General features: G+C 35.6%; 1 protein-coding gene across 2 annotated transcripts; it reads left to right on the top strand.

Moving 5' to 3' along the window:
* Positions 1–30,600: 30,600 nt before the first annotated feature.
* On the top strand, positions 30,601–62,740 carry Prrc1 (proline rich coiled-coil 1). Of its 2 annotated transcripts, XR_013438263.1 has the most exons (10): positions 30,601–30,756; positions 35,398–35,520; positions 36,287–36,676; positions 37,657–37,817; positions 41,450–41,552; positions 46,926–47,089; positions 52,882–52,985; positions 57,779–57,881; positions 59,775–59,917; positions 61,552–61,690. XR_013438263.1 is itself a non-coding variant. In XM_005324141.5 (9 exons), the coding sequence occupies exons 2-9, from the start codon at positions 35,418–35,420 to the stop codon at positions 61,759–61,761; spliced, it is 1,338 nt and encodes a 445-aa protein (XP_005324198.1). In that variant the 5' UTR covers positions 30,601–30,756; positions 35,398–35,417; the 3' UTR covers positions 61,762–62,740. The 2 variants fall into 2 exon arrangements, 1 of the variants encoding a protein (XP_005324198.1); XM_005324141.5 differs by lacking the exon at positions 59,775–59,917 and having other exon boundaries at positions 61,552–62,740.
* The last annotated feature ends 9,349 nt before the right edge of the window (positions 62,741–72,089 follow it).

Genomic DNA, 72,089 nt, shown 5'->3' with positions numbered 1-72,089 from the left:
TGTTTTTCAGAGAAGGGTTTGATTATTTATGGCTGAGGGAAATTATGGAAAGCAAGACCCGGAACAACAGCTCCAAAGGTGGGTATCAAAAGATTAGTAGAACATTGTTTAAATAGATATAATATATCTCATAGATGCAAGCAAACATTCCATGAAGAAGGATAATCACAGAAGGACTTCTTTGGTTTCTAAAATATTGTAGACTCAGTTAACAAAGCCTCTCTCCTGCTACATATATCTGAAAGTTTTGAAGAAAAAAATAATGTAAATGCAGAGTGAATGTTGTAGGAGATAAAAAATTGAAGAGGTGAGTGAAGACACTCTTGAGGTCAGAAAAAGAGTGAATTGAAAGTCAGAGGAGAAATAGAGACTAACAATGCTGCAAACGGGAGGTAGAAGATCAACCACAAAATGTAATAAAACTAATGGGATTTTTAAAACTATCCCCCAAATACTTCGTCATAATAATGTGAGATATAGAGTTAAATCATGCTATGGAATTTATATTATTCAGGTAGATAGATTTGAGTAAAGTTATCCTTTTAAAGTCAGATAAGCATATTAAAAATATAAAGGTAGAATTCCCAATCAACTTACCAGATTGAACAAGTGCATTTACTACCATATATTCCCCAAATATCATTAAAATGGAAGTGAATGAATATGAAAGAAATAAGCCTAGAATTAAAAAGCAGCAGAAGAGGAAATGATGGCAGACAGCATGTGTTAAAAATGTTGGATAGAATTAAGTTTATGAACTAGAAGAAGAGCAGGAAGAAATGGAATGAAGGGGCCTGGCCTGGTGAAACCAATAAAAGACAATCATGTTACAGAATCCAGCAAAGGCCAAAGAATGGGAAGCAACAGGTATTTCTAAAGTTGGGGGTTAAGAAAGGAGGATTGATGAAAGACAGTATAAAACACAGTGTGGATCTTGAACCTCCTCCTCAACAAGAGACTGCCCTTCATCCCCCATAGCATGATGTAGAAAGCGTACCTCAGAAGGAGTTGAACATAACTACAATGCTGTGTCCAGCATTGTACTTAAGAGCAGAGGTAAGGAGCTAAACTAACAGAAGGATCTAAGTGAACTCATTCAGACTTCTTCTGTCTCTTGGCTCCCTGAATGCTAGAAGTCAGCCTTGTTCTCTTAGAGGAAACTGACCAGCCCAAGAGAAAAAACAGAACAGTTGTGGATCTTCATACATTTGGGGTATCAGGAACTGACAGCCATTAGGTTGATGTTAAAAAATAGATTAGAAGGCAAAGTTCTTACATGTGGCTGAAATAATTTTCCTGGAGGCCATAATTCATAATTCTGAATTCATGTGAATCTGATGAGGTAGACTCAAACTATATAAAGAAAAAATTGGGACAAGTTCAATTTAAAAAATGTAAAATGTTAAAAATTAGGAAAAGAATAACATGTTTCAAAATGTAATTAACAATTGGCCTAGCATTTGTGTGTTTGTAGGTATATAGGTATAATACAGTTATAATTATAGATAATATAGATACATACTTTAGATATACACATACATATAATATAGATATTGTTTGGGTCTATATACAGTGTACTGAACTATGACGTTGGCTGTTGTAAAAGGCAAGGAGAAGCTATCACATCTTTTAGTTTCTAATAACTTTTCTCTTGAATAAAATTTTGGGAAGTTTTTATAGCTCTTCTAATCACTTTCAGGTAGGAAAAACCTGAGTCTAGTCCAATATAAACACCTTTGCATTCTCATCCAATTTCAGATGTTCATCCTTCCCAGCTCAATGTTGGTTCAAAAATCCACAAGGAAGCAGGATGTGGGTGGCTTTTTACCTCTTCCTTGGAACATTCCTTCTTCATCTCCTAGATGTGCTTTTGACTCATGCGGTACAAAAAGGAGGTTAAAGAGAGAAGAACAATTTTTCAAGGCTCTCAGTGTTATAATCTGGTAAGAAGCTTTGCTCTGGATTCCATACCCAAATTCTGATTCTTTCTTTTAAGAGGCACTCTGTGTAATTTTTAAAGAGGTCCTTATTGTTGTTTATGAATACTGCTTTCAATTTCTCAACCTAGCTACTGTCTTCTAGAAACCCACCTTTCTGTCATGGTCACTTTGTCCCTGATTAGCCATGTTCTTTGTAAGGTCTCCCTCCCAAGTATTCACAAAATCATGAGAAAGCTATGCATCTACTTTTGCTCTAACAAACTCTGGAAGTACAGCCCCCTTTTAGGCAGACCATGTCCACCAGCCTCTCAGCTTCAGGACATTTATGAGTCAGATACCAATAACTGTGTCCCTAAATTTTAGGGAACATCTCTGTCTAGCCCTCTGATATTTTTCTTTTCCCTCATATGTGCTCCCTTGATTTGATTAAATGAAAGCAGCATTAGCTCCATATCTGGAGAGAGAAGAGAAACTGTGGTTCTCCAATTTTCTCTTTAAGGAAATACTTTTTTTTTTTTTTTGGTCAGGGATGGGGGCTCACGCCTGTAATCCCAGTGGCTTGGGAAGCAGAAACAGGATGACTGGAAGTTGTAGGCCAGACTCAGCAATTTAGTGAGACTCTGTCTCAAAATAAACAATGAAAAGGACTGGGGATGTGACCCAGTGCCCCTGGGTTTAATCCCAGTTACAAAAAGCAAAACAACAACAATTAAAAAAATTTATTCTTCTCTCTTTAACACATTTTATCATCCCATAACCAATTACTAGCCTGTTCTCATCCTGTTCTGAAGTGAGTGATGACCAAAGGGTTGTAAAACCATTACATTTCTCTTAGAACACACAGTGAAAAATGCACATTAGCAAGCTGGGAGACTGTGGCTGAAACTTAGAGACAACAAAGTCAAGTTAATACCTTGTTTCTCTTTCTCTCACCCCTACCTCTCTGCACCTGCAAATTGAAACCTTTAAAAATTAAAATGCAAATATCAACACATATCAAAAAATCGATGTGATACAGACTGTTCTTATATCTTAATTCAATAAAATTAGAAATCAATAAATAAAAAGATAACATCATAATATAATTGGAAAGTATAAAACACAATTTTAAATATCATATTATGCCAAAGAATAGTGCAAATAGACAAAAAGAGAATGGAATTTTTGAAAATCCCTATATATCAAAACGTATTCACCTATAATTTCAAAGAAAATTTAAATGTGTATATAGCAAAAATTTGCCTGTATAGAATAAAATTTTAAACTTTACTAAATTTCACTATTGTTGCTTACAGAATTTTGTATTGGATCACACATAGTCTTCATAGCATCTTAGAAAAATAATTCTTTTTAAATTTTAATTTGTGGGGATCTCTGAAATAATTTCTTATTCTTCACATGGTTAAAATGAAAACAAATTATTCTCTAAATACTGGAATAAAATATTTTATATTGTTAAAATAAGAAATTATTCAAAAGCATTAGTCAAGTGGAAGAAAAGAAAGGTTTCCTGTATTCCAATTGATCCTTAAAAAAACAGTCTAGGAAAATTCAGTTTCCTAAAAATAAAGAGCCAGCCAGGGGACCCTGATCAAATGCTGAAAGCCAGAGGAAATGAGAAAGTAAAAGGGAAGCTTTGAGCTCCCTCTACCGGCCCAAAGGAAAAATTCCCAAGAACAATGTAAAACAACTTCAATTAAGTAATAAATCTCCAATAAAGATGTTAAAATATCCTCAGAAGTGTTCAGAGTGCTGCTTACTTCAAGTGAAGCGTCCACAGTAGTGAAGAACTGAGTTGTCACTTGTACATTTATAACAAGAAAAAGGTTGAACAAATTAAACTCAATAACTACTCTTGGATCAAAGAATTGAAGTCACTATTTGTAGGACAAATGGCTACCCCAAAAAAATTGGAGAGAAAAGAGAATACAGAGAATCACAGCTTACCAGGAACAGACACCCACCCTGGATGCTGCAAGCATATTCTCTCCTTTCCACCTGTTTTACTGAGAGACCCACAATCTCTCCCCCTAGTGGATGTTTTAAAAAATGCCAGAATATTTCCAAACTGTTAACCAGCACAGAATTTAGATAACACTGCATCTCATTTGAACTTGAGGAAATACAACAAATTTACTTATGGCAAGAAGATAATGTCTTATTAATGTCTATATTTTGATATTTAGTATTAAAAACTCCTTTATGTTTCCAAATTCATTTAGATTGCTTATTTAATGTGTACACATTTTATTAATAAATAACTTCTATCTTTCTTTTACTGTTCTTGTGAAGTGTGTAATTATTGGTAAACTTTCATGATCTCATTCAATTTAAATCAACAAATACTTATTAAGCATGGGGACCCAAGAGCTGTAACAGTAAATAAAAGTCTCTGTGCTTTTGGAGTCTACTGTTTAGTGGAGAGAGACATCAAATTATTTTTTAATTCCATGAAAACCAAGAGTAAAAACGAAGAATGACTATGTCAGTAATGCTTCCCTTATCAATAACTTGGTTGTGCCAAGAGGTTACCAGAGCAGGCTCTGAGTTCAGAGGGCTTGGTTAAAGTCCGGTGCCAGCAATACATACTCTTTGATCTGGGAAACTGACTCCTACTCTTTGTGTCTCAGGTACTAATTCTGTAAAGTGGGGATAATAATGATATCTACTTCAGAAGTCATTGTGACAAGAATATAAGCTAGATAAAATACTCAGATCAGTATCTAGGAATTAGTAAGTATACAACAGATATAAATTATAGCTGTAATAAAATTGAGATTGGAGTGCTCATGACACCATGTAAGCTCACAGAATCTTTATTAATGACTGAAATAAGGGCAGAAAAATAAGAACTTTATCTGTTTAAGGCAGCCAGATTTGCTATATAAAGAGACTGAGCTATGGTCTAATATGTAAGGAGTTTGGAAGTTGTCAAGTGTACATTAACAACAAGAAAAAGGTTGAACAAATCAAATTCAACAATTACTCTTGGATCAAAGAATTGAAGTCAATATTTTTAGGACAAATGGCCACCCCAAAAATTGGAGAGAAAAGAGAATACAGAGAATCACAGCTTACCAGGAACAGACACCCACCCCTGCAGAACCAACTCTGAGGAAATCATGCCGTAGTTGGTAAATTGCTGAAGGCTCAGTGTGAAAAATTTTGAGAGGTAAGAACTCCTGAGGGGTCCCAGTCTTAGCTGCTTCTACTCTCCTTGCATGAGTTTAACCCCTATGAGCCCTATCAGGTTCTCTGGATGAGGATCAGAGAAAATTTCCCCCATTCTTCCAGCAGGGTGCAGGAAAAAGTAAACATGTTGAAATAAGTCAGAGCATTTCTGTTCTCCTTAACAAATGTCTGCCCTCCAGAGAAACTATTTTCAAGAATTCTAACCACTTTGGGTTTTACCAGAGCCAGGCTGATCTGGGGGAAGGGGAATACCCAGTTCCAGTCCTATCCAAACTTCTTCTGTCACCAAGGTAGAGTGGTGGAAAATTCAACTGAGAAGGATTTCTAAAGGTCAATATCCAGGATTACAAAGGCCAAGACCAAGTTTTAGGACTATGAAATAATTCCCTTCACCCCACATCTTATCTCTACATTGTTAGAACTCCTGTGGTTATAGCAGGGATTACAATGGAAAGAACTGCCAATCTCAGGCCTTATTTAAGAAGTCTCTAAACTCAAAGACAACAGAGGAGACAAAAATAAGCAAACTGAGAAAACCTTAGCCTCTGTCAGCCTCTATATAACCTCTACTATAACAGTAAACACAGTCCAACTCCCAGCTGGATAGACACAGAATTTCACACTGAAGACCTGTGTACTCAGTTCTTCTACCTAGTTCTTCATGTCTGGCTTTCAACAACACCAAAAAAAAAAAATAATAATAATAATGACAAGGCATGATAAAAGGTGAACCACAGTCTGAAGAGGCAAGAAAGCATCAGAACCAGACTCTCATATAGTAGAGATTTGGGAGTTCTCAGACTAGGAATTCAAAATAACTCTTATAAATATGCTGAGGGTTACAGTGGGAAAAGTGGGCAACTGGTTGTATAAATAGAGAAGTAAACTCTAAGAGAAACAAAAGGAACTGCTAGAAATCAAAACCCCACACCAGAAAGAGGGAAGGTTTTCTTTTTTCTTTTCTTTTCTTTTCTCTCCTTCTTTCCTTCCTTCCTTCCTTCCTTCCTTCCTTCCTTCCTTCCTTCCTTCCTTCTTCTTTCTTTCTTCCTTCTCCTTCTCCTTCTCCTTCTCCTTCTCCTTTTCTCCTTCTCCTTTTCTCCTTCTCCTTCTTTTTTTGTACCAGAGATTGAACGCAGGGAGCCATATCTCAAACCATTTTTGGTTTTGGGTTTATAAAATTTTGCTGAGGGCCTCACTAAATTGTTGAGGCTTTGAACTTGTGATCCTCCTGCCTCAGCCTCCCAAGTTGCTGGAATTTAAAGGCATATGCTACCGCACCCAGTAAGAATGTCTTTTTTTTAATTTTTTTTATTGGTTGTTCACAACATTACAAAGCTCTTGACATATCATATTTCATACATTAGATTGAAGTGGGTTATGAACTCCCAATTTTACCCCAAATGCAGATTGCAGAATCACGTCGGTTACACATCCACAATTTTACATAATGCCCAATTAGTAATTGTTGTATTCTGCTACCTTTCCTATCCCCTACTATCCCCTCTCTCCTCCCCTCCCATCTTCTCTCTCTACCCCATCTACTGTAATTCATTACTCTCCTTGTTTATTTTTCCATTCCCCTCACAACCTCTTATATGAAATTTTGTATAGCAATGAGGGTCTCCCTTCATTTCCATGCAATTTCCCTTTTCTCTCCCTTTCCCTCCCATCTCATGTCTCTGTTTAATGTTAGTCTTTTCTTCCTGCTCTTCCTCCCTGCTCTGTTCATAGTTGCTCTCATTATATCAAAGAAGACATTTGGTATTTGTTTTTTAGGGATTGACTAGCTTCACTAAGCATAATCTGCTCTAGTGCCATCCATTTCCCTGCAAATTCTATGATTTTGTCATTTTTTATTGCTGCATAGTACTCCATTGTGTATAGATGCCACATTTTTTTTATCCATTCATCTATTGAAGGGCATCTGGGTTGGTTCCACAGTCTAGCTATTGTGAATTGTGCTGCTGTGAACATCGATATGGCAGCATCCCTGTAGCATGCTCTTTTAAGGTCTTCAGGGAATAGTCCGAGAAGGGCAATAGCAGGGTCAAATGGTGGTTCCATTCCCAGCTTTCCCAGGAATCTCCAAACTACTTTCCAAATTGGCCGCACCAATTTGCAGTCCCACCAGCAATGTACAAGAGTACCCTTTTCTCCAGCAGCCACTATGAAGTCAAACAACAACAAGTGCTGGTAAGAATGTCTTTGATGGGCTTAATAGTAGAACAAATTTGGCCAAGAAGAGAATCAGTGAGATTAATGTACTAAAAGATGAAAGAGGAAGGAACTGATATAATATTTGAAGCAATAATGACTGAGAATTTCCTTAAATTAATAAGGGAAACCAAACCACAAATCCAGCTGAGAGAGAATGGGTCAGAATAAAACTCTCCCTCACACACACATACAACTATACCTAGCCTCACATGAAAACTACTTAAAATCAATGACAAAGAGAAATCTTAATGAAAGGCAGAAGGAAAATCACCTTAATTGTCAGAGAGCAAAGATTAGAATCACATGAGGTTTTTCTTTATAAAATCATGCAAATAAGAAGAGAATGTTTACACCCTTAAAGAAGAATAAAATCATGGCATGTATGGGTAAATGGAAGGAGTTGGAGAATATCATGCTAAGCAAAGTAAGCCGATCCCCAAAAACCAAAGGCCGAATGGTTTCTCTGATGAGTGGATGCTGATCTCTAAGTGAGGGACCAAGGGAAGAATGGAGAAACTTTGGATTGAATGAAGGGGAAGGAAGGAGGTGTGGTGGGGGTAGATAGTGGAATTATATGGACATTATTACCCCTACACATGGGTTTGATTGCACTAATGGTGTCTCTACATCATGTACAATCAGAAAAATGAAAAGTTGTGTTCCATTTGTGTAAAAAAAATAAAAAACAAAATAAGAGAGTGTTACAGAATATTTGAAACACTGAAACAAAGAAACCCTTCAACCAATGTGAAATTTTACACAGGAAAATTGTCTTTCAAAAACAAAGAAGAACCAGGAGTGGTGGCGCAGGTGGTGGATAACAGGTGGTACCTGTAATCCCAGCTACTTGGGAGGCTAAGGAAGGAGGACTGCAAGTTCAAGGTCAACCTGGGATACTTAGCAAGACTGTCTCAAAATAAAAAGTAAAAAGGCCTTGGGGTATAGCTTAGTGATAGTGCACCTTTGGCTTCAATCCCCAGTACCTCAAAAAGTTAATAAATAAATACTTCCTCCACCAACAAAAATTGAAGGAATTTGTATTCAGTTGACCTTCTAGCAAGAAATATTAAAATTTCTTCAGAAAGAAAATAACATAGATCAGTAATTCTGAATAACATTAAAAAGGAAGAGCCCTACAGAAGGAATAAATTTAAGTCAAATCTTTTATTTTCTTATTCTTAATTGATCTAGCAGATAATGGTCTGTGCAAAAGAACAATAGCAAGAATATATTCTGTGATTATAAGTGGGGGATAGGTAAAATGAAAAACAGCAGTGTCATAAGGGATGGGAAGGAGGAACTGGGAATACTTCATGATGAAGAACTGGTATCACTTGTGAAGCAGTGTAATGTTATGTGACAGTGTACTTGGATTATCTATAAATGTAAATTGCTAATTCTAGGGCAACTGTGAAATTGTCTTTTGGAATAATAAAGTTATAGGAGAATTTCAAGATGGCAGAATACAGAAGGTTGCTTTTCCTGGTTTTCTTGAAACCAAAAAATCAGATAGGCATCTTCTCAGCAAGGTGCCTGAACAAAGAAAAGGTGGGTGGGGCTTTATTGGACATTGACAGCAGATCAGGGACTCAGGAATTTGGATATAATAAAATAGGGAAGAAATCCCTAAGGCCACAGCTACTGCCACAGCCAGAGGCACCAACCAGAGTGGTCTCTCCATGAGCAAAGTAGAGGGACAAGGGAATTAAAGGAACCTCAATTTTTCGGAGGCCTGAGGCCTGTCTGGATACAGAGTTTCGAGATCAAAGACACTGCCTGACTAAACTGAAAGGCATTCATGCTGCACAATAACCTTCTGTAGGAAAGAAACCACCATCTTGCCAGCTTGCTTTCAGAGGATAGAGGAAGGGAAGACTTTGCAGCCATGGGGCAGGGGCTGGCAGCAGAGGGAGCCAATTCCTGGCAAACCTGATTTGAAACACAAGCCCCCCAGATCCACACTGCATGACATAGTATGCCTCAGCAACCAGGAGAAAATCAAATGTGGAGAGAGAGATTTACATAGTAGGGACAACTGGTCAAGGAAACCCATCTAGCTCTCCCCCTCCCTCTCTAATCCAGCTGCTTGCAGGACCTATTGGGACAGATGTGCCTGGCCAGGAATTTGAAAGGGTTGGGGCAGGAGAGATAGAGTTGGAGGCTAAACCCAAGACCAGGAAATGTGGGTCTACAGATGACAGAGGGAACTAATAATTGGCTTCTTAACCACACAAGTGGAACCCAGGGGAGATCTGTGGGGTGCAGTCTTTCAGCATGAACTGGCAATTGCTGGGCCCTGGAGGTGTGCTGATTTAAAATCTCCAGACCAGGTGGCACCCAGCAAAGAGACTAGAGCACACCTAAGCCTAACAGCTCCTCCAGGAGTTCTGCCTATGGGATTACCTCTCTCACCCCAGCAACCCCACTTAACACTGTTGAGAAGGGAAGTTGAGAATCTTTTGATTTAACTTTAAATTTTTGTTGAGATCTTTTCTTTTTCTTTGTTTAATTGTGACATTAATGGTTCATGGACATTTATACATATTCATATTTGTTTTTCTCCCTCATTTCTAGCATTTTGAAACCTGTTAGTTTTCATGGATTGGTATTTTGAGGATTAGGATGTTTGGTTAGTGTATTTCAGTTTTGTTTTATTTTTAAATTTTTACTTTATATATTTTTCTCTCACTTAACTGTTTCCCTTTCTTTCTTTTCTTCTGCTAACAGCCATCTCTGTTGTTCTTTTTCACTCTTCCCTTAATATTTTATTTCTATCTTCATACCTCCTCCTTCATAATCATCACATCCTATATCACTTCTATTCTCTCCCTGTCCACCATTCAGAATTATAAAGCCTTTGCAAACTTACTGTTTTTACTGTGGACAATAACTGATCACATCATTTCTGTTTATTGTAACAATTAACATTATAGATGTCATAGCAGGAATTCTTTGGTTTAATACTGTATATTGTTTGCATTGGTTGTTGTTATTATTTGTCTCCCCATAAATGGTGAGGTACTGGAAACCTTCAGGGACACTATAGGTCCAGAGTATAGAAACTCTTTTGCCTCAGATCCATACTGTTAGATGGGTAGATGCACAAACATGAAAAAGCAAGGGAACAAATTGCCCCAAAACAAACCAAGATGCTTCAATAACAGAATCCATTGACACAACTGTGGAAGAAATGTCAGAGAAGGAATTTAGAATGTACATTGTTAAACCAATTTGTGAGATAAAGAACAATATAAGGAGTGAAATCAAGAGAGAAAATATAGGAAGTGAAAGACTACTTTAATAAAGAGAGAGTCTGAAAAAAATCAAGTGGGAAACCTCAAAATGAAGGAATCAATAAACTAAATTAAAAAATTCAGGGGCTGGGGTTGTAGCTTCATGGTAGAGTGCTTGCCTAGCATGTGGGAGGCACTGGGTTTGATTCTCAACACCACATATAAATAAATAAAATAAAGGTCCATCAACAACTAGTAAAAATATGTTTTAAAAATTCAATGGAAAGCACTATCAACAGACTACATCACTTGAAGACAGAGTTTCAGGCAAGAACACAAAATACATAATTTTGAAAATAAAGTTAACCATGGAAAAAGATGTTAAGAGAACATGAACAGAACTTCCAAGAAATGTGGGATAATCTGAAAAGACCAAATTTAATATTTTTATGATAGATAAAGGCTTGGAGATAAAAACCAAAGGAATGCACAACCTTTCAATGAAATAATATCAGAAAAGTCCCCAAACCTAAAGAATGAAATGGAAAATCAGATGCAGGATTCTTACAGAACCTGAGATATGCAAAATTACAACAGACCCACACCAAGGCACTATGAAAATGCCTAACATACAGAATAAGGATGGAATTTCTCTCTTTCCCTATTTTTTACTGAGGATTGAACTCAGGGCCTTGCACATACTAGGCAAATACTCTACTACTGAGCTACATCTCCTGCCTGAAATTTTGATGTTCAAGTCTTATTATTTAAGAAATACATTTTATAAGGCTATAGCTGCTATACATAGAAATTCTTCTGATAGATATAGGAAAAGTAACTTGAAAGACTTCTTGAAAGTATTTGCCATTCTATTTGCCTTTATGAACATTTGTGATTCATGGGAAAAGATCAAAACATCAACCTTAGTAAGAGTTTGGAGGAAGTTTATTCTAATCTTCATGGATGACTTTGAGGGTTTCAAGGCTTCAGTGGAGGAAATAAGTGCAGATGTGGTGGTAGAAATAGCAAGAGGATGAGAGTTATTAGTGAAGACTGAAGATGTAACTGAATTCTTGTAACGTCATTGTAAAACTTAAACCAGTGAGGAGTTGCTTGTTATGGATGAGAAATAAAAGTAGTTTCTTAAAATAGAGTCTGCTTTTTGAAAAAATGCTGTGAACATTGTTGAAATTAACTAGGGATTTAGAATATTTTCTAAACTTAGTGGATAAAGCAGTATCAGGGTTTGAGAGGATCAATTCTAATTTTGAAAAAGTTTTTCTGTGGGTAAAGTGATATTCAACAGCATTATGTGTCACAGAGAAATTTTTATAAAAAGAAGAATCAGTTGATGTGGCAAATTTCAATTGTGTCTTATTTTAAGGAATGGTCAAGCTAGGCACAGTGTTACACACCTTTCATTCCAGATACTCAAGAGGCTGAGGAGGAACCCAGTGAGAACTTGTTACAAATTTTAAAAAGGGCTGTGGGATGTATCTCAGTGGTAAAGCACCTGCCTATCATGTACAAAGCCCTGGGTTCAGTCACCCCAACCTTTAGCAGCCATCTCCCTCATCACTCACCAGCCAATGATATCAAGGTTGTAATTCTCTGAAAACTTGAATGATTTAAGTATTTTTAATTAAGATATATGCACCATTTTTAGACAGAATGCTATTATATAGTGCTGACATAAATTTTATGTGTACTGGGAAACCAAACATTTTATGTGACTTGTTCTATTGTAGCATTCATTTTATTGAAGTGGTCTGGAATTGAACTTGCACTATCACTAAGGCATGCCTATAAAGGGATAGAGAAAAATATACCATTATGACACTAATTGAAAGAAAACTGGAGTGTCTATATTAATTTTAGGCAAAGAAGAATTCAGAGAAAGAATATTATCAGAAATAAAGAGGAACATTACATAGGACAAAAGGATCATATATCTAAGATGATATAACAATCCCTAATATGTGGGAACTACCAATACATAACATCATCAATTTGTAAACAACAGAAAAATACATGACCCAAACACTGATAGAACTGCAAGGAGAAATGAATGAGTCCTGAATTATAATTAGAGAGTCAACATCTCTCTATCAGTAGTTGGCAGATCCAGCAAACAGAAAATCATTAAGGACATAGAACTTAGTCAACAATCAACTGAATCTAATTGATGTTTATAGGATACTTACTTCAATAGTAGCAGAATCCAAATTCTCAAACTCATATGGGACATTGATCAAGATAGACCACTTTTTAGGCCATACAGTGTACCTTAGCAAATATAAAATAATGGAAATTATACAAAATGAACTCTCAAGCCTCAGTGGAATTAAACAAGAAATCAACAAAGGATACCTTGAAAATCCCAAATGCTTACAATGAAACAATATACTTCCAAATAACACAAAATTTAAAGTCCCAAGGGATATTAAATATATTTTAAGTAAATGAAAATTAAATGCAACTTATCAAAATTTGTGGGAATCAGCAAAGGCAGTGCTCACAGGGAAATTTATATCTTTAATTGTATATATTAAAAAAGAATAACAAATTAAATTCAAAGAAAATAAATGAAAAACCATACTGAAATCAATGAAACTTAAGATATCAGTTGAGAAAATCAATAAACACAAAATCCGACTCTTTAAAAAGATCAATAAAATGACAAATTTCTAGCCAGAATAACAAATACTAAAAGAAATAATATACAGATTAATATCAGAAATGAAAGAGGAGCCATCACTAATGATTCCATGGAGACTAAAAGGATAATAAAGGAATATCAGCATCAACTCTTCACCCCAAAATTTGTTAATCTAGATGACATGAAACAACATTTTGAAAAACACAATCTATGTCTTAAAAATCTAAGTCTCAACAATCAACAGCGAGGCCAGCCCCAATGATGCTTGCCTGTAATTCCAGTGGCTCTGAGGCTGAGGCAGGAATATCGTGAGTTCAAAGCCAGTTTCAGCAAATTAGCCAGGCCTAAACAACTCAGTGAGACCATGTCTTTAAATAAAATACAAAGAAGGGCTGGGAATATGGCTTAGTAGTAATGCACACCTGAGTTCAATCCCTGGTACAAAGAAAGAAAAAAGAAATCAATAGTGAGAAAATAAGCAACCCTATTGGAACATGAACAAAAGATATGAATAGCTACATTACAAGAGAAGATGTACATATGGCAAATACACATATGATAACATGTTCATCGGTATATGTAAATTAAAACAACGATAAAATATCACTATGTACCTCTTAGAAAAATGAGAATCCACAATAATGACAACTTTAAATGATGATGAGGATGGAGAGCAACATAAACCCTCATTCATGTCTATTGGAAATGTAAAATGGCTCAGCCACTTTGAAAGATGGTTTGGTAGTTTCTCATAAAGCAATCATCTTCTTTGATATTTACCCACATGAAAACACTTATTTCTACACAAAATCATGTAGATGAATGGTTATCAGCTCTATGTGTGATTGCCAAAACTTGAAGCAACCAAGGTATCCTTCAATAGGTGAATGAATAAACAAACTGTGGTACATCTACAATGGACTATTTATCAGTGATGAAATGAGCCATCAAGCTTCAAACAACATGGAAAAATCTGAAATATATTTTCTAAATGAAAAAAACAAGTTTAAAAAGAATAATAGTATGCAACTCTAGCTATCCGGCTTTTTGAAAAAGGAAAACTTGTAGACAACAAAAATATCAGTGGGTTGCCAGGGTATTTGGTTGTGAGAGGTAAGGATAAATAGGTGGAGTACAGTATAACCTGGTGGTAGTGAGATACTCTGTACAATACTATGGTGGGTACATAACATTATCCATTTGTAAAACCCCATGGAACTATACAAACCAAGAATGAACCTTAGTTTTAACTATGGACTTCAGTTAATAACAGTGCATCTATTTTGGCTTCTCCATTGTAACAAATGCACTATACAAGATGTTAAAATTGTGGTTAGTGGGCAGTATGTGGAAACTCTACTGTCTGCTCAATTTTTCTATAAACCTAAAATGTCTCTAAAAATAAAATGTGTTATTTAATAGAAGAAGGGGGGAGGAAAGAGGCGGAGAGGGAAAGAAACTCTAAAAAAAAAAATTGGAAGATTGGCAACTTGAGAAACTAACAGAGATTCAAATTATGGTCCTTACATTTATAATTTTTGTAGATCTGGGCTCTAGCATTTTGGAAATTAGTTCTTATTATCAAAAAATAAAGATGATAATGTTTATCCTCTAGAATTTTGGGGTGTCTGAATGAACTAACACATGAAAAGCTATAGAGAGAGCTACTACACACTAGGAATTCAGGTTTATTAACACTTTTTGCTTTCATTTCATACTTATGAATATAAGTACTTGATAGTTACTAGACATTGTAGGAGAAAATAGGGCAAGAAATTGCTAAATGCAGTAGCAGAAGCAAAAGTATAGTTGAAGATGGAGGACATGATCTAACAAAGAGATCTAACTTCAGCAATACATAATATAAATGACTTCCTTATAAGAAAGCTGTCATTAGTTAATAATTAGAATACATTAAGCAAAGGAAGCATCAAACCAGATTGACACTTATGAATTAAATGGTATTTAGAAATGAACAGTAAGGTGTACTGTGAGCTGACACTATATCCTTGAATTCTTTCTCCTCTTAGTGTGTATTAGATTGTGCTCACCCACAGAATATTGTAAAATGATGGAAATGTTTTTGTATAAATGTTTTTGTCTTGTTTAATAAGGTAGGTGTTAGCCAATTGTGGCTGATTAGCATTTGAAATTTTCCTAGTTTGACTGAGGAAAACACTTTTTAATTTTGTTATATTTTAATTTAAATTCAAGTAGCCATATGTGGCTGGTTGCTACCAAATTGAAAAGTGAAATGTTCTACAGAAAGACAAAAAACTGGGCTGAATAAAAAAAAAATCACAAGAGATATTAAAAATAATTTTGAGAAGAATGAACATAAAGACACAGCAGAACTTATGGGATGTAGCTAAAGCATACTTAGACATTTATAGCTACAGATGCCTACATCAAGAAAGAAGAAAGTTCTCAAGTTACAACTTAATATTCCATCTTCATAGAGTAGAAAAGAAGAACAAACTGAGTACAAAGCAAACAAGGAAGAACATAATAATGCTTAGATCAGAAAATAATGAAAAAGGGACTAGAAGAACATTTTTTTAAAAAAAATCAACAAAACCAGAAGCTGGTTCTTTGAAAGGACAGATGATGTTAACCAACCTTCAGCTAAACTGATCAGGAAACAAAAAGGGGGATGGAGTTGGGGGAGACTTAAGTTAACAAATATCAGTAATAAAAGAGGAGGCATTACAACTGACCTTACAGAAGTAAGGTCATTTTATTCCTGTTGCTAGGACTCTAAAATGGTATAGCCAGGTAAAAAAATAGTTTTAATAGCAACTTAAAAGGTGAGGCACTTAGTTACTCTTTGATCCAGTGCTGCGACCTATATGGCTATTAATTCAGAAAATCAGTGAGGGGCAACAGAGGACTAAGGAAAATACACACACATTTAGAGAAAGAGCTGGGATCAGGTGAGATGCTGATCTCTGATAAAGAAACAGTGACCCAGAGCTAGCTCTGCGTGTTTATTATATAGGGTCTTACAATCGGGAAGTTAAAGTCTATAGAGGCATTGTTCTTTGTGCACTAGAAAGTTACAGGACACTTTTGTAGCTACTCCACTGTTGCAATACTAGGAGCTTCCTGTAGCACCCAAGAAGCCCACTGTCCAAATTATCTACTAAGCAGGCAGGCTTAAAAGTTACAGCACTGGTGAAATATTGTAGTTATCTTGCTATGCTCAGAATCCTCTATCCTTGGAAGCTGGTGTCTGAAATCTAGGCCAAGACTGACACAGCTTCTGGGCTTTGCACAGAGCCTTCATGGGTAGGGCATCACCATAGCAACTGGGCAATCTTGACCCCTACTTTTTGCACTGAAGTTCCCAGTATTTGCAGGCACACCACAGTCACAAGTTGATCAAAGACTCTGATCCAAATCACTGTACTCCACTGTCCAGTAAGTCCACACCTAGGTCTATAAACAAGAAAAACAAAAACATATGTGCACAAAACTAGTACATGAATGTTCATAACAGCATTATTTCTAATAGCCAAAAAATGGAAAAACCTAAGTACCCATCAACTGATGAATGGATGAACAAAATGGGTATATCTATCTATACAATGGAATATTTTTCATCAATAAAAAGAAATCAAGTAATGATTCATGTTGCAACATGTCTAAATCTTGAAAATATGTCAAGTGAAAGAGGCTAGTGATAAAGGACCCGCATTTGTAAGATTCCATTCATTCATAGTAGGCAAACAGGCAAGGCAAATCTGAAGAAACAGAAGGTAGATGAATTGTTGCCTCGAACTGGCAGGATGAGGCAGGGTTAAGGTTGGGTGATGACTTAAGGGTATAGAGATTCTTTTCTGAGGTAATGAAATGTTCTAAAATTGTTTTTGTTGAGGGATACACAATTCTGAACATACTAAAGACATTAAATTGTACACTTTACCATGAGTGAAATGTATCGTGTTAGCTGTATCTCCTGGAGTCAATTTTAATTGTGTGTATTTTTTTTGAAATAAGCAAAGGAGAAGGAATTATTGCTTTAGGCCCTAAAGTTTAGCTTTAGCTGTAGTTGTGCTTCCTTCCTGGTGTTTCTCAGGAAATCTGTGCCATAAAAAGTTAATAATACATAAACAAATATAGGGAGTAGCCACAGATCCATTCCCTGACTGCTTGCAGCACTCACTCTTCTCCCAAAAGCTGTACTTGAAAGAAAGAGTGTGTGCACACAATACTGTGTAGTTACACCAAAGAGTCAGTGTTCTCCCCTATCATTTAGTGTACTTTAGTGATAGCAGAGGAGTTTTCATTCTCATTTTTGTGCTTTGGGTACGTATCTTTCTTACTGTCTGTTTTCTCCTTTAGGAAAGGAATTAGTTTGTGTTAACTCCAATATACCTCACATGTCTGAGGTCAATTTTAATTGACTCACACTAAGTAATATGAATTTTGTATGTATGAAGAAAATGAAGTGTGAAATTATCTCTGCAATAATATTTTTAATGACTAAATCAAAATTAGCCTTCTGGAAAGGATCCATAAGAGCATTCTGCAGCATTTTTCATGGTAGTACACAGGAGAAACTTTCTGATTCTCCGTATGTTTTCTGATTTATTTGTTCATTTAACAAAAATTGGTTGAGTGCCAACCAAGTACTTGGGACTAATGTTGAGGATACAGTGGGGAAAAAACAGAAAAAGTTGTCCTTGAGTTTGTGAAACTTACATTCATAATTCAGGAGATAGACAGTAAACAAGATTTATATTGTAATGTTTGGAAGTGCTGAGTATTATGAAGACTAAATGGGGTGTCCAGGGAAGGCTGCTCTGGGGATTGAATGATAGGAAGAAGCAGCCAACATTCAGTGAGAAGGAGCAAATGCAAAGGGACCAAGGTATGTGTGGACCAGATGCATCTGAGAAACAACAAGAGGCCAGAATGGTGGAACAGAGTGAATGAGGATGGAGAAGTTCCAGGGGATGGGCCATGTGGGCCTTGTAGGCCACATAAAGCTCTGTGGAAAAGTACAATAGAGAGCTGAGCATGGTGGTGCACACCTGTAATCTCAATGACTTGGGAGGCTGAAGCAGGAGGGCCCAAGTTTGAAGCAAGTCTCAGCAACTTAGTGAGGCCCTAAGAAACTTAATGAGACTCCTGTCTCAAAATAAAAAAAAATATATATAAAAGGGCTGAGGATGTAGCTCGGTAGAAGAGCACCCCTGGGTTCAATCCCCTGTACCACATATGAACCAAAAAAATACTGTAGAGAGGCAGAAGGGGAAGCAGGTGGGAGGTGACAAAGCTAATAAGGATCTGTAAGTTAGAGTCATGGAGCCAGGTCAGGTGGCAGCTGTGAGTGGAGGGCTAGTGGTCAGCTACTCCAAGGGCTTTTTAAAACAACAAGGGCAAAAACTTATTTTTAAAATAGTTTTGGATTTAAAATGGAGAAGATTGTAGAGACAGTTCTGACACACTGCAATCCAGTTTCCACCATTAGTACCATCTAACATAGTGTGGTATACTCATTATGAGTAATGAATCAATATTGCTATGTGGTTGTAAACTGAAGTGTGTATGTTTATTTGGTTTTCTTAGTTTTTTCCTAATGTCATTTTCCTATGCCAGGGTCTTATACAAGGACTTGAGAGAGGCTGCATATACCAGAGGATAGTGGTCAGAATAAACATAAATAGAACCCTGACCACAATTTGCAGTGGCCAGCCCAGGAAGCCAAACAATAGCCTATTGGAACTGGCCCCAAACAGATAAATAATAGATAGATTCCCTAATATTGGTCCCAGCTTCCAACTTAGAACCATTTGAAGAGAGCCAAATATTCATCCATAACCAATCCCACAGGATGTCCTACCTCTGATTAGCTGCCTAAAGCTCCTCATGTGGACTGCCTCCAATCAGGGCACACCTGGAGCTTTCCTCTTTTTCCACCACAAAGCTTTCTCAATCCTCTGAGTCACTGTCTTTGAGTCTCTGCTAAACCAACAGATCGTGGTCCAGTTCCTTACCATAGCAAGTTCAGAATAAATAGCCTTCATCTGTTCTCATTTGAATGGTCTTTGTTTCAATACCATATTACATTTAGTTGTCTTCTTAGGTCCTCTTGACTGTGATAGTTTTCCAGACTTCCCCCTTTTTTTTTTTTTATGACCGCTAGAAAAAAAAAACTTCCACACTTGGTAATACGTTATTGCTTATTAGAGGTATTTCCTTATCTAGAAAACTAATTTAGTTGCATGGTTTCTTGTTCAAAAAAAATTTCAGATTTTTCAACAAAAATGTATTTGTTCTGTGTCCTTTAAGAATATTTTTAATGGTCACATATTTTGGGGATTAGCATAATTATGAACACTTTTGCAATGTGTACTGCATATAAATCTTAATAGAAAATTCCACTCAAAAAATGTTCATAGAACACACTCTCACGTAAAAACTTAAATGTAATGGAATTCTAAACACAAAGTTATTATCATCAGGAGCTCATAAACAAATGGAGAATATAGACATGTAAAACCAACAATAATACAATGTGAAAAGATTTTATGGTAGAAGAAAACTTTAAGCTGGCTCTTGAAAAATGAGGAGTACCTATTAGTAAGTTCAGAAGGAAAATGCATCTCAGGTAAAGGGACTGATAAGAGCAAGGGCGAATGGTTTCAGATTGAGCAGAGCAGTTTCTTATGCTGGCACCTGGGAAACAGGGAGCAGGCTGCAAGAGGAAGAGAAGAGTCTAGAAAGCAAGGGTAAGTTTATTAGTTTTTAAAATTAAGCCAGGTACTGTGGTGTGCGCCTGTAATCCCAGAGACTCAGGAGGCTGACACAGAAGGATCACAAGCTGAAGATCAGCCTCAGTAACATAGTGAAGCTCTCAGCAACTTAATGAGATGCTGTCTTAAACATAAATTAGTTGATAAAAAGGGTTGGAGATATGGCTCAGTGGTAAAATGACCTTGGTCTAAATTTCCAGTACAAACAAAACAAAACAAAATACCACGTTAAAAACTAAAGATCACAGAATATTTTTAAATACATATTTTATAAAGTTAGCTATTGTGAATTGTGCTGCTATAAACATTGATGTGGCTGCATTACTATAGTATTATGATTTTAAGTCCTTTGGGTATAGACTGAGGAGTGGGATAGCGGGTCAAATGGTAGTTCCATTCCAAGTTTTCTAAGAAATTTCCATACTGCTTTCCAGATTGATTGCAGCAATTTGCACTCCTACCAGCAATGGAAGAGTGTGCATTTTCCCCCACATCCTCACCAATACTTGCTGTTGCTTATATTCTTAATAATTGCTATTCTGACTGGGGTAAGATGAAATCTTAGAGTAGTTTTGATTTGCATTTCTCTAATTGCTAGATATGTTGAACATTTTTTCATATATTTGTTGATCGATTGTATATCTCTTCTGAGAAATGTTTGTTCAGTTCCTTAGCACATTTATGGACTTGTTTTCTTGGTGTTAACGTTTTTGGGTTCTTTATATATCCTGGAGATTAGCGCTCTATCTAATGTGCTTTCATGTATGACAAATTAGAACAAATAAATTAATTTAAAAAATACACTTGTCAATTTTAACATTGCTTTTATTACTGAAATAAAGTTATGTGTTATTTTAGAAAGGGGAAAAAAGATATTAGTTGTTTTTTAAAAACAAACTAAGCCAGGCAAGGTGATGCACAACTGTAATTCCAGTGGCTAGGGAAGCTGAGACAGGAGGATTGTAAGTTCAAAGCCAACCTCAGCAAAACTGAGGTGCTAAGCAACTCAGTGTGAGATCCTATCTCTAAATAAATTACAAAATAGGTCTGGAGATGTGGCACAGTGGCTGAGAGCACCTAAATTCAACCCCTGGTGCCCACGCTTCCCCCCAAAAAACAAATTAAAATGGACTCTAGTAAACCATCCCTTTGAAGATAGCAAGGCATGTGGGGGAATGGGCAGGTTTTGAAATTGTCATACTATAACTCAAATGTGCAAAAAAGGGTAACTCCTTAATATCTCTTCTAGTAGGATAACCATAAGACTGATTGTCAAATTGGAATACTGTAAGAATAAAAGGTGAGTAGTTTTTAAATTATTTATTTATTTATTCTAATTTGTTGTACATGATGACAGGATGCAATTCATTTTATATTACACATATAAAGCACAATTTTCAAGTCACTGATTGTACACAAAGTATTTTCACACCATTAGTGTCTTCATACATGTACTTAGGGTAATGATGTCTAACTCATTCCATAATCATTCCTATCCCCTTTCCCCCTACCTTCTCCTCCCTCCTCTTTACCCTATCTAAAGTTACTCCATTCCTCCCATGCTCCTCCCTCATCACCATTATGAGTCAGCATCCTCATATATAAAAAAAAAATCAGCCTTTGTTTTTTTGGGATTGGCTTGCTTCACTTAGCATTATACCCTCCAACTCCATCCATTTACCTGCAAATGCCATGATTTTATTCTCTTATAATGCTGAGTAATGTTCCATTGTGTATATATATATATACCAAAGTTTCCCTATTCATTCATCTACTTAAGGGCATCTGGGTTGGTTCCACAGTTTAGCTATTGTGAATTGTGCTGCTATAAACATTGATATGGCTGTGTCCCTGTAGTATGCTGTTTTTAAGTCCTTTGGGGATAAACTGAGCAGTGGGAGAGCTTGGTCATATGGTGGTGTGATTCCAAGTTTTCCAAGGAATCTCCATACTGCTTCCTAGATTGGCTGCACCACTTTGCAGTCCTACCAGCAATGTATGAGTGTGCCTTTTCCCCACATCCTCGCCAATGCTTATTGTTGCTTATATTCTTAATAACTGCCATTCTGACTGGAGTGAGATGAAATCTTAGAGAAGTTTTGATTTGCATTTCTCTAATTGCTAGAGATGTTGAACATTTTTTCATATGTTTGTTGATTGATTGTATATCCTCTTCTGAGAAGTGTCTGTTGTTCCTTGGCCCATTTATTGATGGGGCTATCTGGTTTTTTTTATTTGTTTGTTTGTTTATTTTGGTATTAAGGTTTTTCAGTGCTTTATATATCCTAGAGATTAGTGCTCTATCTGATGTGCACGTGGTAAAGATTTGCTCCTATTATGTAGGCTCTCTATTCCCTCACTTATTGTTTCTTTTTTCTGAGAAAAAGCTTTTTAGTTAGAATCCATCCCATTTATTGATTCTTGGTTTTAATTCTTGTACTATAGGAGTCTTATTAAGAAAATTGGGGCCTAATCTGACATGATGGAGATTTGAGCCTACTTTTTCTTCCACTAGGTGCAAGATCTCTGGTTTAATTCCTAAGTCTTGATTCACTTTGAGTTGAGTTTTGTACATAGTGAGAGATAAGGTTTTAATTTCACTTTGTTACATATAAATTTCCAGTTTTTCCAGCACCATTTGTTGAAAAGGCTATCTTTTCTCCAATGTGTGTTTTTGGAAACTTTGTCTAATAAAACAACAACAACAACAACAACACTGTAGTTATGTGGGTTAGTCTCTGTGTCCTCTATTCTGTACCATTGGTCTACCAGTCTGTTTTAGTGCCAACACCATGCTGTTTTTTGTTACTATTGCTCTGTAGTATAGTTTAAGGTCTGGTATAGTAATACCACCAGCTTCACTCTTCTTGCTAAGGATTGCTTTAGCTATTCTGGGTGTCTTATTTTTCCAGAAGAATTTCATGATTGCTTTTTCTATTTCTATGAGGAATGTCATTGGAATTTTGATTGGGATTGCATTGAATCTGTATAGTGCTTTTGGTAGTATGGTCATTTTGACAATATTAATTCTGCCTATTCAAGAACAAAGTGGATCTTTCCATGTTCTAAGGTGTTTTTTAATTTCTTTCTTTAATGTGTGTAGTTTTGTTGTAGAGGTCTTTCACCTCTTTCATTAAGTTGATTCTCAAATATTTGTGTGTGTGTGTGTGTGTGTGTGGCTATTGTAAATGGGGTGGTTTTCCTAGTTTCTCTTTCAGCAGATTTGTCAATGATGTACAGAAATGCCTGTGATTTATGGGTGTTGATTTTATATCCTGCTATTTTGTTGGATTCATTTATTAGTTCTAGGAGATTTCTGGTGGAATGTTTTGGGTCTTCTAGTTATAGAATCATATCATCTGGAAATAGTGATAATTTGAGTTCTTCTTTTCCTATAAAAATCCCTTTAATTTCTTTCATCTGACTAATTGCTCTGGCCAGTGTTTCAAGAACTATGTTGAATAGAAGTGGTGAAACAGGGTATCCCTGTCTTTTTCCAGTTTTTAGAGGGAATGCTTTCAATTTTTCTCCATTTAGAATGATGTTGGTCTTGGGCTTAGCATAGATAGCCTTTACAATGTTGAGGTATATTCCTGTTATCCCCAGTTTTTCTAGCATTTTTAACATGAAGGGATGCTGAATTTAATTAAATGTTTCTTATCATCTATTGAGATGATCATATGATTTTTATCTTTGAGTCTACTGATGTGATGAGTTACATTTATTGATTTATATATGTTGAACCAACCTTGGATCCCCAGGATAAACCCTATTTATCATGGTGCACTATCTTTTTGATATTAGGATAGAGGAGGGTTCAGAGATTCAAACCAAAGGAATGCACCATCTCTTAAATGAAATAATATCAGAAAATTTCCCAAGCATGAAGAATGAATTGGAAAATCAAATACAAGAGTCCTGTAAGAAACCAAATGTACAAAATTACAACAGATCTACACCAAGGCACATTATAATGAAAATGACTAGGATATAGAATAAGGATAGAATCTTAAAGGCTGCAAGAGAGAGGAATTAGATGACATAGAGGGGGAGGCCAATTCAAATCAGCAGATTTTTCAACCCAGACCCTCAAAGCCAGGAGATCTTGGAACAACATATACCATTCTCTAAAAGATAATGGATGCCAACCAAGAATCTTTTATCCAGGAAAATTAATTAATTCAAACTTGATGATGACATAAAAACCTCCCATGATAAGCAAAAGCTAAAAGAATTTACAGCAAGAAAATCTTCACTACAGAACATTCTTGGCAAAATATTCCACGAGGAGAATGAAAAACAACAATGAAAATATGCAAAGGGAAGAACTACAATAAAGGAAAAGACACCCAAAGAAGAAGCCAAGTCAAGCTAAATACCTAAAATAAACAAAAATGACCCGTAATACAAATCATGTCTCAATATTAATCCTAAACGTTAATGGCTTAAACTCACCAATCAAAAGACATAGGCTGGTGGATTGGATTTTTTAAAAAAAGACCCAATAATATTCTGCTTTCAAGACTCATCTCATAGGAAAAGATGTCCACAGGCTAAAGGTGAAAGGTTGGGATAAAATATACCATTCACATGGTCTACATAAGCAAGCATGGGTTTTCATCCTCAGATCAAGTGAAGTAGACTTCAAGCCAAAGTTAATCAAAAGAGATAAATATGGACATTTCATACTGCTTAAGGGAATCATACATCAACAAGACATTACATTTATAAATATATATGCCTCAAATAATGAAGCATCTATGTTCATCAGTCAAACTCTTTTCAAGTTCAAGTGTCAAATAGATCACAACACAATAATTCTGGGTGACTTTAACACACCTCTTTTACCACTGGATAGATCTTCCAAACAAAAGCTCAACAATGAAACTATAGAACTCAATAATACAATCAATAACTTAGACTTAACTGATATATATAGAGAGAGTATATTATCCATCAATGAGCGAATACACTTTCTTCTCAGCAGCACATTGATCCTTCTCTAAAATGGATCATATATTATGCCACAAAGAAAATCATAGTAAATACAAAAAAAGTAGAGATACTAAGCTGCATTCTATCAGACTACAATGGAATGAAATTAGAAATCAATGATAAATAAGAAACAAAAAGTACTCCAACACCTGGAGACTAAATAATATGCTACTGAATTAGCAAGGAGGAGGTCAATGAGAATACCGATACAACATATCAAAATCTCTGGGACAATATGAAGGCAGTTCTAAGAGGAAAGTTCATTGCATGGAGTTCATTCCTTCAAAGAAGAAAAAGTCAACAAATAAATGACCTAACATTACATCTCAAAGTCCTAGAAAAAGAAGAACAAATCAACCCCAAAAGCAGGAAGAGACAGGAAATAATAAAAGTCAGAGCTGAAATCAATGAAATTGAAACAAAAGAAACAATTGAAAAAATTGAGAAAACAAAAAGTTGGTTCTTTGAAAAAATAAATAAAATTGATAAACCATTAGCCATGCTAATGAAGAGAAAAAAAGAGAAAACTCAAATTACTAACACCCGTGGGGAAAAAGAAAATATTATGACGGACACTATAGAAATAAGAAGATAATTATAAGTTATTTTGGAAATTTTTACACCAATAAAATAGAAAATATCGAAAACATCGACAAATTTCTAGAGGCATATGATATGCCCAAACTAAATCAGGATGATATAAACAATTTAAACAGATCAATTTCAAGCAAGGCAATAGAAGCCTACCAACCAAGAAAAGCCTAGGATCATATGGACACACAACTCAATTCTACAAGACCTTTAAAGAAGAATTAATATCAATACTTCTCAAACTGTTTCATGAAATAGAAAAAGAGGGAACACTTCCAAACACATTCTATGAGGCCAATATTACCCTGACTCCAAAATCAGACAAAGACACATCAAAGAAAGAAAAATTCAGACCAATATATCTAATGAATATAGATGCAAAAATTTCAATAAAATTCTTGCAAAGGTTACCAGTAGTTTTAATAATTACTCTTGGATGACTTTCAAGTGGAAGTGTCCTAGATAAACTGAGAAGTATAGTCACCCCTTATATAACTAAATTTTCTTTGGTTGAAAACAAACAAGAAAACAATTTGGAAATTATACCTCAGGCTCAATTAATTAAGTCTTGTTGGTTTAAAAGTAATTGTCAGATGAATATTTAAGCAATTATAAGCTCTAATAATAAGAGCTAACACTGAGAGCTAGGCCACTGTTCTAAATATTTCACACACATTAAGTAATTTAATCTTCAATTAAGAAATTATGAAGTAGGTATTAATAGGAATATTTGTCCCACTTTATAGTGAAGGAATATAGAATATGTTAAAGTGACACTCTCAAAGTTAGTTGTTGATTATGCTGGTGCTAGAGTGAGAACTCTGATCTAGGTTTTTGTTACCATAGTTAATGTCCCAATATATACTCAATTGCCTTTTACACTCTTAAGTCCTGGCTTGCTTGACTCTTACATTTGAATTTCAGATGAATGATGGATAACTTTTTTAGTACAAGTGAATCCCATGCAATGTTTGAGACAACCTTTGCCATATCCTCTTAGCATGGCATGATCGGAGTCCCCTGATGTCTACGTGTGGGCCAGTACCCCAGAGCACCTGCTGAAGTGCTCTATGGGTTGCAAAACTGAGGGCTGTGCTCTCAGCAGGGCTCATCATCTTAAAGCAGAATCAGTTCTGACTACACTGCTGGTTATGCAGCAGATGCTGAGTCTCAGCCTCATCCTTTGCCCACCTGGAAATACATATTTGAATATTTATATGAGCATTACAAACATCAAGAACTGCCTTAAGAATATTTAAGAATAAAAGATTAACTGAATTGACCTAGAAAAAAAACCCTTAATTCAAATGAAAAAAAAAAAAGTTTTGTTTGCCTATGTTTTTGAGCAAGAAAGGCAAAATTCTACTGTCATGTTGTTTCATCACAAGTCACAAATGATCTCTAGCATGTATTAGAATTCCTATAAAGAAAATCTTGGCGAGTTTTTAGCAACACTTAAAATGCTGAGCAGTCTTTGTTCTTCCATTAAGTTATAATTGCCCTCATTGGCTGACATCTAAGAACATACCTTACAACTTGAAAAGCAGGAAAGCAGTTGGAGTACCATCTATAAATTCTGGGTTCCAACTCCAGCTCTGCATGTAATTATCAGAGCCTTAGTTTCCATATTTCTAATACTGGACACCCAGCTGAAAGCACTTTTTAAACTACTTAGCATTCAACATGTGAAAATCTGTATCTTCTTATAGTTCTGATTTTCTTCAGGAATCTTTCAGTTGCACAAAGTTCTTTTGAAATTCAAATGAAAAGTGGTAAGTAAAACATAGAATAACTATAAATGTAATTCAAGTTTAACCATTCCAAAGGCCATCTTATAATCTTAACTTTAGTTGACTTCTGTCTCTATCCATTTAGTGGACTGAATAGTGACCTCCAAAAGATATAGTCAATTGGAACTTCTGAACATAAATTTATTTAGAAATAATCTTTGTAAGACTCTCAAGTATCTTGAAATGAGATCATTCTGGATCTAGATTGGGCCCTAAGTGCAATGATGGATATTATCTGTAAGGGAAGGGCAGAGGGAGACTCAAGACACAGGGGCATGGGGAGAAGGGCATGTGAAGACAGAGGCAGAGACTGGAGTTATTTTGGCACCAACTAAGAAACATTGAGAGTGACCAGGAGCTAAAAGAAACACAAAAGTATTTTCCCCTAGAGCTTCTGGAGAGGTCTTGCTGATTTTAGACATCTGGCCTCCAGAACTGGGGAAGAATACTTTTCTATTATAAAGGATTGGCTATAATAATTTTTTGTGGTGGTCTAAGGAAATCAATAAAATCCACATCTAGTCTACCAATAAATCATGGCAATTCAATCTTCAAATATGCCTGGGCCATACACTGCCTCCATGCCATTAATTACTCTAAGCCACCATGGTCTCATTACTGGAGACCTTCCTTAGTCCCTGAAAAACCCATCACAGCAATTGGAGTGTGATTAAAAACTGAAATCAAATCTTGTTGTTCTTGTCCGAAAACACTCCATGTACTTCCCACTTCTTCCAGAATCTAACCCAAATGGCTTTATTGTGTCTAGAAGACTGGATATGATCTCACCCGTGCTCTCTCTGTCCTCTTATCATTCCACTTCCTGCACTTTCTTGCTGTTTATCACTAGTGCCAAGCACACTCGACCTCAAGTATTTGCATGATCTCCCTTCTGCCAAATAACCACAGCCTATTTCATGGCAGGTCCCTGCTCAAAACTCTTCTTGAGACAAGTCTTGCCTGTTTGTCCTGTCCTAAATGGCTTACTCCAATTACTATAGCCAACACTCTATTGTCTTTTCTTGTTTATGTTCCTGTTTATAGTCTCTCTCTCTCTTACTAGGACAGCTACCTAAGTGTCAAGACTTGCCCATCTTGCTCATTGCAGTGTTTCCAGTACCAATGCTCAGCAATTGCAGCCACTAATAAATAATTGTTGAATGAATGAAGAAACCAACGTACCTTGTTATAAAGGGTGTGGGCCAAAGAGGATGGAGATGGTATCTACTTTCAGCACTACTCCAAACAGAACTTTCTAGAAAGTAATCTAGAAGGCCACCTACACACATTCTCAGTGAACAGGATAAGAGGCACCACCAAAGGGACCAACCCATTGTAGTTACAAAGCCAGATATAGAGTGAGAGCATTGTTAAGTTGTATTAGTTTTCAGTGGGGTATTTTATAATATTTATAGCTGTCATGTTCAAGAGATAATCTAAGAATTGATTCCTGAAGAAAATTTGAGGACTATAAGAAGATACAGTTTTTCATATGTTGAATGCTAAGTAGTTTAAAAAGTGCTTTCAGCTAGGTGTGGTGGTGCATGCTTATTATTACCAAAACTTGGGAGGGTGAGGCAGAAGGACTGAAAGTTCAAGGACAGCCTCAGCAACTTAGTGAGGCCCTAAGCAATTTCGTGAGATCCTGTCTCAGAATTGAATAAATAAATAAATGAATGACTAAAAAGGCCCTGGGGATGTGGCTCAGTGGTTAAGCATCCCTGGATTTAATCCCCAGTACTAAAAAGAAAAGAAAATTATTTGATTCTGTTACTTGCCTGAGTTAGTGATGGCAGATAATATTACTCCCATTTTACAGATGAAAATAAGGAGACCAAAGGACCTGTATGAGTATTCACAACTATACAATTGGCCTATGGGCAGTCGAAGACCCAAATCAGGACTTCTGGTTTCAAATTCTTATTTCCTTACATTCATTGATTTACTTAAATTTTATCACTGAATAACTGTTTCAGGAACTCCTTTAGGTGCAGCATATAAGGATAAAAATGTTAAGCTGGGCATGGTGGTGCAGGCCTGTAAACCCAGTGACTGGGGAGGCTAAGGCAGGAGGGTCAGGAGTTCAAATCCAGCTTCATCAATTTAGTGAGACCCTAAGCAACTCAATGAAACCCTGTTTCTAAGTAAAATGATGATGATGATGATGATGGGGATATTGCTCAGTGGTTCAATCCTTGGTACCAAAACCAACCAAACAGACATACAAAAAAAGTCAATAATCTTTGTCTTCTGGTAGTATGAGCAAACAGTAATTGAAGATTACAATACAATTCAAGAAAAAAAAAGTGTTATCTTGAACAAGTAGCCACAATTAATCACGAAATTGAAAAAATTAAATTTGGAATTCGGCAACTAAAAGATGCCACTGGAAGGGAGAAACTGAAGTCCCAGGAAATATTTCTAAACTTGAAAACTGTCTTGAATAACCACCATAAAGGCATTGAAATGGCAGTGGAAGAGCGTTATACTAGGATAAAAAAGGCAATTGAGTTGAAGAGGGGGATGTTCATAATTTCCACCTGCTGGCACAGTTATGAGTCTTTTTAAATGGCTTGACGTCTTGAATTTATGATTGGGAAGGGAATTGTCTAGTTGAAGCTACAGGGAGTATCAGAAATTTACAAAGTTTGTTCCAGCAGTTTTTCTATATTCTCAAAGTGATCATTTTATAAGACGTGCATTTAATGTAGACTTCCGTTAATTTATAATCAAAATAACTAACTTGTGCAGCTAAGGAAACAAAATTGTCTTCGCTTTTTCAACTGGAAAAAAAAAGTGCAATATACGTACTTGGGGGAAAAATCAGTACAGTAAATGACACCCTTCTCCCCCTCCCCCTGCTCCATTCCCAAGTCCCTTTTTCCTATCACTGCTACGAATAAGTTCCCTCTATCTGGAGCAAGGTCCTTTCTGAAGGTGGGGACTGGACTTGATGATGCTGGCTGACTCATCTCCATTCTGTGGGCGACTGTGGCACAGGTCGAGCTACCCAAGGTAGCAAGGCTGCTGTTCGCGGTGTGGGGGCTGCGGAGGGGAAATTTATGGGGGACCTTCCTACAGTGGGGAGGCACAGCCAAAACTCTGCGGTCCAGAGGATCTTCGGACGGACGAAGAGGAAGGGCCGGGGCTCCAGTCAGCCTGGAGCGCGGGGCGGGGCGGCCCGGCGCGGGGCGGGGCGACGCGCGGCGACGTGGCACCGCAGGGGCGCGCGCAGCCGGGGGCCATCTTGGAGGCGGGGACGCGCAGAGGTGAGCTTTGGAGTGCATCTTCCTTGTGTTCTCCAGCCGTAGTTCTACACCGTGACCTCCCTATTCCCTACTTTGTGCCTGTCACACACGCGCTCGCTCGGGACCCCAGGTGAGTGTCACCCCTGCAGCTACGCGCGTGCACGAGGACGGTGGTGTGCGATGCTGGCGCCAAAGCCGGACTCGGGTCGCGCCCCGGGGAGGTGGGCGGGCCGCCGGCGCTGCGGGATGCGGGGGTCGTTTCCCAGGCCCCCCCGGTAGCGCCGGTCGAGCGCCGGTTGAGCGCCGCGGTGGGAGCTTGCGGTGTGTAGCCGGCAGGGTCCCGCGTCGGAAGGGGTGAGTCCCCACCGCGGATTGCACGGTGCTTGCGGTTCGGGGGGTCTCTTCTCGGACTTTGCTTCTGTCCTGGGCCGAGGTTGCAGTCTCTGGACAGCTGACACCACCTTCCTGCGCGCTGGCCACAGGAAGAGACCGGCGGCTGGCGCCTACGGACCTTAGCCCGGCCCTGCCCGGCCTGGGGACGTGGCAGAACCTGGAGGATGGCCGCCGTCTCGTGAAATAGGATTTCGGTCTCTGTGGCCCTGGAGAGTTTGAGCGTTAACCAACCGGGACTGGCATTGGGAGAAAGCTTATTTTACCCTCATGTTCTCTCGTAGGTGTCTACCGCTGCTCCAGAGGGCTTTTGCACTCTCCCTTTGTTTGGTCGTGGGACCCGTTTCAGTCAAATTTGTAGAATAGCCAGTTTCCTAGATTGGCAGAATATATGCCCAGGAGAGTTGTTTTTCTTTCTTTTTTTTTTTTTTTTGGTTGTTGTTTTTTTTTTTTTTTGTCAAAAGTAGTTGTTTTGAGAGACAACATGTACATTTCTGCGATCGTGACACATTTTGGCATTCCAGCCCTGTGCAGACACTATTTCAGTCAGTGAACATTTAGGGGAGTTAATTTTAGGAACTGAGCTTAGAATGTGGAGAAAACACAATGCTCTAGTGCTCACTGGTAGTAGAGGCAATCATGTGCCTCTTAGTACCTCAAAAGTAATAATGTTTTTTAAGACTTTAAAGTTCATCAAAGCTCTATTATTCCATTTATTTTCTTACAGGTAGTTATCCACTTTAAAAAAAAAAAAACAACCAAAAAACAAACAAGGCCCAAGGTAATTAGAATAGCAGAATTTGGGAAGAGACTGAGGACTCAGTGGTCGAAACCATTCCCATTATATTGTCTTGCATCTCGATATATTAATACTATTACTTTTTTCCCCTAAAAGCTTTACCAACTGATGTCTCAGTGTTATTTTATCATGATAGTTTTTTTAGTAGAAGTTATGATATTAAAAATTTACACCAGTATTCCCATTAAACCTTTTCTCAACTAGTAAAGCTTTTTAATGCAATGACTTTGTGTTCATTGTACAAATTCTTTTGCCAATGCATTTGCTAATGTTTGGGATCAGCATTGTGTTAAAATACAACCTCCACTACTCATTGTAAGAAATCACCTATGTTGTAGGAAGAGGAATGACTGATGAAAAAAATGATGAAGAATTATGGGAAGTGATAAGACCCCTGGAGGGGCATTTCTATCTCAGGTTACTTACCTCTGGATATAGGTATGGAATGAAAGAATTTACCTCCCTGTCTTATGTTAGTGCCATAGATCTTTCCTCTCTGTTCACAGCCAAACTTTTTTACCAGGATTAAATTTAGGGGCACTCAACCATTGAATCACATCCCCAGTTCTATTTTGTACTTTTTTTTAGAGCCAGGGATGAGTTGCTTGTTGTTTAGGCTGGCTTTGAACATGCAATCCTCCTGTCTCAGCCTCCTGAGCCACTGAGATTACATGCCTGCGCCCTGCCACAGCCAAACTTTTAGTTAAAGTATTGTTATTTGTCTCACCCCACCCCTCCAATCTTCAATCCAATTCAAACTAGTTTCTATCTCTACTCTTTCTTTGAAAACAGCTCTCATCAAGTTCATGGCTAATTTGCAAATCATGAACCTTTCAGATAGCGTTCCTTTTGGCTTCTGTGCAGTATTTAATACTGTTATTGTGCCTTGAAACACTCTTTTGTCATTTGGACACCACAGTCTCCTCATATTCTTATTTTTCTGACCATCTCATTTTCTGCATATTGATTTACTACCTAACTAAACAAAATTAAATCTAAAGTCACAGTCTCTTCTTAGATAATCTCATCTCAGAACATGATTTTAGATCAGTACATTGATGACACCCAGACTTGTGTGGTCTCTGCACTCCAGACCAACTCCATGTCCCTGCGTGTATGTATCAAGGAGTTTGAACTTAGCATGTCAAAGACAAAACACCTTGTGATCCCAACCCTCTTCCTCCAAAGACAACATCAGCTTTGACTTCTTATAATGTTCTTCATCTAATTTTGCAAACCATGCCTCTTCCCCATCTACATCGCCAGTCATTGAGTTTTACCACCTATACATTTCTTTTTTATAATATTTGTTTTTTAGTTTTAGGTGGACACAATATTTTACATTTATGTGGTGCTGAGGATCAAACCCAGTGCCTCTTGTATGCTAGGCGAGCACTTTCCCACTGAGCCACAACCCCAGCCCTACCACCTATATATTTCTTAAATCCATCTAATTTATTTCCATCATCATCTTCTTTGTCTAGGCTAGAGTTTCTCAACCTGCCACTACTAACATTTGGGACCAGATAATTCTTATGGATGGGTTGTATATTGAGGGTTATTTCACAGTATCTGTAGCCTTTACAAACTAGATACCAGCAGATGTTGCCAACACAACCCTACTGGCTAGTGCATAATCACCCCCTCCTTGTTATGAGAATCAGTATTCTGAGTTATTGGCACCTCCTATTTGAACTACTTCTATGTCTCTCTGAGTAGTCTCTGCTTTGTCTTGAGATGGCTTAGTCTGCATACTTTTCAGTACACAAATAATGAATTTTTAGTAACCGGAATCAGTGTAAATGTCCTTCATCAGGTAAATGGATACACAATGACACATATGCAATAGAATACTATTCAGTAATGAAAAGTAGTTCATGTTACATACAACAACTTGGGTGAATCTCAGAGGCATTATGCAAGTGAATATAAAAACAGGTGAAATTGAAATAAGGCCTGTAGGTTAGTAAATAGTCTGTACCAATGTCAATTTCCTGGTTTGATAATAACATGGTTATTTAATAACGTTTTGCTGTTATTGAGAGAAACTGGCTTTGGGATACTGAAAAACTCTACTAGTTTTGCATCTTCCTATGAATTTAAAATTTCAAGGAAGTTAAAAGACAAATATGCTACGTCCAGCTTGAATGCTGTATAGTGACATTCTGTTCTTTAAACAAAATAAAGTTCATCTTCTTAATGTGGCTGATAGGACCCAACACAGCCTTGACTCCTGCTTCTCTCCAGTCCTCATTCTTTTTTTTTTTTTTTTTACCTTTGCCACACAGGTATTTTTTTTTTTTTTTTTTTTTTTTAGAGAGAGAGAGAGTTTTTTAATATTTATTTTTTAGTTCTTGGCGGACACAGCATCTTTGTTTGTGTATGGTGTTGAGGATCGAATCTGGGCCGCATGCGTGCCAGGCGAGCGCGCTACCACTTGAGCCACATCCCCAGCCCACACAGGTATTCTTGAATGTGTCTTGCCCACTTTACCTTACCTTGTATTTAGACCTATGTTCACTGTAAACTGGCTTCTCTGTCCATTCTCTGTCCCCTTCCTTGCCATTTTTGTAGTTCTGCCCTGTTGTAGTCAGATCTCAGTTCTGTGACTTCTTTGGGGGACCCTTTTCCTGGCTTCCAAGTCAAAATCATATTTCTGTCAAACAGCTCTTCCTACCCTCATGGTACATAATTCAGATTACATCGGTACATTGGTATTATTGAATTGTATAGGTGTCATTGTATATTGGTGTTATTGTTTGATTGTGTAGATACCAATATAGTGCTTAGGAAGCAGTTGACCTTTGTTGAATGTCTGTTACATTAATAAAAACATTAAAAACAAATTAGGCATGTTTAGAGGTTGGTTTATACTTGAGGTGAACTTTAAGATTTGTGAAGGAAGTTTTTCTATGTTTTATAATCTATTATCATCTGTTGGGAGTCTGCTCTCTAGTGGCTTTTTTTTGGTAGTTAACATTTCTAAAACCTGAGACATATCATTTAGCTGTTACCAAGTGTCCTTTACAATGTGAACTAGGGAAATGATAAATGAATGCACTTACCAAGTTAAGCACATTGTTAACATAAAATGTTAAGAGTTGTGGGAAGAGATTAATACTTTATCAAGTCAAACATATTTAGAAATTTTTGTAATATTAATTGATGCAACCTAAATAGACTGCTTTTTGAGGGAAGAAGATGGATTTCAAAGTTACGTCAAGTGTTTTATTTTTATTTTAAATAAAATAGTGACCAGAATCTAGGCATAACTTTAATATGTATTCATATGGCAGAAAATAAGACAATCATGGCAATTTGCTACTTGAAATGTTGGTTATACAGTTAACATAAAAATATTTTCTAACTATAAAGTACGTGTGGAAATACCACAGATTGTTTGCATAGATAATTTCGTAGACCTTGTTCTTAGGAATTTTGATAAGTCCGTCATCTGTAAATAAGTTATATTATAAATAGTAAAGGCAGACATTTGTCTTTTAATGATTACTCTTTCTCTAACTATGTAAGCTTTAAAAGTATAATTTTGGTTACTGTGTAAAATTTATTACATTTTTGCAGCATATCATTGTTGAAGAAAAATGATGGAAGAAAGTGGAATAGAGACAACACCGCCTGGGACTCCTCCACCGAATCCTGCAGGACTGGCTGCTGCCACCATGTCTTCTACCCCTGTTCCTATAGGTACATGTGTTGTCTCATACTTAGTGTGGTTTTTTTGTTTGTTTGTGTTTTTTTTTGGTGCTGAGGATTAAACCCAGGGCCTTGTGCATGTGAGGCACTCTACCAACTGAATTATATCTGCAGCCCTTACCTAGTGTGTTTTGAGTAAAATGAAGATACTGTTATCTTTTCTGAATCAATTAAAAGAAGAATATATTAAACTTTTCTGTAATATTTGTCAGGATGAAAGAAAATAGCCTTTTTTAAATTTAAAGAACGGAAAGAAATAGTCTTACTTTATTGCTATTTTAGAAAATACCAATATTTTATATTAGGTTGACTTATGTTCTTTTATATTCATATTGACTACAAGTCATCTTTTTTACTATGATAGAAATGTCCTAAAAAGCATGTATTTTCTTTGTCTGGTGTTCAATGACTTTGTGGTGATTTTTTGAGTTTTCTGTGTGTAGGTTTTTCTAGGGGTGAAAAATAATTTTCTTTTATTCAAAATATACCAAAAAGGACAGATCTACTTGTTAACAATGCCATAATGCATAATGCCATAATGCCATAATGCATAATGCCATAATGCTGCTTTTAGTTAGGGGAGTTGACAGTCATTTGCGCTCGATAATATTTGTTGTATATCTTAAATTACACATTTTAATTCTTGGGATATGGTCTGTTAAATTAAAAAATTTTGCAAGACACTAATGAGAGTTTGATGACTAAATAAAAAGTATTTTCAGTTTTGTGATTTTTATCCTCTCCACTTGTTTTCCAGCTGCATCAAGTTCTTTTTCTTCTCCTAATGTGTCTGTGGTAGACTCCTTGCCACCACAAGTCTATCCTACTCCTCCACCAGCCCATCCTCCAGTGCAGCCTACAGCACCACTACCTTTTGTGCCTCCTGTACCAGCTCCTTCGGTTCCACCACTTGGTACTTCTGGGCCATCTGCTGTTTCTCCATCAATTGCTGCTGCCTTCACCAGTCCTCCTTTATCCCACTTTCCACCTTCAACTTCTGCCCCGAGTGCTCTCGTACCTGCACCCGCTTCCGGTCCTCCTATATCAGGATTTTCTGTTGGTACAACTTATGATATTACAAGGGGACATGCAGGAAGAGCTCCCCAGACACCTCTGATGCCCTCATTTTCTGCACCTCCAGTAACAGGTAGTTTTCTCTTATTAATGCTTTGAAATATATGGCTATAGTGAATGTTTTATTCTTTTTAAATTTCCAGCCTTATTGAAATACAGTTCATATAAACACTAATTTTTATGTACAAAATTTTGTATACATTGCCATTATTCATTTCATAATCTTTTATCACCAGAAAAAGAAACTTCATTTCTGTTACCAGTGATTTTTTTCTGGGTATTTCATATAAATGGAATCGTGTATTAACTGATCTTTCTGACTAGCATCAGTTTAGCTGAAAATAGTTTCAAGATTTGTGCATTTTGTAGCATGTGTCTGTACTTCATTCCTCTCATGGCTGAATAATAGATCTAGTGTATTTTGGTATGCAGTTCATCAGTTGATGTTAGGTTGCTTCCATGTTTTGGCTATTTAGATAATGCTGCTATGAAGTTTTTGTTCAAGTTTTTGTGGGGACATGATCCTTGTCATATTCTGCCTGTTGTTTCTTATTTTAGGGAAAATAAACAACATTGCTGTGATTTTTTTGTTATCCAACTTTGCTTATCTGCCTTTAAAAACACAGTTTTTTACAGAGTACAGGTATTATACCCTTGTCTGTTTATATGAATTTTATTTTTGTGTTAAATTGAAATATATGTACTGATTGTTATGTTTTTTTAATGATGGGCTTGTTGCCCAATTATTTTTGTGGATTAAGGAGATTAGAACTACAGCTGTCTATATCCAAGTGCTAAATGGGACAATCATGCAAAACTTTTATATATATATATATGTATGCACATGTGTGTGTATTTGTCCTTTTTTAGGACACTTGGTGTAAGCCTATGTAAAGGGAAAGAAATTTTTGCAATTGTATAACTTAATCTTAAAATGCTTAATTGTATGGTTACATTATTAAAATTGTTTTAAGCTACTTATTTGTTTTGTTTTGTTATAGGAACAAAGTTTGTGGAATAAATTAACATATTAAAATTTTTTCCATTGAATAGGTGTTTTGCCAACTCCTATTTCTCAGCAAGCTAGTCTGACATCTCTGGCACCGGGAACTGGAACCACATCAGCCATCACTTTCCCAGAGGAACAAGAAGATCCTAGAATTAATAGAGGTCAGGATGAAGCATCTGCTGGTGGAATATGGGGTTTTATTAAGGTAAGGAATATTTACTTTAAAATTATATTTAATTTTCTAATTATAAAACTGATAGGTGTTCATTAGAGAAATTTTTAAAGTACAGAATTCATAAGGAAAGAATAAAAGTCCTTTTTCTTATGAGTTTTCTGTGGTTGCTATAATCTGTTGTTTGTGCATATTTATGGATATTTGTCTATTCTCTTAATTAAAATCAAATAGATAGTGATGTGGGTATTATTTTGTGTTTTTTTGTTTGTCTTTACCTAGTAGTTATCATGAACATTTTCCCATCCATAAAATATTCTTCAGAAGTGCATTTTTAATGGCTACTTTATATGCATTATATTGCATTACTTCCCATTTGTTATTTTACAGCTCTAATACTGACATTCTCTAATTGTAATTTTTGAAAATTATGAGTTAATTTTAATTCAGAAATAAATTATACAGATTTATCATATACAGTATGATGTTTTAAAATATGTAGGCATTGTAGAATAACAGAATTGAGTCAGTTAACATATGTGTTACTTCACATATAATTTTATCCTGCGAAAACTTGAAATCTATTCTCAGTGATTTTTCAAGAATCAACCCATTGCTGTTAAGTATAAGTCACCATGTTGTATAGTTTCTCCTAATTGTAATTCTTATCGATAAAACTATGGTGAGCATTATTCTTATCGATAAAACTATGATGAGCATTCTTGTATGTAAATCTTTATGGTCATCTGTGTTTCAATTTCTGGTCAATGTTCAAGAAGACATTTAAAAAATCATGTATTATGCCAACATACATTGTTCAGCATTTTTCATTTGGCAGCACTAGTTGTTAATTTGAAATAGAGTATTTTATGATTTAATAGGCAAAAAATTTCAAAACCTCATTTTAATTTGTATTTTTTTGCTAGGTACTGAATTTGAACATATTTTCTTGAGATTTTTTGCCACTTTTTTTTGGCGAATTCTTTGTTCATTTTTTAAATTTTTAATTTGTGATAACTTTCTTTTCTCTTGATGAATTTGTAAGAATTCCTAAGGTTTGTTGGTTTTTTGTTGTTTTGTTTTTGGTACTGGGGATCCAACCCAGGACTTCATACATGCCAGGCAAGCACTCTACCACTGAGCCACTTCCCTAGCCCATATCATATGTTGCAGTTTTCTTTAAAGGTTTTTATCATTTTATTTTTTACATCTATTTAATATAGCCGAAAGACTTTACTATATGAGGTAGAGCTCAAACAATTATTTTTCAGCTACTTAATGGACTGTTTGAACCTCATGTCCCCAATGACTTGATATGTCACCTTTATTTTAGTTACTAAATTGTATGTTAATGTCAGCTTCTAAACTCTATTCTACTCCCTTTGCCTTTCTTTTCAGTATTAGCATACTGTTTATTTTGTACATGAATATTAATAGTAGCCATCTTAAACATCTACTGCATTTATCTGTTGTATATTGTTTTAACAAAATACCTAATGCTGTGTACTTTACAAGGAAAATAGGTTTAGGTAGCTTGCAGTTTTGAAAGCTGAAAGTCCTAGATCCAGTGGTTCTATCTGTTTGGTCTCTGGTGAGGCCTTCCTGGCTGCATCATAACATGGCAGAGAAGTACACGTAGAAGGGGCTGAGCCTGTGGGATGGCCTTGCTTTATAATGACTTGTTCTTACAAGAACTAACTCACTTCATGAAACCAGTATTAATCTCTTCTGAGGGCAGTGCTGCTCTAACCTAATCACCCTGTACTAGGCTTCACTTCTAGAAGTTTTACAACCTCAGGTCCACTGCATTGGGAACCAAGTTTCTAGCACATGAGCCTTTAGAAGACAAAACACATCCAAATCATAGCATCTACCAACTGCTGAATGGATTGAAAAATTATATATCCATACAATGGAATACTCCTCAGCAATTGGATTCTTCCAATACAGATGAATTTCAAAAGCCTTGTATTAAGTGAAAATTAAGCCATATTTTATTTCATATATGACACCCTAAATAAGGCAAAAAACAGAAAGAAATTAATACAGTGTTTGAAAAAGGATAGGGTAGGGACAGGGGTCCCAAGAAGATGTTATATGGGAAAAGATCTAGCACAGTGATAAATAACATCATGGGTTAATTTAACTCTAGGCTCATTTATTATACTAGTATATATTGAAAGCCTGCTGTGTGCTGAGATGGGCATGGGGGGGCATTCAGTGATACATATGATAGAGAGGGCAGTTAAAGTCTCTCCATTCAAAAATATGTCAGTATTCAGTTGCATAAGCTCGCTGATTTGTCTTCAAATGTTGTGTCTTATCTGTGCTTATTGAGACAAAACATTAATTGTTGGTCTTTCCCACTTATTTTTATCAATGAATTTTGGAATCATTCTGCCAAATTACTCCCAATATTCTGAAGGTTTTTTTTTTACATATGTTAAATATTTTTTACATTGGTAAGTGATTCAGTGAAATTTTACATTATTTAAGCTTCATGTTTTATGACTGGCGTTGTTCAGAGCTTCCTTTTTAAAAAAATATTTTGTAATTTAAAAGTTTTCTTTGTGGGCTGGGGCTGTAACTCAGTGGCAGAGCACTTGACTAGTATATGTATGAGGCACTGGGTTCAATCCTCAGCACCACATAAAAAATAAACAAAAGGCATTCTGTTCATCTACAACTACAAAAGAATTTTTTTAAACTTTTCTTTGCATAGAGACTATAACTATTTTATCCCTTGCCAAGAACGTCTCTCTTTCCACTCGTCATCCCCAGCTTAGCTCTCCAGGGCTTGGAATAGTAATAGCTCATGGTTCCTAGCATGCAGTTGGTAGGTAGTCTTAAATTTCAGTCTCAGGAACTCATCTTGTTCTGAGTTGCCTTAGTTTAATGGTAAGTTAGGAGACGGGGCATCTGACTTATTACTCAGATGCCATCTAAGGAGGCACTGCTTCCTCAGGTGCTTTCACTCTTGGAGAAGCAGAAGGAAAGAATGGGCCCTGAGATGTGGTTCCTCAGCCTAACAGTGTGGTTCTAAGACTCCAGAGGAAGAGGTCTGGCTGAGAAGAGAATGGGAATGAACAAAATGAGAAACTGGAAGTAGGAAGAAAGGAAACTTGAAAAGAATATAGCTAAATGTTATATGTTAAAGTAATAGGGAACCATTCAGGGGGATGCAAATGAAAAGTAGTTTTTTTTTTTTTTTTACTATTTTTGTGTATTAGGGAACAGAGTATGGATATGTATAGACATCAGATTCCAGTCTGTATTTGAGAACCTGAGGGATGTTTCATCTAATATTTTAGGTAAATAAGTAGAGATGAAGTATAAAAATATATTTATAAATAAAATGTACATAGAATATCATACATTCCAGGCCAGGGCTATTCAAAATGTGGTCTGAAGATTGCTGCTAGTTTACACCCAGCTATGGATCTGTGATGCCAATGGGAAGAGAACTTGAGAGGACCATTTAGAAATATTAATAATAACAATTTACATTGCTCCAACCTCATTTTTTAATATATAAATATTTTTTAAAAGTTCTGGTCTGGGATGCATTGTAAACTTAAAATTTTTCCTCACAGTCAAAAAAGTTCATGATATTCTTTGTTTTGAATGAGTATCTATGAATTTATGTACTTATTTGTTTCATGCAGGGTGTGGCTGGAAATCCTATGGTGAAGTCTGTGCTTGATAAGACAAAACATTCAGTAGAAAGCATGATTACAACGCTGGACCCTGGCATGGCTCCATATATTAGTATGTATATAAGTTAAACGTATCTGCCATGTTTTAAAGTATGCATAAATGTCAGCCACTAATTGTAATTCTCAGTTCATTTCCATTGGTCATGTAATCAGTGGACATTCCTCTTATATTCTTGTATTAAGCTGTCCATCTTAGCTTTGGTGCTATTAATTCACCCTTTACTTAGTTACCATTAAATAAGTTTTGAAAACTCCATAGAATAGACTGTAAAAACAATATGAATTTTTAGTGTCATTACTTATTTTCTTAAAAATAAAAATTAGTATTGCTTTGTATTAATTTGTTTTATTTTATTCACTGTTGACATTTGAAGTGATGCTTTTGTTTATACTTGGTTTGGGATTTTTTTCCAGTTGTTTCAGATAATGTATGTATGCTTAAGTCAAGAATAATATTTTTAAGGACGCTAATCTAGTTATTAATAATAAATGTTTACTAGGTTTGTTGGGAGAACTATTTTAAATGCGTTTAAGCTCCTATCACCAAGAATCCTTCAGACAGTTGGCATAGAGATACTCTCTATTATTTAGCTTTTGTATACATATTCAGTATGTAAAGTAATATCTCTTATCTAGGTCAGTAACCATTATTAGTAATCCTATAGAAGATCTTTTGCAAACCAGAGCTTTATTACAGGTACTCAAACAGAAATTTGTTTGTTTATATTTTTTATTATTTTTAATAGTTATATGTGACAGTAGAATCTATTTTTGATATAATTATACAATCACAGAATATATCTTATTCTAATTAGGGCTCCAATCTTGTTGATGTACATCATGGTAAGATTCACTATGCTGTATTCATATAGGTACATAGGAAAATTATTTTTAGTGTTAGTATAAAATCAAGAGCATTCACTGGTCTTAACTCTGTTGTTAGTTCACTGTCTAGTACATGTCAGTGGACAAGACCTAGCAATGATTAAGTGCCATTTATTGAATACTTATTCTGCCAGGTACTAATTCTCATAAGAGTTCTGGAAGGTAGGTATTTTTCTCAAATTTTAGGTCAGGAAATTGAATTCAAAGATGTGTTAGTAATTATTTTGGGTCACATACCCATAGCTTGGTGAAGCTAGATTGAATCCAAGTTTAATTTTTTACATTTTAGCCACTTTGCTTCCCTTGAAGTAGAAAATTCAATCAAAAATTAGACCAAAAAAAATGAGAAATTATACCCCATCTGATTCAAATGTATGATATGTCAATATCATTGTACTGTCATGTGTAACTAATTAAAACAAATTTAAAAAAAATAAAAGAATGACATATATAAGAAAAATAAATAAAAAATAAAATAGTGCTGAGATATATCAAGTGAAAATACAAAGGCATCTCACAAGAACTCCTAGAAGCCAAGAAACCATGACAACATAGCTAATTTTGTATGTCCCTTTCTAAAATAAACTGACTCATTGTGGAATGAAAAAAGTAGTCTTGTGATAATTCTCTGAATTAAATTATATAAAATAAAAAGTGCCTATAAAACTTAAAAAAAATTAGACCAATTCAGTTGTTCTTTATGTTTCTAACAGTCCAAGAATTGAGAAGTTTGACTCTCTATATATTTGGTTTTGTATATTCGTAATAACCAGTTTGACATACTTAATGCATTATATGTATTCTTTTCTTCAGAAGTATGTATTTTGAATGAAGGAAAGAAATGTATATTTTTGGAGCTTTTGCTATTTTAATGGATGTAGTCCATGTTAGACTGTGAAAGCAATTATTTAATCCTTACAGTAGGTGGTGGCAGGTAGTTTTCTACAAAGAAACAAGCTCAATGAATTTCCCAAAGTAACAAAGCTGATAAATGGTAAAGCCAGGACTCCAACCCAAGATAATTTCTCAAACCAGTAGTCTGCACAACATCAAGAAAAAGGCATAAAATCAAAGGCGGGGGTGGTGAAGAAAGATATAGAAATGAAATTTCTGTTATTATGACAACATATAATTAGTTACCTTTAATATGTGATACAACAGTGTGTAAAAGCTGACACTTTACTGACAGCAAAAGCAATACCATTCTGATCTAACAAAACTCAATAAAACTTATGGCATTTTTACACAAATATGTTAGAAATCACTTGATATAAAATTTCAAATATATCAAAGAAATCACAAGAACTGTGAGAAACAGATTTTAATTGCCTCCAAATTGAATCTTTCTAAATTCCTTTAACTAGTTCTCACTTTATTATCATTAAAGACAGGGCCACTCATCACAAACTGAAAAGCCTTTGAGCTGCAGCTGAATGGATCAGTATTTAGTGATAGTCAAGATATGTCAATTATATTGATCTACTGTGTGCATGTGCGAATATGTAATAATGAATTTCACTATTATGTATAATTATACTCATCAATTTAAAAAAATGTCATGTCCCACGTGGAAGAAAAAGTGAGAAAGGAGTGTTTATTCTTCTCTTTGCTATGTGACCCTTTGCTTGTAGGTTCTGATAACTGCTGAAATTCCCAGTTGAGAAGTGATATGTGGAATATTACATAATCAAGGAGGAGTCTTTGATAAAAAATAACCTCCAATTGTTCCACAGATGTTTAGTTGGAAAAAATAGCCTTGCTTTTGAGGCAGATGTTTTACTTACAAACATCTTTCATGAGATATCTCTTTTACCAAGGATAGCCATTAATGGCTATTAAATATTAGAATATACTGTACTTAGAACCAGGCCTTTGAATTTACCATGCTGGTTGATCATCACTAATCTTGAAATCTGAAGTCAAAATGCTCAATCTCACAGTTTTTGAGTATTGTTGTGATGGCACATGTGGAAGATTCCATACCTGACCTGTGATAGGTCACAGTCAAAATGCAGACTCACTAAAAATAGTATACCTTCCAGCTATGTGTATAGGTGTATATGGAACAGACATGAATTTAACGTTTAGACATGGATCTGTCTTCAGAATATCTCATTAGGTATATATAGGTAAATACTACAAAATCTGAAAAATTCGGAAATCCAAAACACTTCTAATCTCCAACATTTTGGATAAGGGATAATACTCAACTTGTATCACAAAATAGTAGATTTAGATTTTTTAAAATAATGAAACATACTTGGTCAAATAGTTATATTTAGAAACAAAGCACAGGGTTTTAAAAATTAATTTATTTATTCTAATTAGGTATTATATGACAGCAGAATCCATTTTGATTCATTGTACACAATTGCAGCACAACTTTTCATTTCTCTGGTTGTACATGATATAGTATCACACCACATGTGCAGTTGTACATGTACCTAGTGTGATAGTGTCCAGCTAATTTTACCATCATCCCTGCCCTCATATCCTCTCCCCTCCACTTTGCCCAATTACAGTTCCTCCATTTTTCACATATCCTACCCACCTCCCTTATGGATCAGCATCCACTTACTAGAACATTTTTGGGATTGGCTTACTTCACTTAGCGTATTCTCCAACTCCATCCATTTACCAGCAGATGCCATAATTTTATTCTCTTTTAATGCTGAGTAATATTCATTGTGTATATATAGCACAGTTTCTTTATTCATTCATCTATTGAAGGGCATCTAGGTTGGTTCCATAGTTTAGCTATTGTGAATTGAGCTGCTGTAAACATTGATGTGGCTGCATTACTATAGTATTCTGATTTTAAGTCCTTTGGGTATAGACTGAGAAGTGGGATAGCTGGGTCAAATGGTGGTTATATTCCAGGTTTTCCAAGGAATTTCCATAGTGCTTTACAGATTGATTGCAGCAATTTGTGGCCCCACCAGCAATGTAAGAGTATGCCTTTCCCCACAAATCCTCTCCAACACTTATTGTTGTTTGTATTCTTGACAACTGCCATTCTGAATGAAATGAAATCTTAAGAGTAATTTTGATTTGCATATCTATAATTGCTAGAGATGTTGAACCTTTTTTCATATATTTGTTGATTGATTGTGTATCTTCTTCTGAGAAGTATTTGTTCAGATCCTTAGCCCATTTATTGATGGAGTTGTTTGTTTAGTTGGTATTAAGTTTTTTGAGTTCTTTATATATCCTGGAGATTAGTACTCTGACAAAAACACAGGTTTTTAGTATAATTGAAAGTTAAAGTATTTGAACTGATGAATAAAATGTGATATACTCACCTTTTTAAAATTTCAAATTTCATAAATCATTTCGGTTTTCAGATATGCTTAAATATTTGTATTAGGACAGTAGTGCGTGTGTAATTTACAAATAAATGTGTGATAAATGCTTTTTTAAAAAATGATGAAGATGTAGAATAAAAAATTTGGTGATCACCATACTGAAACTATTTCTTTGATAAAAAGCATATGTTATGAGAGTTCTTGTTTTTAGTTCATAGTTTTTATGAAACTCTTTGATGCACCACTTGCCATTAGTAATAGTTTTTATTTTCGTTTTCTGGAATATCACAAATATATAACTTATACTTCACAAATTGGAAGTTTAAGTCTAGGATTGCTGTATAGTTGAAGGACTACAAACTGGCAAGCACATGGTATTAGAAGTTTCATATAATAAGTATCTGTTTTTATTAACTAATAACAGAATAATTATTTGTATTTATAATCTTAAAAATGCAATTAATGTCTCCACCCAAATTTTAATTAGAAGAAGCTTAGCTAAATTAGTGTAGTAGACAAATAAGCTGTTTTCATATTTGTTGTGTCATCGAATTCAAATAGATAATCTGTGGAGTACTTTTAGGAACCATTATTAGATGCTGTAAAAGTATTCAGTGAACAGATTAAATGTGGGAAGAACTTGGCTAAAATCATGATTTGTGAGATTTCTCAGAATCTCTGCTCTGTCAGTGTATGTTGTGAATTTCACAGAAGGGGATGCAGTGTGCAGTATCTCCCACAGTGTTTGACTACAGAATACTGTTTTCAGGCAAACTACTGTTGTATTCAGGAACATTTCATAGACTACCAAAAAATATCCTAATTATGGCAGATGTGATACTCAGAATTATTAGAAGGTATGTACCATTTAAGACTCCTTCATATATGTATTAAATTCCTATTTTTAAAACTCAGAAAAAATTAGCATTTTGGGGCTAATCACATGTTGGAATGAGATGCTCTTATACTTGATTAAAGGGTGAAAAATATAACTGGTTATATCAAATGGTGTGGTAAAAAGAGGGTTCAGGTCCTGACATGAGCACTAAACAGCAGTGTTGCCTAAGGCAAGACTTTGTCAGCTTCAGTTTTCTTAGCCATACAAAAATGGTAATGATTTTTATCTTGCCTGGTTTTATGAAGTTGGAGTAATTATGTAAATATTAGCATATGGTATGGTAGTAATTATGAGAATTTCATTATTTTAATTTGGAATTGTAATTTTTTTTTTGTAGAATCTGGAGGTGAGCTGGATATTGTGGTGACTTCAAATAAAGAAGTAAAAGTGGCTGCTGTCCGAGATGCCTTTCAGGAAGTCTTTGGCTTAGCTGTGGTTGTAGGGGAAGCTGGACAGTCTAATATTGCCCCACAACCAGTGGGCTATGCAGCTGGATTAAAAGTGAGTAAAAACACCTTTTTCAAGTTATGGAACCTTTCAATTAATTTTTCATCATTGTGATAATGATGTTGTGGTTTATATGGAGCTAATTGTGTTTTTATAATGATGTTGAATTAATGATTACTTTTAGTTAGAAAATCCTTAGGTATATTGAAGATATAGTGGTGTTTTAATTTAAAGAAATCTAAGATAGGTTGTAATTATTGGTGGAAGGAATGAAATATACTCAGCATAAAGAGAGTCTCAAAAGAAATCTTTAAAACTTAGTAACAACATTCAGATCAGCACCTAGAATTATAATATATATTGAATCTCACAAATTTCTTATTATTAGTATTAATAATCCTGAAAATGTTAAAGTTCCAGGAATTCTGCACTCTCCTCTGTAAGTTCTTTTTTCTTTGATCTCTATTGTACTGTTACAGATAAATAGTGGCATACAAACGTCTCTCCCAACTTAAAAAAGAAATAAGCCAAAGGAAGCACCACCAAATTCTTTGACCTCATTTGCCCTATACCCTACTCCTTAAATTTGCTTTCTTTGAGAGTTGCCAACACTTTTCTCTAATTCTTCTCTTACAGTCTCTTAAACCTGCCCTAAGCAGGTGTTTGCCTGCATCACTCCCCTGACAGTTCAGGGTTCTCCATGCTATTTGACTTACCAGTGGCTTTCTAGACAGTTGTCTCTCTCTCTTTCTTAATTTTTTTTTTTTCACTTGTCTTCCTGATACCACACTTTGGCTTCTTGGTTCACTGTTTCCCTGATGTTTCTGTGTCTCTTCTCAGCCTCTTCTTGGTCCTTTTCTCTATCTACTCCCTTAGTGATCTCCTACCTTTCTTGGTCTTAAGCCTCTTAGGTGTACCAGTAGTTCTGTTTCTGTCTCCACTGAGACCTAAGTCCTAATTTATATAAAACTTGCCCTTTGGATGAATTTCTTGAATATCTTAAATTTAATGCCTACAATTAAACTGTTTCTGTCCCCTAGACTTGCTTTCCCACTCGTCTCTGTCTCAATAGATGGCATTTATATCCTTCCATTTTCTTAGGCAAGAAACCTTGGAATCATTCTTAGCTTCTCGTACTTCTCATTTATAATTCATTAAGAAATCTTGTTTGTGAGACAGATAGTTCTTGGCTTTTGTTCTGGTTATGTCTTAGGAGGTTGCCTCAGACACCGAATTAGGGCATACTGAACCATTGTTTGCAAGGGAAATACAGGATTACATTTTTGCCAGCCTATATTTTTTGTGCTCTGTTTAAATACATCTTTATATACATGTTTTTGGTGTTTTTTGTTTTGTTTTGCTTCATTATGTTGAAATGTTATAGGCAACAATACTGTAGCTCATGCTTGAATGAGATTTATTTAATACACACATTTTCTCCATGAGGTATATCACAGCCTCCTTGTGCTAAGGAACACTAGGCAGCATATAGAACTACACTTGGAGGCCATTTGAAACAGAGAGATCAACAACAAGCACAAAAATGCCACACCAAGGCACTGATAAAGAAAAAGACACGTGTTTCCAGTACACAAACTGAAACAAGAAGGCACAGATAGTATTCCTTGTTCATGTAACTGAAAATGTGAATATTGGGAAATGTGTATATCAGACAATTCAAATTTCTTGTGCTTCTGTGTATGTCTGATTTTCAGATAACAAATACATTCTAGTGATGAGTAAAATTCACGGATACAGGATTCACAAATAATGAGGATAACTGTATTTGCATTTAAGGAGAAATACATTCTGGTATGACATGCTGGCCATAAGGAATGTATAATAGTGTACATTACTGAGACCATCTGAAAGCCACATTACCTTATTCACTCTCTTCATAACAGAATGAGGTAACTAGCATAGCATATTTCAAGTTTTGATTATAATTAGCTACTAAATATAATTAGCCCACATTGATACTAGGTTATTTTAAATTGTACTGGATAGTGCTTTATGAATTTGAGGTACTTTTTCCTGTTTAGTACTTTATTTGAATAGAATATGAAGCCCTTTACATGCCCCCCACCACCCAAAATCACTTTTCTGAATTTGAGGCTGTCAGGTAATGGTTACATTATATCTAAATATAGTGCATTATATACAATACAAATCAGATTACTTTTCATAATTATCTGTTCTTACAGAAGAATGCTATGGAGAATACATGCACTTTGAATTGTTTCTACTTTCTGGGGATTTCCCTTGAACTTGGCTTTGAATACACATTTTCAGTTAGAATTTCTATGGTGCTAGAGGTTTACTCTTTATAAAATATAGCAAAGCTAACTGGACCGTGGGGTTTGTCTTCAATCTAATTTTGAAAAAAGTATGGTAAGTTAAATTTGTATACACAACAATTGTACATTTGATCAGTTGTGCACAGGTAAATATTAACATTGTAAAAGATTATATTTACTTTAAAGATGCAAGTCACATACCTAATACTGAGTTTGTACTTGCCAAATTTTAAGAGTGCTTTTGCAAATTAGAAAGTATTAATGATCTGAGAAGGAAGACTTTTCCAGATTTACTTTTAGAGAGGATAACCTGGATAAAATCCTAAAATAGAAACAGGTTATTGAACAAAGAAAATGGTAAGTGCATTTCTTTGAACTTGGAGACTAAAGCAAGGGCTTTGTGTATTGTGAAGTACTATATAAATATGGAGGACAGTATTGGTATTACATAGGTGTGATGGCAAAAAAAAATGTATTCATTTAATTCTCTAGTAGAGGTTATTTGAATCTGGGAGATTAGAACTTGCCATTGTTGTATTAAGCAGTGAGAATGTATGGCTTTGGGTTTCAAGGCAAAGGTGGTGAAGACTGTAGGGGTTAGAGTAAGAATAGATGCTGAGATTGCAGGCATTCAGAAAGATGATTGGGTACTGAAGTATGAGCTTGTCACTGGGTAAAAGAAAGGGTGCAAATATACATATTTAAGAAGATAAAATGTATTAAAGATGGAGACGGGGACAGTTTACAAAATTTTAGCAGCATAAAAGAATATAAATTTAGAAAAATTGATCATGTAGAAAGCCTGCTTTTCCATTATGATTTTTAATGGGTCTTAAGTATTTTGTTTCATTAGATGTTATTACACACAAGATACTTTAAAGAGACAGTGAATTTGAAAGGCTGATAGGGAGTTTTTCCTCAAGAAAAACCTTATTTGAGAGTATTATTGGTAGTTTGGTTTGTTTCATGATTTTATTCATATTTGACAGATTTACTTCTGCTCTAAAAGTTTTTGCCTTTAAAATTTAGATTTTTTTTTTCACAATCTTTTAAATAAATAAAAACTACAGTTGTGGCTGTGGCTCAGTGGTAGAGCACTTGCCTTGTATATGTGAGGCACTGGGTTCAATCCTCAGCACCACATAAAAGTAGATAAATAAAGATATTTTAAAATATATAAATATTTTTAAAATATCAAAACTAATATTTTTATTAATTTGTCAGTTTTTTTGTTGTTTTTTTTTGTGTGTGTGTGTTAGAAACAGAGGGAGCTAATGAGAAAAAAAATTTATGTAGAATCTTAAAATACAAAACTTAACCAGTTTGTTTTTTCATCCTATCAGATTTTATTTGAAGTGAATGGTTTTTCTGAACTAAACTTAATTTGCCCCTTTAAATATTTGAAATAATTTAAGGAAATAAATCAATTCAGCCAAAATTAAAGTTAGGAAGTTTCTGAAACTTCTATGCCAGGTATAAGTTTTATCAAAAAGCAAATCATAGCTATGATCAGTATTTCATAGCTTATTTTCAACAAATAAAGATATAGATAATACCTAGAAGCCATTTCAAGATGTGTAAAAGTATAGTTACTTATCTGAACCAAGTTGCCTAGTATAAATTCTCAGAGTACAATGTAAGCTCTAGGACCCTTCTGTTTCATAGCTCAGTTTGATGATTATTTCATTGTGAGCTCTAACTTACCTAATTATTGATCCCTCCTACAATATAAAATTTCATTCTTAAAACATTTGTAAAGAATGATTGGTGTTAAAGTATTTTGCAATTCCAATGAAAGAGGCCACATTTAATTAATGTAGTAGTCAGAGGAAAAAAAAAAAAGAGGCCAGATATGACTTCATTTTCATTTTCTCTTTTGGACTCCACAAACAAAAAAAGAATTAAACTTTTCTGCTTAGTTTATCATCTTATAGCTTGCAGGTACCAATTAATTTGGTGAATATTTTGTGAATCATATTAAATATAAATTCTGCACTGTGGGATAGTAAAAAGTGAAGAGACAGTCTCTATTCCCTGGAAGCATGATATCTAGGTTTGATGATGCAAAATCCCACTAATCTATTAGTTTTTTTTTTAATTAACAGGTACTTGAGTTTCATTTCTTTTCTTTCTTTCTTTCTTTTTTTTTGTATGTGTGTTTGTTGCTGGAAATTGAACCCAGGGCATTGTGCATGCAAGGCAAGCACTTTTCTACCAACTGAGCTATGTCTCCTGCCCTTAGGTTTTTTTATCAATGAAGAATCTAGCCATAACTCCTTCCTGAGATGAGTGAATTAGGGAAATTTATAATATCTACTATAAAGAAATAAGTTCATCTTACCTATTATATTTTTTTCAGAGTCAGCAGTTGCCTCCTTATTTCAGTGTCATTAGATTTAATGGCATTGTATTTATACTATTTATATAATGAACATTTGCCACCTAGGCCTTGGGAAGCCTTTATTTTCTTTTCCTTTAGTTTAGTTTTTCATGTAGCAAATTCTTACTTGAATGTCTGTTAGGTTAGGCTCTGTGCTAGAGCAAGCAAAAGTATCTGGTCTTGATTTTATTGTAGTTTAAATAATTTCATTTTTCCAAGGTAGTGTCTTAAAATGTTGTACCTGTTCTCCTAAAGTGGTCATGTTCTCTTCATTTGTCTTAAAAAAATTTATTTGTCCCTAAAAATGTTCTAGCCTTCTTAATTTTCATTTGAATGATATTGATCATTTTTTTCTTGTTCTCTTTGTTTAGCTCTTCTTTCCTTAAAATTGGTATATTATCATCACTAATTTTGTTCAGAAATGGGGTGATTTTGAACACATTGCCTTATGAACATTTTTATCACTTCATTCATGAACTGATTCAGATAAAAGTAGTAAACATGAACCATTCCTCACTAATCCAACTTTTAAATTCTTATTGTATGATATATGTTTAGTGCATGATTTTGAGTTATCTGTGCAGTGTTCCCAACCACTCAGTTTTGCTTCATTAATGGTAATTATTTCATGAATAAGCTTTGGTATAATGTATATATTTTCATGTTTTTATTGTAAATAACTAGTCATTTTGATGCATGTATATTTAAATGAAATTATTTAAAAAAAAAGAGAGAAAGCATTTGCCTACATAAAAAGTCAATAGAATTGGCTAAGAAACTACTGGGATTGATAAAATTTTATTAAATAAGATGGTCTCTTGCCAGATAAACACTAAAAAATGCAATTTTCTTATATTATGTTCAGTTAGAAAATGTAATTTGAAATAATCAATTTAACAGTGGTAGCCAGCATAATAGTACAGAAGGGAATAATTTAGGATGTGTTCCCCAAACTCAATACTAAGCGAATGTGATTGGACTTTTTCAGTTTTCACTCTATATTTATGTATTGTTTGAACATTTATAGTGATATAAATTTATATCACTATAAATGTTCAAACAATACATATATGTGTGTTTGTTTATAAATGCTTGCAAATATTATGTGTGTAATCATAAATTAGTATATTTTAGAAAAATGGTTTCCTGTCTATGCTGTTGTTTTTTAGGGTGCCCAGGAACGTATAGACAGTTTGCGACGAACTGGAGTGATCCATGAAAAGCAGACTGCTGTGTCTGTAGAACACTTCATTGCAGAATTGCTGCCTGACAAGTAAGAGACTTATTTCTCTTAGAAGCAAAATAAAGTTGGGTCTGGGAGTTCATATGGAATGCCAAGCAAAAAGTATTATCTCCTATTGTAGAATCAGAAGGAAAAGTGTGTTCTGATGCTGGCTCCATCCCTTACCCAGCCTGTGTCCTGTGTAGCTTAGCTGAAACTTCTGTCTTTGCTTCTGGTTTTTTTTTTTTTAATTATAAACAAAGATAATAATGCTTGCTTTCTAAGATTGTGCTGATGATTGCTAGATAGTACTAAATATAAGATGATACAGTGTTGGTTATAATGACCTTGGGTAGAAAACACAGTCCTTCAACATGATGAATTCAAAATAATGGAAGGCACAAGCAAGACCGCTTGATGGCAGTCACTGAGTTTGAGTTTCTACTGAGTGAACTCCTCATGTATTTAGTTTAGAAAACTTCCAAATAGCATAATTGATAATTGTTTTTGAGGGCTCTTTTTTTTCCCCCAATGGAAAAACCTTTGTGGATATGCTAAGTTACATTTTGTTGTAATAACTACCCTTTGTTAAAAAATCTTTCTTTTTAATTGCATTGTGGTTTTGTTAATATTTTTTTTTTTGGTATGTTTGATATAGAATAACAATGTGCCTAGTACTTTGTGGCTAATATGGAAAAAAGAAAAGTAATGAAAACTCCTCTGATTTTGAGGGCATATTAGATAGCCAGTAGGTACAGGTGAACTGCTTTATATGATTATATAAAAATTATCTAATTTTTACTAATATAATATTATATGAAGTTTCAGTGGAGGTAACTCAGTATGGAAATAATGTTACATGAAATTCAGGAATGGTTAAGACTGGAACTGGAATTTGAAAAGGAGGTAAAATTTGGATAAGTAGAAAGAAGTAGGTAGGACATTCTGGGTGGAGGAAATGTTTGAAGGTAATTAAAAGGTATTCTAGGGTTAGCAGAGGTTTCTTGAATAGGATATCAAGAAGTGGGGACAGTTTGTGAAGAGCTTTGCATTCTAGGTTGAAAAGTTTGAACTTTGTGAGCACAATGATGATTATTTTATTTTCCCTCTCTGGTAACCTTTTACTATTTATTTAATGGCTACCTGAGAAATTACAGTGTGCCTTTTTGGTGTATTACATTATAATAAAAGCTATGATAATACTAGAATCACTTTTAAAGCTGTTCATCTCTCTTTTTTTTTTTTTTTACTTTTTGCAGTATTCTTGTCAAGTATCTTAATTCTGCACATGTTTTAAACTCCTAAGACATCACTAGTGTTGTTCTGTGCAGTCAGTATTCATTTATTATGATTCTGAAGTTCTTCCTACATTTTTTTTTCTGTCAGTAATCTTCCCTCTGCCTAAAGAACTTCCTTTGATACTACATTATAATATAGGATTACTCACTGTGAATTCTCTTAGCTTTTACTTACTTGAAATTGCTTTAATTCATCTTAATTTTTGTTTGATATAGAAATCTAGGTTGGTAATTTTTTCAACACTTTCAATTAAGAAGTCAGCCATGGTGGGCAAGGTGGCACATGACTATAATCCCAGCAGCTCAGGAGGCTGAGACAGGAGGATCGTGAATTCAAAGGCAGCCTCAGCCTCAGCAGTGGCGAGGTGTTAAACAACTCAGTGAGACCCTGTCTCTAAATAAAATACAAAATAGGGCTGGGGATATGGCTCAGTGGTTAAGTGCCCCTTAGTTCAATTTCTGATTAAAAAAAAAAAAAAAAAAGTCAGCCAGCCATCATCATATTATTTCATTTGTGTAAAGATAATTTGTTGTTTGTTCTGGCTGCTTTTAGGACATTGTCATTTTGTTTTTGCAGTTTTTCTGTGGTATGCCTAGGTATGTTTTGTTTGCCGGCCTCCTTTTATAATTCTTTTTTTCTGGGGGAACAGGGAGCTTACTAAATTTATTGATTCTGTAGATTGATGTCCTTCATCAGTTTGGGATTCTAAGTCACTCTTTAAGACTTGCTGCTTTGTCTAGGGCTCAGATTACAACTTGTTCACCTTTCGACAGAGTCACACACTTTCCACATTGTCAGGTTTTTATTCCAAACTCTGCTTTTTCTATTTCCTCATTAATTTCTTCCTTCTCTAGTCCACTGATCCTGCCTTCTGTGTCCAGCCTGTTGGGCAGCTCATATGTTAAATTCTTTTTTTAAAAAAAAAAATGTATTTGCTGAGTATCTACATATATTTATCTCTTTTGACTATCTTTCTTCTTTGTTCAGTTATTTTGTATCAGTTATTTTTAACTCCTTGTCTGAGAGTCCTAATATTTGGGACTTTAGTCTCCTTTTCCTTCTAGTCTGTCCCTGAATATGGTGCTGTCCCTGAAGGCCTACTAATCTTCAAAAACCAGATGTTGTTTAGAAAACACTCCAGAGTCCTCAGGTGATGTTGAGAAGTACACACCTTTCTCCGAAAAGCAGAGCTGTATGAGGAAGCTGGCAGTGTGTGTTTTAGTCACAGTCTCAGCTTTGTTCAGGGTCACCTTAAGGCTTTAAGCTGGGCAAGGAAGGTTTTTGGGATCGTGTTTTGTCCTTTTTTCTGCAGCTCTTCAGTTTTTCTCAGTATATGATGTAACTCATGTGGCTTTTCACCAGGAGCACTGACCTGCCATAAATTCCTCCATCACACCTTAATGTGGTATATCCCCCCTCAAATACCTTTAAGCAAAACAGTAGAATACTACAAAGACCAAGAATGCTAAATACTAAATAATATCAAGAAGTCTGGTGATGGTTGCTAGTATGGATTAAGGAGGAAAGAGGACAGAGGGTTTGTGACAGTAAAGTATACAGAGTGCTGAGAGAGGGAAGAGAAGACAACAGTAAAAGCTAGAATCCCCAACACTTGATCTTTCATACTGTGGCTACTTTCAGAGTTCCTATAGGAAATAAATGCACAGAAAATAAATTCAAGAAAATGCATGCTTAGAACTGAGTCTAGAAAAGACAAATTCAGGAAAAGCAAGGCAGTTAAAGAAGAAATGCAAGGTGTATAGCCCCTAAAAAGGAATAGAGCTTGTTTAGGATGGGGAAAGAAACTGAAAGTTTCCTTAGAAAGAAGCACTGGGAACAGAAGTGGAGGAGTTGTGGGGAGGGATAATGGTGGTTGCAGTTTCATGTTGACTGATTCGAAGAGAAGGGGAAGCCAATCTCTAGCATGGTAGTATTTTAAAGAATAAGGGACCCTGAAGTTCTGATGTGTATTCACTTGCATGACAAGAGAAATTCTATTTATGCTTCAGTGACTCTGCTTCTCATGCCTAACAGTTTAGTCAGTATACTATTCATGATAGACATTGCTGTACACAAATCATGCAAAATAATGCAAAATAAAATTCAGCTAAGCCTGGCTTTGTGGATATTTCATAAATACATTTTCTTGAGTGAGAAAAATTATTGTAACAAAATATGAAATATTGATTAGTATACCAAATAAAATAAGTCACTATTTAGTTATTTATTTAGGCACTGGGGATTGAACCCAGGGGTGTTCAACCACTGAGCCACATCCCCAGTCCTTTTTTATATATTTTTGGGATAGGGTCTTGCTAAGTTTCTTAGGACCTTGCTAAATTGCTGAGGTTGGCTTTGAACTTGGAATCCTCTTGCCTCAGCCTCCAGAGTCACTGGGATTACAGGCATATGCCACAATGCCTGGCCCTTTTTAGTGTTTATTTTGAGACAGAGTCTCATCCAGTTGATCCTGGAACTTGCCATCCCAAGTAGCTGAGATTAGAGGAGTGATCTATCATGCCAAACTAGTGGGTTAACCTTTTATGGAATTACATTTTAGGATGAATTAGATGAAAAATTTTATTTATGGATATTAGAACATTATAAAATATTTGTAATAGTGTTCTCAATTTGTAGCAGTTTTAGGATATGAATACTATAGGCATTACAGATTGCCATTTTAATATTCAGCGGAGTTGCTTATGTTACTCCATATTTTACTTGTTTTTTTTCCTTGAATATGTAAATAGTCTCCTGACACATCTTACATTTCATTGCACTTTATTAGATGTGCATATTTTTAAGAATATAGATTATTTTCCTGCTCCTTTGCTTTTGTTGTTTAAATTCATGATTTCATGGTGTCTGGTTGTTTCATAATTCATGTAATAGAGATTCTGGTGTTGCTGTAATTGTCTTAACAACTCAGTATTAGAAACTTTAGGTGATAACTTGAAACTCTTGCTTTTTTATAATTTTTAATAGACTTTATTTATTTAGTTAATTAGTTGTTGATGGGCCTTTATTGTTTTTATATGTGGTGCTGAGGATGGAATCCCATGCCTCACACATGCCAGGCAAGTGCTCTACTGCTGAGCTGTAACTTCAGCCCCTATAAGTGTCTTTTCCTTTGGAGGAATGTTTTAAAAATTGCTAATAACTTTACTAATTGGTTGAATATTAATGAAATTGGTAATATATTAACTTTCTCATGTTGAGCCCAGTAATATTTTTAAAAATATCACTCATGAGAAGCTGTTATATTCATGTTTGAATGAATATAAGTTCATCTGTTGCATATTTAAGCTCCCAGTTTCCATTGTTACCCTGTCTTAGCAAGGGGACCTTTAAACTTTTCCTTTGCTGTTGTTCTAGATTGTTTTTTTCTTCTTGGAATTTAGCCAGCCAAGAATTTTTTTATGTTGTTTTTATGGATTGTCTTCTTACAGGTTAATTTTTCTTTTAATTAGTTTGTTTTTCCTTTTTGTTTGTTCACTGTAATGTATTTAGCAGGTAATCAGTATGAAACTTGTGTTCTGTTGCAGGTGGTTTGACATTGGTTGTTTGATAGTTGAAGACCCTGTCCATGGCATTCACCTAGAAGCTTTCACACAAGCCACACCGGTGCCTTTGGAATTTGTACAACAGGTTGGTTTTCTTGGCGTTTTCATTATGCTCCAGAGAAACTTGTAATATTATCCTTCAAATTTTAAATTTATTTTTTGTTTAAAATATTTTAATTTTGTTTTTTTTATTTCTCTTTTAGTTTGTTTCTTTGCGCAGATCTCTGGTCATTCCTGGTCATTCCATGTCTTACTATTTCCCTGTTTTTGTTTTCCACCTGTTTTTGAGAGGTATACATTCAATGGCCAATTGTCATTTGCTTCTTTTTTTTATGATTATGTTTCTTACTCTGAGATCAGAATGTTTGCTTTTCTGCTTATGTCCACATTTCATTTACTTTCCTCTTTATTTCACATCTTTACTTTCACTGTTATCTCTATTTCCTTTTTCTTTCATCTGATCTTCCTTTCTAGTTACTCATCTTTAGTAACAAGTCAGTATTAGAAACTTTAGGTGACAGGTATGTCTTTAAGGTTGTTGACTGAAAATAGATTTAACCATGTACCTGTCTGTGTAGTTTTCAGAAGATTGTAAGCATAAGTAATGATCCTTCTATATTTTTGTATAAATTTTTTCTAATTCTCTAATGGACAAAATGGAACATATATCTATACTGAAATTTCTGTACTGTTAAATGACATTTAGACTTTTTTTCCCTCTTACAATTATTTGGCACATGTCGGCATTTGAGAGTCTGAAACTATTGGCATTTGAAACTACTGGGTTTTCTCCCAAGAATATGCATGTATACAGTTACATATTAATTTGGCATGTGAGTTTATCAAATTGCTAAAAGCAATCACTGGCCTTTTATAGGTTTATGATTTCAAAAAGGGACCAAGAATTAATGCTTGGAATTTTGAAATTTTGCTGAAACTTATTTATACCATAATTTCTTTTCAGAGGATTAAGAAAACCATTTTATAGATGTTAACTAAATTCACTCCAATGAGAAGGTGATTAAAGGATTGTAAATGAATAATAGATTACTGTTGTTCCATTAACTTTTAAAAATTAAATAAAATGATAGATTTTTTCTAGAAAATATAAATTTTACTTGTTGCTTCAAGAGTATTAGGTTGAACCATACAAAGTTGCTGTCATTCATAGTCAAAAACAGTCAAATGTTGTCACTTCCATATGATTCAACCTAACTACCTCAGCGAAGCAGTATAGTGAAAGAATTCCATCTAATCAGAAACCCCTGAGTGCTACAGAATATTCACAGGTGATGACCATATTGATAGAGCATCTCTCTCAACACCATAGGAAATATTAGTCCTATCACTTAAGAATTAAAGGTCAGAATTATTGGTAAAATTAATAAATACAATTTAGAAATACATTATAAGAACATATACCCTGACCATAAAGAATTGATTCCAAGAGTCAAAGAACCATTTGCCAATAGCAAATTAGTTTAGTAGTTCAACATATGAACAGAGTAAAGAATAAAAAGGATTTCAGTAGAATTGAAGGTATTTGCTAGAAATACTAACTGTACTATTAAATAGCCTTTGTTAATTAAGATTAGAAGGTTATAAGTGTACCAGAAAATCAAAGAAAACTTCAGATCTAATGGTAGAACATTAGAAACCTGATAATTACAAGGATGTTCCTATCACAGCCATTGTTAACGTTGCTATAGATTGAGGTCAACACACATTGGCCCACAGCCAAATCTGGCCTGCTCCCTATTTTTGTGAGTGAGTTTTATTGGAACACACCCTGCAGTCTCCTTACATGTTGTTTATAGCTGCATTTGTACTGCAACAGCAGAATTGAGTAGTTGTAATAAAGACTTTTTGGTTCCCAAATCTAAAATATTTACTCTCGGGCTCTTTATAGAAAAAGTTTACTGACCCCTGTGATAGATGTCTGACCATTTTAAAAAGACAATTTTTGTTTCACTTTTAGGATTATAGATTGGAAAAAAAAAATAGACATGATACTCAAAGAACAAAGTGGATCTACATATACTAGTATCTAAAGATACCTATGACATATTGCTAAGTAAATGTCAAAGCCAACACAGCTAGTATGATCCTACCTATTAACAGGTACATATATACCCTTTAAAGTATATATAAATGAATAGAGGGAAAAGACCTGGAAAGATGCACAGCAAGCTGTTAATGTGGTTAACTGAAGAGTGATATTCAAAGGGTGGCATTTACTTTTCATTCTATTGTCTGTCTTTTTTTTTTTTTTGCCACATGGTTTTAACATTCAGAAGATACAGTAGTGTGTGCATTGAAATGCCTTCCTTTTATTTCTAGCTATTCAGCTCTTTATATTTCTTTTTATCCATCCCTTAATGTGTTAAGTTTGTGCTACTGAATTATTGGAATTTTTTAATTTAAGGGAATAGAAATCAGCCTTTAAAGGAATAACTGTTACCATAATAGATATAGTAGTGAAAATGTGGAAAAAGTTTTATGTAATTTATGCTTGATAAACTTAAATGCGAACGATTCTTCCTTCTCCCACTTTACAAGCCTGCTATTTTGGATTTTTGCAGATAATATCAAATACATTGTCCCTCAGAAGTGTCTACATCTTAAGTATTGCCTGCGAACTTGATAAAAATGTTGCCTCTCAGGCCATACCCAGAGCTACTAAATAAGGATATGCATTTTAACAAGAACTTCTTGGGATTTGTGTTCATATAGCAATTTGAGAGGCACAGTTTTATAGTGTCTCTAGAGACTTTAATCATTTTTCTGCCATGTCTCTTTCATATAGTCAGATACTGACAGTGCAATATATATTTTGGAAAACAGCACTGGAGCAGGTTTACCAGATGATGTGCTGTTTCTGTCAAATTTACTTGAAAGCTGTTTTATATTTGTTTTGTTTCTCCTGGAACCAGCTATGGAGTTTCCAATTAGATTTCTTAGTTAGGATGTGAGAAACTATAAGGTTTTTTGGTGGAGGGAAGCCCCTCAGATAGTAATACCCACCACATTTGGGGATCACTGTATAGTAGATCCATTCTACGTATGGATGTCCTCCTCTGACCACATCTAATGAAAAACCACACCATTTCTGGATTTTGAGTGGAAGCAGATATAGGTAGGTTGGGCCAGCTACAAATGATATAATAATGATTGTTGCTGTCCTGGACTGGACATTACTTGACATGCTAATCATGTTTCTGGGGATACTTTCTACAGACTAATCATGCAGTTTTGAAGCCTTTATTATTGCAGTTTCCTTTTTTTTTTCTGGTTGCAATTTTATGGTTATAGAATGATAACTTTAGCAAAGATAATAATCTAGTGACACTGAATATGGAACTAGAATTTAAGTCTTCTGACTCTGAGCTCTGTATAGGTGCAGCTCTGAGATTTAAGACTTAGACATGCTCAAGGCCCTAGGTTCAACTCCCAGCACCACACATTCACACGCACATGCACGCATGCACACACACACACACACACACACACACACGATTATATTTGACAACAACCAAAGAGCATAATGGTGTTATTTTTTAACAAAGTAGATATGTGCTGTATTATTTTGATTCTTTCATGGCCTTGTAACTTCGCACCATTGCCTGTATAACTGTCATAAGGATTTGTCATAAGCTATATTAAAAGTAACCTGAGAGATGTTACTTTGAGATGTTACATATCGAATTCCAACGTTTTAATGCATTATAAGTAATATGGATTTTGTTTCTCTGTAGGCTCAAAGCCTAACTCCCCAGGACTATAATCTGAGGTGGTCAGGCCTTTTGGTGACAGTGGGTGAAGTTCTGGAAAAAAGTTTACTGAATGTCAGCCGGACTGATTGGCACATGGCTTTTACTGGCATGTCTCGTCGACAGATGATCTACAGTGCTGCCAAAGCAATTGCAGGCATGTATAAACAGCGCCTGCCCCTTAGGACCATGTGAAGGAAGACCTGTCTAGGATACTGAGACTTTCTTCACTTTTAGCTTGATGTCGTTATACCTTCTTGAGTAGCTTCAATGAATTTAACAGTTTTGTAATTTTCCTGTAGGCTGTAATTTTTTTTCTAGAGAGGCATGTTATCATTCCAATAGAAGAAAAGAAATAGATCCTTTTTATAATCATATAATTATACATATAGTTCTCAGAAAAAAATATACAAGTATATTTATAGCACAGTTTAATATACCAAACTTATATAGTGGAAATTCATGTGCAAAGACATTTAATTTAAAGATGTGTACTTGATTGTTTTGTTTTTAAAGAAGACATAGTTAATTAAGGAACATGTCTATTGCATATTCTTTAAAAACATTATTCTTTTTGTTTTTTTTGTATGTGCACATGGCCTCAGGTCTGATGGAGAGCAGCTTGCTCAACAATTTACCTTAGGACACCTACTTGTATTTAGAGAGATGTCACACATTTTTATGCATGTTTTATACAAAGTGGGCCAAATACAGAATTGATCATTTCTATCTAGTCATTATGTACACATACAATCTGGAAAGTCATCCTTGTTTCCTTTTTTTAAAAAAAAAAACAACTAATTTTTGTTATTTTATAGATTTATACTATAAACATTGGGTAATACATTTTATTTTTTCATTGCTATATGACAACTAAAGGGAAAATAATTTGAGTATATTTTAGATCAGAGTATTCATAGTATTTTTGTATAATACTGTTCAGTACTTCCAAGAATAAATTCTGACAGTGGCCATTGTATGTGCTTCCACCCATTCTCCAAACTTTTACAAAAGACATTTTTGAGAGGTGATTACTTTATTGTCTATGAGAGGGTATGCCTCAGATTTTAAGTATGGTTGCTTCTTCTTTCATTTGCCTTAAGCACAACTTTTCTAACTGCCATTCTGCCTTTATTTTTTATGGAAATTTTCAAATAAACTGTTTTATATTCAATCTGGTTTATTTAGTTCATTATGTTTGTATTTAATGAAAGCTTTTTCCTCCCTCAAGTAATATATTTTACAGTTGGGATTTATATAAATAAAAATTAAGTAAATGTTTTTTCTTGTACAGTTGAACTCTATGCAACTTCAAATAACTTTGATAATAATTTCACATATAAACGTGATTTTATTTACTCTTCTATACTGTTATTTTGATGTAAAAGAATTAGCACAATCTGGCAGTTTTATAAAGGGTGATGAAGGTTGTATCCTGCACTGTCTTCATATGTAAGGTTTGCTTTGTATTAATGTTATTTAAAGTAATTATTTCATTTTTCCCCTTTTTTTTACTTGAGAGTGAGAAGAATTAAGAATTCAAATGAACATATAATGTATGTTCATTTCTGAGCACCATAAAGTGAAATTCCAACTTTTATATCAATCAGAGTAATGAGAAACAGAAACAAGACATAACAAGTTGCTTTGGTGCACTTTTGTTTGGGGTAATAGGATCAAAATACATTTTTCCCTCTTTGTGAGTGAAAAGAGAAGCCTTTTAAACTATTTTCCTCACTCCTTTAAGTCCATCCTTCTCTAACAGTATTTTATCAGGGCTTTGGCCCCATGACAGAAACAGTCTACTATAGACTGAAGACAAGTATGCCCAAACTTAAAATATTTCTGCTACTTTCCCTTCTACTATAGGGAAATTTTATAGAGCCTAAAAATCTGAGTTTTTCTTTCCATTTTGTTTTCCCAAGTCTGAAACATCTTATTTGATATCATTGAGGATTGTTCTCATAGAATCACAAACATTGCCATTTCCTGGAATCCTCAAACTTCTGGGGCAGAGCTGCTCCATGGCTAGGTTGGAGCTTGATAGCGTTCCTATACCCAGTTATTGGTGAGCCTTCTGCTGCTTTCTGAACAGTGGGAGTGGGAGAGGTGGAGGAGAGAAGGGCAGATAGAAGAGAGAAATACATGCTTTCGTCTGGCCTCCGTTTCCTTGGCCCAGTTCTCTGAAAGGCAGTAGAGCATGGCTGACTCCACATGCTCAGCTTTCCCAACCTCCTTTCCCTTTTACATTATGATCAAGGAAAGTAACTTGCTCTCTCCTGGCAGCTTAGCCAGACAGTCTTGCTGTGATCATCAGTCTTAAGCCGGAGCCTCCATCTCCTCTGTGCCTTTTCTTCTTGTCCATTTCCTTAATAACTCCACAAGAGCATTTTGGGAAGTTGTGATAGATAGCTATTTGCTTTTTTTCTTTCTCAAGCTTTTAGGAAAACCTGTCTTTAACACAGTTTGTTATCATTATTGTGGTTGCTTGAAATTTTTTTCTTCTGAAGAACTCCAGATTATTGAGTTTCATGTTTTATGTATTTTAATCCAAGTTGGTGAATTCTATAAGCTTCTACACTTATTTATTTAAATTGGTGCGAGAAAAATAGGAAAAATGCAGAAGATTAATTTAACATCAACCTCAGATTATTGCTCAGTTCCAAGTTTCTCCTTGTATTGTTTTTTTATTGTATTGTATTTTTTTTCTTGTTTGTTTTTTGTTGTACTAGGGGGTAGAATCCAGTACCTCAAGCACACTATGGGAGCCCTCTACCCCTGTGCTATAACCCCATGCCCCTATTGAGTTTTTGAGACACCCATGGACCTGGCTATGCCATGTACTTCTTAAGTTGGAAAGACCTTGGGTGATGCTGGTAGTTTCATCTTCTGATTCTTTGTTATTATTGCTTTCTCATTCTTTGTTCCTCAGTCTTTTGAGGATTAATAAAGTAGAAAATTAGGATGGAAAAAGGCAAAAAGATAGTATGGTAGTAAGTGTGAGTACATTTAGGAGTATAAATGAAACTGTATAATGTATATCTATTCAAATTATGCAATTAGCAATTACTCAGGGTCGACTAAATTAACATGCTGTTGAATTTACTCTGTTCCTTGGCTGGAAAAAAAAAATTCAAAATAGGACTTTGTGACTTACGAAGCCAAATTGATAACATTCTATGTTTAAAAGTTGTTGGGTTAAACATAAATTATGTGGATTTTTACTTCTGGGACATGGTGTTCTTTTTGTGATATTATGCAGAATCATGTGTTAGATAAAATCAATTTTGTAAGTATGTACATATTACATAAATAAATACTTATTTCTCAAAGGTGTATAGTGATTTTTTAAATTCTAACTTATATTGATACTACATTAGATATTACTTTTTTATCTGAAGTGATTACTGATTGTCAAGAGTTCTTACAGAACAGCAACTTCAAACACCATCTTTCTGGTGGAACTGTCGCATTCAGATACACCACAGTTGGTAGGGTCAGGGTTAGAGAAAGAGCTATTAGGAGAGATATACATGAGAAATAAAGGTAATAAGCAAGAAGTTAAGGCTTGTGCTTCTCTGGAAACCTTTTTAGTACTGGGTTTAATTTATCCTTGACCTCCAGAAGTGTTTTTAAATAATTTTATAATATTAATTTTAGGTTCATGAAAAATTAATTGAGAAAGATGCAGGGATTTCCCATATGCCCCTGTCTCACAAATGCATAGCCTCATCCATTATCAAGGTTTCCCACCAAAGTGGTTCATTTGTTGCAATCAAGAATCTCATTGATGCATCATAATCATCCCAATGTATGGGGTGATTTCATTAGATCACATTACATTTTGGTGTTTTGGTGTTGTGCGTACTGTTTGGATAAAAGAAACGTGGATCCATTATTATAATGTCATAGAGTGATTTCATTCCTAAAACTTCTTGTTCTACTTATTCAAACTCCTGGCAACCACTGATATTTTTTTTTTGTCTCCCTCGTTTTTCTTTCCTAGAATGTCAAATGTTCATATACTCTGTAGCCTTCTCAGATTGGCTTCTTCCACTTAGTAATAGGCACTTAAGATTCATCCATGTGTTTTCATAGCCTGACAATTTATTTCTTATTAATGCTGAATTATAGTCTATTATCTGAATATATCACAGACTGCTTTCCATTGACCTGCTGAAGGACTTCTTGGTTGTATCCTAAGTTTTGCCAATTATGAATAAAGTTGTTCTAAACTTCTATGTGCAGGCTTTTGGGTGGACTACATTTTCAGCTCCTTTGTGTGATATACTATATTCATAGTTCCAAATTCTGCAAAATAGATGATATTTCTGTTCTGTACATTTTAATATAAAGTTGAATGACTGGAAGTTGAGCTCCAGCACCCTGGTGGCATCCGTACCACTCTGCCTCAGTGTCTAATATAATGATAAATACTAACACATTAATAAAAATGAATAGATATTTGATAAAAGGAGCACAAGTCTGATTCCATAGGCCATTATTTTCTTTCCATATTATACAGTGTGTTAATTGATGTTTTCATTTATTTTCGATAAAAACGCTTTTTTAAAATGCCACATGCTAGTTAGATTTTAAAAGACTTAAAAATCCATTGACAATTTTACATGATGATGTAGAAAGGGGTTTGAATGGATGTAAGGGTGGTCCAGTGGAGCTCTGACTTCTGAAAGGAAGCTGTTAGAGGAAGGAAGAACTTGAGCCTAAAACCCTAGGCTGAGACTTGTGCTCACCTCTTGGGAGTACAGAAATTTCACTTTCTTCATCAGAAAAATAAAATTGGAGATACCAAAGGCACAAGGTCATTGTGAGATATAAATGAAGCAAGATATGTACTCAGCTCTGGTTTCTGTCATGAACAACTCTCTACTCAGAAGCATTTAAGTATATGGACTGTTCATGAAAGGTCCCTATTGGGGTTTAGATATGGGTGTCCCCCCAAAGCTCCTGTGTTGTAGGAATATTCAGAGGTGAAATTATGAGAGCTGGAACCTACCAGGACTACCGTACTGGGTGGTAGCTGCTGGCAGGTGAGACATGGCTGGAGGTGGGTCACTGGAGGTGTGTGCCCTTGAGTGATTCTATCCCTCCCTCTCCCCACGCTTCTCCTCCCTCTGCTTTCTGGCTACCATGAGGAGAGAACTTTCTTTTACCAGACCCTTTTGCCTCACTTCAGATCCTGGGTAATGGAGGAGTTGACTGAAAATGGACTGAACCTCTGGGACAGTGAATCAAAAGAACCATTTCTGCTAGGCATGGCAGTGCACATCTAATCCCAGCAACTTGGGAGGCAGAGGCAGAAGGATTGCATTCGAGGACAGCCAGCAATTTAATGAGGTCCTAAAGATAAGACCCTGTGTTCAATCCCCAGTTTTCCCCCTCCCCCTATACAAAGAATAGAGAAGAATACCTTTTCCTGCTCTAAGTTATTCTTATCAGTTATTTTAGTTGCAGATATGAAAAGCTGAGTAACAGCCCCCAAATGCTTGCCAATTACTTAAGACTATATAGGGCAAGGGGATAAACTCTGTTGGACTTGACCATTTGACATGTCAATTACTTCTAAAATAATTTTTCAGGAGTCATTTTGACTATATTACATATTCTATTGTACTTTGACTTATGTATTCCTGAAAACCTCTGCTTTTTGTAAAATTGTGTGCTTGAAGTTAACAGAAGTTAAAAAGATAAGTTAGGGACAGATTAATCAAAACCTTTATAATTTTGAAGCCAGAGTCCTAATAAACCTGGTAATAACCACTTACTATAATAGCCCTTTTTAAAGTTACATTCCTAATGGAACCAATATTTGACCCAGTTATCCTACTCTTCAGTATATACCCAAAGGACTTAAAATACTTAAAAAAAATACTATAGTGATGCTGCCACATCAATATTTATAGCAGCTCAATTCACAATAGCTAAGCTATGGAACCAACCAATGTGCCTTTCAACAGATGAATGGATAAAGAAAATGTATATATACACAATAGAATATTACTCAGTCATAAAGAAGAATGGAATTATGGCATTTGCCAATAAATGGGTAGAACTGGAGACTATCAAGCTAAGTGAAATAAGCCAATCCCAAAAAACCAAAGCCTGAATGTTCTCTCTGATATGTAATTGCTAACTCACAATAAGCAGGTGGGGAGAGAGTAGAAGTTCCTTCGTTTAGACAAAGGGAAATGAAGGGAAGGAAGGGGGGATGTTCAGAATAGGAAAGAATGAATTGGACATAACATTCCTATGTTCATGTATGAATACACAACCAGTGAAACTCCACATCATGTACAACCACAAGAATGGGATCCTAATAAGAAAAAGTCATACTCCATATATGTAATATGTCAAAATACAGTCGACTTCTTGTATATCTAAAAAGAAAAAAATTTAAAATGTTACATTCAACAGTACAGACCTTTACCTTAATGGGGGGAAAACTTAGGAAACTAGCTTGATGGAAAGGGAGGGCAGTCATAAAGGGCCAAGTGTACTAAGTTATTTTAGGGGGGGGGGAAATAAGATAAACTACAGAAGGCTCAGGGAGAACTGTGCAATGAGCACTTCCAGGGCAAGGCAGGGAACTCATCTAAGGCAATGTCAACACATGTCGAAAGCGTCATCAGTGGAAACTGCGGGGCTTCAGGAGTTCCCCTGCATTTGTGACTTTGCAGTTAGATGCTGTTACTTGGTTACATGAACCAACACTGCCTATCAATTATGATTAAGCTAATTATGGCAGAAAGATGGGCTGGCTGTTTCAGGACAGACTGAACTTGCCATTCATCTAATGCTTATTAGAAACCAGTGACCTTATGCATAAAAGCTCTTCGTAAACTACTGTAGGCAAAGCCAGCACCTGCAGGGGTCAGGCAATCAGCAGTGAGTGTGATGGGAGGGGACATGGGTGACAAGCAACAGAAAGCAAGACCCATCCAGAGGCTCAGGCGCACTCAGTGTCCGCTACCTGTGGCCTCAGGGACTGCACTCTGTGGCCAAATCATCTAATTTATATATATATTTTTCTTTTTTTCCCCAAGAGAATCAAGATGTCTGGATTTTTAGCCCACCCTCTTGTAACTGATGAAAGTAGTTATGATAGAGGATTGGCAGTCAACCTTTGGACTCCCTGTTGTGACCTATTGGAATAAAACAGAGCTTTAATATGAGAGTTTTGTGATGGTTACATATGGTGAGTTGGTACCAATGGAACTCAAGATCTGATCATTGCTGCAATTGCTGGGATGCTACATAACGTGTATCCTAAACACCAAGATTACATTCAGTTATCAATCAGGTTACCCAGTGTTCCTATTTATTTTCCTGGAATCCAGCTATTTCATCTGTTCTTTCTCCCAAAGCGGGGAAAGGTGAGTTTCCCCTGTGTAGAGTTAGTTATGCAGGATGTGTCCCAACACCTGGTGAAAAATTAGAGCCTCATGCAGTAGCCTAAAACTCTTCCTGTAACCTTGCCCATTATCGATACAAAAATAAAAGAAAAATACAAGTGTTTCTAATAAATATAACTAATTGGATCCTTAAGTCTCTTCTGTAACATAAAAACTGAAATAGTTTTGAGACTGAGCACCAATTGATAGAGCTGGTCATGGAAAGAACACCTACAAGGACAAGCCTTAATACCACAGTTTTACATTTGCATAATGGTTTTTTGGCAAGCCGGGTCTTTTTCTCCTGTACTCTCGGCTGTGTTAAGTACTCTGAAAGAGTGTAGACAAATACTCTCATCAGCAGGGACTTGGCAACCAAGTTCTCCTCCCTGGTCCCCCTGTGCCTTGCTTTGGCCTCAAGACAGTGAGCTAGCCACCCAGGCAATGTTTTATGAATCCAATGCTATGGAGAGAAAGCAGGAAATTGGGGTGCGGGGGAAGTGGAGTCCACGTATCTCTTTCAGATCACCCATTTTTGGTAGGTGACGCTGTGCTGCTAGCAGGAGCTTCTGAAACAAGATGAAGTGGCAGTTTGCTTACATGATTTGTTTTTTCAGCTGACTTCACCCCAGAGCATATATAGGAGGTGAGAGGGGGAAAAATTATTAAACCACCTATTAGTAAAAACACACTTTCCCCCACTTCTCAGTATAAAACTGAGGAATGGCAGACAAACATTTCCATGCGGTAATACTTGACCCTTGAATAAGCTTCCATTAGTTTTTTTTTTTTTAATCAGTCTATGCCCAATACAAGTGAAAATGTACAAGGAATCATGATGTAAAGGATAGATATATTCAGCATGAAATCAGAGACAACTGGATTCTCTGACTTTCCACTGTTCCTGAAGGAAGAAAGAGCAAATCTACTTTACCTTGTGCATATATATGTTGTATATCAGATAGATACAGAATAACTAGCAAGCCGAAACTCCAACCAGTGAGTGCCTGTGACATTCCAGGCACTATCACATATAGTAACTTAGTTAGTCTTCACTTTGCATGAGAAGTATTACTGTCTCCATTTTTCAAGCGAAAACACTGAGGCTCAGAGAGGTTTATTACTGGCCTCAGCTCACACAGTGAGTAAGAGGTAGCAAAAGGACTCAAACCTTGTCCTGTCAGATGCTGAATTCCATGCTCTTTCACAAGGCTTCCAAAATGAATTTTGACTGATGAGATGTAGATCAAATGAAGCTGGCCTTTAAGATTGCATACATATCTTTTATTGCATGCATGTATAATTATATATTACTGTGTGTGTGCATACTACTGCAAGCCAGGCAACTCCGGGACATATGAAAAAAGACTAGAGTTTTGCTCTTGAGCAGGTTGACATGGAAACAAAGGCATAAATGAGATAACAAGACTCTTGTGACCAACAATGCTGTCAGAGCACAATGTGGGGTCATGGGTGGGAGCCAGCATGATGTTGGGGGATGGTACCTGGAGGAGATGGCATTTATAGATCTCTCAGGATGGCCAGAGGTCTCCACAAAGAGAGCAAAGTGTGTGGGAGCCTGAAAAGATGAAGGTTTAGTTTGTTCAGAGAAAGACAGCATGTTCTATCTGAAGAAATGGGAAGAGAGCCCAAAGAAGTGGGTTGGGGCCATTTCTTATTATTGTTCTGTTTCGTGATATTGCTAGATAAGAAAATGCTTCTTTTGAAAAGGAGCTAGTAGCAGAGTAGAAGATGAATGACTGGTGAGCAAATTCAATTTGGAAGAGAAAAAAAAAATAGTCTCAGTGGGAAATGGTTCTAAGACCTGAATTAAGGCAGCGGTGTCTGGAACAGATGTATAGAAGATGTCACATAGTTTGATGACCGTGCCACCACAGGGAAGGAAATAAGAATGTCAGCATGGTCTCTCCCTGGCACTAGGTGGGACTCATTGGCAGAGATTGTGCTCTGGGCCGAGGAACTGCTTGGAGGAATAAAAGGTTTGCCCAGCAGATGTGTGTGGGAGATACTGAGGCACTTAGGTCCTCCACTGACCTGAAAGGATCTCAACGCACGAGGGGCCTGTATTCTGCTCTGGCTGTGGCTTGTAGAACATTTGAATTCTGATTCTTTATGGGTCTCCTGGAGCTGAGAGACTTGTGTAATTTGGGGAGTATACCTCAATTACCTTGAAAAACTCAGCACTCACCCTAGTGAAGTTCCTAGAGATATGAAGCAGAAACTGTCCTTTCTCTTAAAGAAAAGTGAAACTTCAAAAGTATTTAGGAACTCTTATCTGATAAACCTAAGGTTGCCCGTTGATAGGTGCTTTCTCAATTATAAAGGGACTCCAACATGGTACCAGGGATTGAACCCAGGGGCACTTAACCACTGAGCCACATTTGCAGTCCTTTGTTTATATTATATTTAAAGACAGGGTCCCACTATGTTGCTCAGGGCCTTGCTAAGTTGCTGAGGCTGGTTTTGAACTCTCAATCCTCCTGCCTCAGCCTCCTGATCCAAGAGCTTCTTGACTCTTCGCTCCCTGTAATTCTGGGTAGGCTTTCTCAACGTCAAGGAGGCTTTAATGTTACTGGACCCTGCTCACCCTGTCACTAGAGGGCACTAGGTGCACATAAAATACCTAGATGTCTAAATTCAGTAATGTTCTTCAAATAACTACAAATTGCAAATGGTCTTTAGTAACTCCATTTCTGCTACGGGGTGAAGCAAGCATACTAAATTTGACTTCATAGTGCTCTTGGATTTTTCTTTTGTTCAGAAATCTAATAAGTTGCAGACTTGAAGACCAAATGGTTCTTCACAAAATTACAGGACTCTGCATGAACTTTGCTACCAGTTATCTATCTGGCTCTTACCATGTGCTGGTTAATGTCTGAATCTTATATGAATTTTTCATATGGTTTTATTTCTGTTCCTGCAACAAATGAAAATGGTTGATATCAACAGGAAGTCTCCTCTACCTGGCAAAACTATGGTGTGCCACTCTGTGTGGAGTATAGTTATGTCTCTGTAAGACCTGCAAGTTAAGATCTATTGAAATTTTAGAAAGAAAAGCAGGTTGGACATTCAATTTATGTAACACTACCT

The sequence above is a fragment of the Ictidomys tridecemlineatus genome, chromosome 1, assembly GCF_052094955.1.
Source record: "Ictidomys tridecemlineatus isolate mIctTri1 chromosome 1, mIctTri1.hap1, whole genome shotgun sequence".
In the NCBI taxonomy this organism is placed as follows: Eukaryota; Metazoa; Chordata; class Mammalia; order Rodentia; family Sciuridae; genus Ictidomys; species Ictidomys tridecemlineatus.
Note: the sequence above shows the minus strand (reverse complement) of the source record. Positions and strands in the feature narration are given on the sequence as shown.

Coding starts and splice junctions, on each gene's coding strand:
- Prrc1 (XM_005324141.5), top strand. CDS start 35,418: ATGATGGAAGAAAGTGGAATAGAGACAACACCGCCTGGGACTCCTCCA. Junction 35,521..36,286: donor TTCTACCCCTGTTCCTATAG/GTACATGTGTTG, acceptor CTTGTTTTCCAG/CTGCATCAAGTTCTTTTTCT. Junction 52,986..57,778: donor GCAGAATTGCTGCCTGACAA/GTAAGAGACTTA, acceptor GTTCTGTTGCAG/GTGGTTTGACATTGGTTGTT.